This window comes from Corvus cornix, chromosome 6 (genome assembly GCF_000738735.6).
Source record: "Corvus cornix cornix isolate S_Up_H32 chromosome 6, ASM73873v5, whole genome shotgun sequence".
Lineage (NCBI taxonomy): Eukaryota > Metazoa > Chordata > Aves > Passeriformes > Corvidae > Corvus > Corvus cornix.
This window is the reverse complement of record NC_046336.1, coordinates 10,218,898-10,290,652: the sequence shown is the minus strand read 5'-3', so window position 1 is coordinate 10,290,652 and position 71,755 is coordinate 10,218,898. Positions and strand designations below refer to the sequence as shown.

Here is a 71,755-nt window from a genome sequence, read left to right as displayed (position 1 = left end):
AATTTTTTTTTCATCTCTTTCAAAGTACTTACTGTTGGGACAGAACAGTTTCCTCTAGTTCCCAGCAAGTCAAAAACCACTTTTACATTCCTGTGAAGGAGGACACAGATGCTAATACCCTCATCATCACCATCATCTGATTGTATCTGTTGTCTCATCATGGTGTAGATCCTGCTCCCTCACCGACACAGATCTTCTAGTTTTTTCTGCATGGCTGACTCTGCTAACTGCAGCCTATCTCCCTATCAGCTTGCCATGGTTCAGTGATCTTGGTATCATCCAGCAGAATGCCTGACACAGACCTAGCCCAATTCACTACAGAAGTGATGATATTCTACCCCTATTGAACTGGAGAGGACCCTGGTCACCAGAACAGGCTGGCTACTGCTCACAGGAATAAGGCAACAAGGACAGGAAGAAAAATGTTACAGTTGGTACTCTGCAAAATAAAAGTGCTTGTAAGAAACAAGCCCTCAAACTGATGGAGAGCTAAACACATCAACTGAAATTCACAAATGAGTTATTAGATTTTTTTAGGAACTTCTTCTGTTGCTTCTGCTTTACAAATCCTGCAGTGAACTGCTCCAGATAGTCAGGGTGCCATGATCACCTCTGCTCAACCTCACTCCTGTGGCCCAGGGATCCAAACAGCACTGATGTCACACAGACCAGGTGCTGTGCACAACCTCTGTTTGTCAGATTATAACATCATTTCTTCCTTTCCAGATGAAGACAGAAAGATGAAATAATGGGATTGTAGCAGGAAATAGTGAGTGTACAAGGCAGATTTCAAATCCTTTGCCTTGACAGCCAGGCTCTATCACCAAGGTTTTGTGGACATATTCCTGCTGTTATATCATCGTACAAAAAACTTAAATGCACTTTTTACCTTCTTTTGCCCCATAGGGTTTTATTTTCTCCTTCAGTGCTATCACATTTTAGTTAGAAGTGATCACTCTACATTATCCCACTGTTTGACCCCTCAGGTGCTTCAGCTATTAGATTAGACTGCCCCATCCGTGAAGGCAAGGATATCGATATCAACTGTACATCCATCCTGATGAACCACTAACCACTACAAGATCACCTTGAGGGAGGAGGCATTTAAAATGCCCAAGAAATGAAATTTAGAGGGGAAAAAGACAAAGAAAAGAAAAAAAAGGACACTTGCCTGCATGGGGTACAAGTCCATGGAATAACAGCTTTCAGCAAAGAGTATCTCCTTCTGATGAGGAGAAGCTGCTGAGTTGCTGCTGCTGTTGTTTTTTATGGGAGTATGAACAAACGTCTGAGCTGTTCAGGTAGGAGAAATAATTGAGCTTGTAATCAGTTATAACTCTCCAGATGGAGCCTCATTAGCTTTTCAGGCAACATACATTAAAATTATGACCGGTTCATACCAAAGTCCCAACAAGTCAAAGATCTCCCAAGCATGTCTGCAACCTGTAAGGATCCCTTATAACTCCCACTGCTGCAGTATTTTAGTTAGAGAGGCAATGAGGAGAATGCTCCAGCTCCGAATGCAATCCATTCACAGCAGCAACATGAAGGCATCAGGATGTAAACAGACGGACATTTGGTATATTTAGGGTTTAATCTATATGCAAATTTCTTGAACACACTTCAATAAAAAAATAATTCACAAAAATTTATGTTTACAGCTTTGGGTGTGATTCTTTATGTCTTTAACTAATGGTCTCAGATCTGTACTGTTGTATTTTATAACACGGAGCTGATAGATTGTTTGAACAGCAGCAGAACTGAACATTTCCTTTTGTAAATACAGAAGAGACCTGAGAGTTTTTTTAGATGAGTAACAAACAGTGGTAAGGCACACAAGACCTCTAGTCTAAAATTGCACTTCCCTCTCCCTGTCCCCAGCCCACTTGTCTTTTGAACAGGCACGCAGAGCAGCATGGATGCTCCAGCTGGATCCCCAGGCTGGAGAATCAGTGATGAGGACTCTGGACACATCTGTGTAGGTCATGTGCCCCACAGTCTAAACACAGAATGCAGTTACTTGAAGATTTGCAGAAAGGGAGAAACCAAAATATCACGGAGTAGACCCATAGCATTGTCCTAAGTGAGCTCTAACCAAACCAGTGTCAGGTCAAGAGTATTCCTAAAGACACATACGGCACTGCCAGCAGGAGCTGAGACCTCCAGGGGATCTGGCTAGACTGAGTATAAAAAAAGAAATTTGCATCAGAAACGTCGTATCAGGGCCAGAAAAGGGCCTTAAAGAAAGACATAGGTCACTACCTCCTCTAGTTCATCTTACAATGAGAACAATAACTCTTCAAGACAGCCAGCCTTGATTGAAAGTCTTCAAGCAATGGAGATTCATCATTCCATTAATTCTCACAGTTTCTCATTTCCATGGCAGTGAAACAGTAGTTTTCATGCAAAATGAGAAGCAGGCATTTTGAAAGGAAATGCTCATACATACAGAAGGAATGAATCACAAATGCTCATACTTAATATCTGCTTAAATCTGTCACAGCAACATGGAGGTTATAAACAAGAGACCCAACAATTTTCAGATCTTTATCTAGATGCAATGTTCTTTTTAATTTTAAATCCTGTATAATGCAGGAAATGCTAAAACATATACTTTTGCATATCACCAAGCAATTCATATGGAGATGGTTTAATTGCCTAGTTCATTGGGAGCCACATTAGTTATCTGCATGTAATTTCCAGAATATTTTATTCATATCATGTTTGTAGAAAGACTAAAAAAAAAGGGCTATGTGCACTTTGATGGCTTTCTCTTAAAAAAGTAAGAATATTTACATAGCATATCTGATTTAAAATGTACCAGTTAGTAATATTGAATTGGGAAAATTTAAATATAGTTTCAAGGCAAAAAAAATGAGGAATACATAGAGGTAAGTTAAGAGCAAACCTGTTGCATGCAAAATCAATAAAAATACTCATTAAAAACCTCGGCTGCCCAGAGTTAATGGTTCTCTTAGAAGGCTCTCAAACACCTTAAGGGGAAGACAATGCACAATGAAGACATTTAATTAACCTTAACTCTGACCCCCACAGCAATAGTATTCACATATCTTGCAATCATTATTTCTTCCCTACCTGATATGTACCTCTGACAGCACACTTTCTCATCACCTCCTCATCACATGGATCTTTCTGTGCTCTTCTAAATTTCTCCAAGATAAGCATAAGGAACACTTAATGAAATCACAAAAGGGATCATAGGCAATGAAATGAGATTAAAGATAAGCATAGATGGAGATCATCTGCTGGGAAGATAAAATCTTCAAGATATGAGAAGATGATCTGTAGTAATGCAAATGCATCTGTTCCTCTCCCCTGGCTGCCCCACAACAGGAGATCGATGAAGAGAGAGGAGGAGTTACAGGGAGAGACAATCTTCTTTTTGACACACAAAAGAAACTACATGATTCTGGGAATGAGGAACCCTGCCAAACCACCCTGTTTTCTTGATTCCCTGTTTGTAAGAAATAATAATAATCATGGCTTTCTCATGGGCACCAAAGTAGCAAGCCCTATGGAGGTAAGATGAAGGATGGGAGGAAGAGATTGGTCCAGGTTGCTTCTCAGGAAACTTCCCAGGTTTCTGCTAACACACTTTAGAATCCCCCCTCCCTCAACACTGTAACCAAGATTAGAACCTCAGACTGGGAATTGTTAGAGATTTACTCTCCAAAAGCTTTTTAACTCAGCTTCCAAATGCACAGCTAATTCACACAAGATCGTACAGGACTCCTGAAAAACATGCCATCTGGAAAAAGGAAAAGGCTGAGGATTTTAAAGATGTGAAAAGGAAACACCTGATTTACACACAGACCCCTCAGTGTTCACAGGGGTCTGTGAGGACACACAGGTTTAATGGGAAGGGAAGGAAACCCCATCCATTACAGAAATTCCTGCTATGGAAGGTGATAAAAGAAAAGTGTCATTTCCTTGCCCCACAAAGAATAGCCACAAAGAAATCCAAGCAGGTCTTAAAAAGGCAGATCTACTGAAGGTCGATATGCATTAAGCCTTCAGCTGAACTGGATGAGCAAAAAATGCAACTGAAAGATGTATTTGAAAGTTATTTGGAGAATAAAAGAACTATCTGTTGTGCACAATTACAAAGTAGACATCCCAAGATAGCAGTTATGTGAAATAGTGACAAAAAAAAAAACCAGAATGCAGACTATTTAGGAAAGTAAAATTTAGTCTAATACGGGTTATTTTTCCTTGACTTGTAAAGGCAGTGTGCTTTTACTGTACCAAGTCGTAACTGTGAACCCAAAAATCCTCTTAAGTCAACAAAGAGACTGCCATTTACTTTATCAGACTATAAATCCAGTCCCAAAGAAGATGAGTGCAATGTGTGTCATTGATAAATAATGGAACTGAGGAGAGCTATTTTCTAGCCATAACCAGTTCTTTTGAACTCAGCCAAGTGCAACTCATGGCTGAAAACATCATCCTCTGAAGCACAGCGTCTGCCAGGGCAGCACATGGGCCTTTTAAACAGAGCAGGACTGTAGCATAACCTGCTGTGGAGAGGAAAGCAGCTCAAACACACACAGGTGGGCCTAGAGTAGGCACGAGGCTCTGGGAGCCCTGGTGGATCCCCTAGCTAGCCCATGGTTACCCAAAGGTCTATGTGTCTGTTTTAACAGCTGGAAATTTCAGAAGTAATGTTCTTGTGTAGCCCCTCTCAGGCTGTTCAGGACCAGGAATTCAGTCTCAGGAGAGATTATAGGGTTCCTTCAATCACCAGATCCATTCTCTTGGAAGATGCTGAGATGAAGTCAGCCTAGAGGGATCTAACCAGGCTGGATTGATGAGACGAGGCCAACTGTATGAGGTTCAACAAAGGGAGGTGAAGGGTCCTGCCCCTGGGTCACACAACCCCACACAGCACTACAGGCTAGGGGCAGAGTGGCTGGAAATCTGCCCAGGGGAAAAGGACCTGGAGGGCTGGTCAGCAGCAGCTGAACATGAGCCAGTGTGTGCCCAGGTGGCCAAGAAGACCAAGGGCACCTGCTGTGTCTCAGAGATGGTGTGTCCAGCAGGAGCAGGGTGGCGATTGGCCTCCTGTGCTCAGCACTGGTGAGGCCTCACCTTGAATACTGGGTTCAGTTTTGGGCCCCTCATGACAAGAAAGACTTTGAGGTGCTGGAGCGTGTCCTGAGAAGGGCAACAGAGCTGGGGAAGGGTCTGGAGTACAAGTCCCGTGAGGAGCAGCTGAGGGAGCCGGGATTGTTTAGCCTGGAGAAAAGAAGACTCAGAGGAGACCTTATAACTCCCAGAAACTTCCTGAAAGAAGGGTGTAGTGAGGTCTAGGTCAGTGTCCCCTGCCACCTAACAAGCAATAGGACAAGGTCTTAGGATTATCAAGGTAGGTTTAGATTGGATATTAGGAAAAACTTCTTCACTAAAAGGGTTGTAAGGCACTGGAACAGGCTGCCAAGGGAAGTGGTGGAGTCAGCACCCCTGGAGGTATTTCCAAGACATGTAGATGTGGCACTTAGTGACTAGTTAGTCGTGGACCTGACAGTACTGGGTTAATGGTTGGACATGATGCTCTTAGAGGTCTTCTCCAATCTAAACAATTGCTGATTCTATTATTCAATCCTGTTTCATTTATGAGATTCGATGTGATGATAGGCCAACTTATCCAACCTGAGGGCAATGGCCTTTTGCACCCGGATGCAAAGAAAAATATATGAAGTCATTACTTACTGGAGCAGACAGCCTCTGCTATATCGTGTCATCATGCAGACTGTCAAAATAAATGGCTTTGAAAGATCTGGTAAAAGATACCAGGGGAGAGGCAGACAGATGGCTCAGATGGGAAAAGACAAACTCTTCATCAGAGCTCTGATTTGAGCTCACAGTGTCTTGGTTGTTTCCTTAGACCTGACTTTTCAAGGGCTTGCAGAGCTGCCTGCATAGACAGACTGACCTGCCTGTGGGTGAGCTGCGATAGCATGAAGAGAGAGTCCAGAGCCTGTCTGATAAAGCTGCTACATCACTGCTGTTGTTTCCCTCGTAGAAATTCATACACATAGCTTCAACACCCAGGCTTTGATTGTGCTTCCTTGAAGTGAGTCTGGTGGCACCTTGCAGCAGCAAGTTTGGTCTCCTTCTTTGAACTAGACATGGAAGGGCCAGGCAACACCCCTGGCCTGTATTATCCCCACTTGAGCACCATCTTTGTGTCCTAGGTGTTAGATCAAAACCCAGGGACTTTTTGATTAACTGCAGAAGAATCTCTCTAGCAGCAGATATGAATGACTTCGTGATAAATAACTCCTCCGCTGCCCTTTGAAATCCTAATGCTGCTGATAACTCAGCTATTGAGTCATATTGGAAAAGAGTGGAGACCTTTTGCTCTGCCAGCTCTTGTTTTAAGTCTAACTGCTAGTTCAATACAGCCATGAATTTTTGCCTCCTTGCATACAATATTTTGCTATCTAAAGCAGGAAAAGCAGGAGGAAAAAACACCCTCATCCTAGAAGGAAATTAGCATCCAGCAGCCTAATAACCCATTCTCTGCATCACATGCAGGGTGGTGTAATTAAAGCCATAAAATATTCAGAATTGATCTCCCCATTTGGAAGATACACTTGCAACAAAACTAATGATGGCTGCGGCTGTGTGCCTAGGAGAGGAGATCTCCCCCAAAAGGCTGTTCTCTGATTATTTACCAATGCACCCCATGGCACAGTGATATTTGCAGGTCTCCTCTCACCCTGACAATACCAGGACTGCATTAAACTTCCTGCCTGCGACTTCTGCTAAACAGACTGCCCCAAACAAGGATTTTGTTTTGATGGTCTTGGTTTCATTCTATAATTGAGGAAGTCTCTCCAAGTGTGTTATGTTCCCTTTGGAAGCAGGACCGATTCCCTAATTTATAAAGTTTTAAAAGAAGGATGAGAAGTCAAGATGAGAAACCTTTTAAGCAGAGTTCATTGACAATAGTGTTTTAAACTGTACAGTAAACAGAAAGTATCTGATCTGCTTTAGGAAGATATCTTTAAACTCTGTGTTACATTTTTGTTCTCTGGTTTCTACCCTTATTTCAGCCACTGCAGTGACAGTTTTGCCATGTCTCTTCATGCTCCAGGGCAGGGTTATGAAGCCACTGCTCTCCTTTAAAACCAAATGTCTTGGAACCATTTGGTAGGAGATCTCCAGATTGATGCCTCCTGCCGAGTCTCCATCCACTTCATCCCAAGGAAGATGAGGAGCCCTGTAGCCAGGCCCATGTCTGCTTCAGCAGACCTACTGCAAAACAGCACTTATCCCAACCTATTACATGGAACAAAACCCATTACTAAAACCCTAGACATCAGAGCCAGTAACTGCAAGAATTTATGGTATAACCCAGTAGCTTCTCCCACTATATTTCATTCTGAGAACTAGATATTCTTCTGACATGTGTAGCTAAGAGAGCAAATGCAGCCTGAGATCCACCCTGCAGCCAGCTCTGAGCTAGAAGAAAACTATTCCCACAATTCAGCTTAATTTTGCTTCCTGTCTCACTCAAAAAAAAAGCTCTCTTGTAGAGAACATCTGATGACTCCCCTTGATTTACAGCTGGAGACTTTAGGAGATGTAAGAAGTAATTATGACCTCCTTCTTAAATATCTTGCTTCTGAAAGCCAAAAACAATCTGAATAAAAAATTAATTGATCAATATTCTCCCACAATTTTTCGCCAATTAAGCCTGTAAGTTAGTGTACCTTAAATAATGTGCCAGAGCAAAGGCTTCATGCGCTCAGCCTTGGCTCTTCACCTGTGAAAAATTAAATATGCTTAATTTTTATGTGGTAACAATTATGTAACTTATTTTTGTAAGTAAATAATTCAGCACAGATGAGATGCTCAACACAGAAGAATGGACTGTGCCTGTGTTTTGCCTACTGATATGGGACAATTTTGCTGTCCCTTTGAATGCCTGCAGCACAAGCATTAACCTCTGCAAGCATCTTGAGAGAGAAATATAAAATAGCCCTCCCAGCAAAGCTAAATTCCGCTGCCAGCTGACATTTGTTTCTTTTTATCTATACATTTGTCTAATTAAGAAGATATAGTGCTGTTTTAATTTTCATATAAACTCTTAACTTCAATGGGGATGCATTCTGCAAACCAAACAAGGATTTATTAAGATAATAAAGCAAGCACTTCATAAAAATTTAAATGCCTGCTCTGAGCATCTTTTTTTTGTGGAACTAAGAGGCCAAACTGGGGGAAGGATCTGCAGCAAACCACTTCAGCAGGCCCATGCCCAGGTGCATGTGTGAAGTCTGTGTGCGCAGGGGCAGCTTCCCAGATCTGAGGCCACTTGCCCCCACAACACCTAGATTCAGCAGGATTTAAGCTGTGTGCCAGCTTTGCACCTTTTCAAGCGCAGGGGTGCCCTGGTTCAAATTAATGGATTCATTTACAAGGACCTTGTCTGGGGGGAAGGCATATTAGTTTCCTTTGCTTGTGCTGCATCTTCTGTTTATAACAACATAGTTAATCAAAGGAAGGGGAGATGAAGATCTTTTTTTGCCAGTGTGGCAGGAAAGACCGTGAAGCTTTAATTGACCCCTCGAGAGACAAAGTGAAAAGCCTGTGGAATGAGTTGAATTTTTAACACAAGGGCATGTTTTCCTTTCAGTCCTGCTCTAGAGACTAAAAGAAAGGGTTGTGCTCCCAGCTCCCTGCTGCCCTGGGTGCAGCTGATGCACCACCTCCTTACCTGAGTCGTTTCAGAAGCAATGCTGCTATTAATACCTCAGGGTAATGACTCGCAGTAATCCCTTAAACCCCATAATTGAAAAAAAATGGCCACCGCTGACTAATGATTTTGAGGCTCGGGCATAATGAATTGACTTCTGGATAAGGTGCCTGAGGATTTTAAAGTGATTGGTAGCTCTGCCTCACTTGTCTGGGCTGTGAAAGCTGCTCCCAAAGGCAACATGCCGTGGATCAACCAGGCAAAATGGTATCCAGGTCCTTTGAGATCAAGGTTGGGAGGGACAAAGGGAGTCCCATGTGCTATGTCTTCCATCCCTCCCAACACATGGAGGCACCAGGGTGGACTTAGCAGTCACATCACTGCAGACTCCCAGCAGGGTGGGTGAGGAGGGGCAATGATCCTTGCGACTGAAGCAAAATTTTGCAAAATTAGAGAGGCTGAGAGAAGAGACCATATAGCACACATGATTGTTCAAATTTTTTTAAAGGGGGACTGAGAAATTCCAACTTCAGCATTTAGAAAAATGGGGAAAGAGGAAAAGGTTCCCAGAAATACTCAAAATGTGATGAGAAGTTCCTGCAGAGAACTGGTGAAGTGTGCCTTCTGTCCCACAGGCTTCTACCTGGCAAACTCTTCAAGTAACCTCTATCAAATCAGATTTTCCCCCTCCCCTTTATTTCTGCGTGGGGAGAGAGACCAAGAGGCTGAAAATACTTGTTACAGCACAGGGCAGAAAAGGACAAGCTTCCTGCGCTCTCCTCCTTCCCTGGCCATGACCTACAGCAAGATTGCACAAAACTAAGGACAGGCAGGGATTAGCTGGCTGGCCTGATGAGGAAAGATGTGCTCAGGGTTAGTTTGCCATAGCAAGACCTGACCATGTTTGCCCTCCACAAAATGGACAGCAGATTCCAGTGGCAAAGGTTAGTGAGGACTGTGACAATTTGTTCCCAGTGCTGCATGTGAGCCCTGCATGTCCTTTCTTTCCACTCTCCTGGTAAATCTGAAGTGCAGAAGCAGCATTTTCCCTAGTGGACCTGGTAGTCAATAGGCTGCCACAAGTTCCAGCTGATAATTGATGTTTTAATACATAGAAATTCATGGAGGAGATAAACCTATAGCTTTCAAATGCTATAGTGAGGAATTCTTCTAGCCAAAAAAAGCAGATGATCTGCTTGCAATTTTCCACTATCACTCTGCAGATGTGGACACCTATGTGAAAACAATGAAAAAAAAGTGGGTTTATATAGAGGCAATGGCTTCTGTTACAACTAAAACCTTTTACTTCTTCTAAAAATCATTCTGCTCTTCTCTTCATACCACTGCAGCTCCCACAGTACTATCATAAATAATGAACATCATAAGCCATGTGGCAAGAAAATCTAAACAACACCATAGCAGCTCATCACTTGACTTAAAATATTCTAGTTGGATTTTCTCTCTGCTGTAACAACCATCATGTTTCTCCTCTTCTTCTCGAGTAACTGTGACACAACCACATTGCAAGAAAGTTCCTTCAAGCCCCTAGCATTATGCAGCCTCATTAGTAGCTCTGATTAATTATTCGGCACATCTCCAGCTTGCCCGAGTGGCTGTGACTGTCAGTCCTGCGCACTGATTCATATCGCCAGTGGTTAGTACAGTTCAAGTGCCAAAGGCAAGCCAAAGGGCAAAGTCAAAATAGGTAATAGCATCAGCTGGGAATAGTAACCAGTGCACGTAATGTCAGTGACCTCGTGGTGACCCCACTGAGCTGTTTTTTAATGGCAGGCGCTGAAAATTAAGATTTCATGCCTAGGGACATATTGATAATTTCATGGAAATGACCACAGACCCGCACTCTTCTTCTATCAATTGCCCTTTAAATGATTGCTAATCTTGTTTTAAGACAAGAAAAACTGCAGTTTAGTTGAATGCTCTGAGTCTACAGGGAGGTTTCATTTCATTCTTCCCTTCCTTTCTCTGAAGCACCAGATGCTAGACAGGATTAGACAGCAGTTTGAACTAGAATGCAAAAAAATAGCCTTAAGAAACATTTGCATTGCCTTAAAAGTCCTCTTGGAGCCAGGCATCCAGATTTTGGTCCTCATTTGAACCAGCTATTTTTTCCTTCACTGCGGCAGTGTTAAGGAGGTTGATTGAAAGTCAGCAAAGTTGTCTTACATATAATGCCCCTGGGACAACTGACCAATGACCCATTAACCATCTCCAAATTTTAGTGAGCAGGACAGGAACATACTTTTAGCCTTGTCTGGAAATGCCTAGTTTTAATCTCCTTATCTTACACGAGAGGGGGAAAAACAGCCCACTCCTTGTTTTGTGGGAATCAGGTTTTTTAGAAGCCTTTCCTCAAATCAAATCCTCACCTAGAAATTCTTCCCCACTATGCCAAAATATAAGTGATGAATTTTATTGCCAAAGGAAGCAACAGATGAATAAATAATAGCTTTATTTTTAACTCATCCCTTAAAAGGCATAAGGATCCCAAAGCTGTCCCACAGGAGTTATACTTTACCACCACTGGGTAAATAGAGATTTGTCTGGTTTGTGAAGCCCAAGTCATCCATATTCATGTCAAACACATAGAGTTCCTGTCAAAAAGGCTTTAATCAGACACAAAGCAGAATGTAGGTTACTCTAGCACCAAGAGCTGCTGATATGGTGATCTACAAAATATCATAGCAACCAGTCCTGCACTGGGCTGGATTTTCCCTGAGTTCTATCAGCAACTCAAATCACGTCTTGGGATGCAGGTCAGAGCAAGGAACAAGCTCCAGGGACTGCCGGCACCGTGCTCTTCAAGCTGATGAGTTCCTGAGTTGTCTTGTAAGAGGAGAAAAAAGACATGAAGTGAAAAAACAAGAGGAATTCAGACTGAAAATGTTCTTTCCTCTGGTGTTAAGCAGTACATGAAATCTGAAGCATTATGTTCAGGATCCAGCCTTTGAGAAGGCAAATTCTCCACTCCATGGTGGTTGATGCGATGGGATTTGGCTCCAGGTACAACATCCTTCCTAGCTGCCAGTCTTCCTAGCGCCCTTAAAGACTAGCTGGCTGCACTGTGACCTTCCCAACATATCAGCTTGTAACAGGAGAGACACATCCAGACCCACCTACACTCCTCCAAAGTTCTTGACGGACCAGCACTAGAGAATTCTCCATCTGCAGTGTCATAACCCTGACATTCTAGCAGTACTAGAAACGTTTGTGCTGCGTACAACTCATGCAGCGCAGCATGGCCGTGATGTGGTCTCAGACACAGAAGCCCAGTTGTTCTCGAGCCACAGAGCATCCTACAGCAAGGCACAGTGTTATGGCTCCCATCACATATTCAAAAAGCTCTCTGGGACTCCACTGCTGTGCAGCTGACAGCTCCAGCAGCCAGGCAAAGCAGCCTTTCCCACATTGTGTTTCCCTGTGTTTCCTCCCAAGTCTGTCCTTCACACTGCAATCAGCCTTCAGACACCCCTCATCTCCTTGAAACTCAGATTCCCATCTCTTCACACGCACGCCATGTACTCCTTGTACTCTACTGGGGACAAGGAGAAAAGGGGAAGGGGTCTTATCCCCCTTCAGGAAATGCTAATTAGATTATTTCAACCTGCTCCCTTCAAAATGTACTGTTATGGACCAATAAATTGTACACCCAGAGGTGACATTCCCCAAATAAACGATTACTTAAGGATTAGTCACGCAGCTGTACCGAAGGCACATGGCTGGCTTTGCAGGAAGGATTATTGTAGCACAGATGAATACAGATGACTCAAGCAGCCAGGGCAGGGACCTGTCCTTCTACTTCAGCTGGGTGTAAAGCTTCAGGCTTCAGGTCTGTCTACCTGTATTCAGCATTTCTGAGTCACACCTACAACACTGCAGCCTGTAATTATGAAAGAAAGGAAATCCTTCACAAAAAGAAAGAATGACAAACTGAAAAAAGTGTTTGCATCTTGATCAATGCACTTAAAATTCTTCCCCCTCCAATTGCCAGTTTCTGAAGGACAGTGGAAAGGCAAAAACTTTCTGAGGCATTTTCAGATGCAGAATTCATAGGGGTACCCAGGGAGCTCTTGGAGAAGCCTGAGCACGTGGCCCTAGGCTGCACTGCAAACTCCTCTCCAAAGGGCCATTCTCAGAGCGAGCTGGAGCTGGGGAGTTTGTGCTCTCCTTCAAAACCAGGAGCTGCACTCCCTCTAAGGAAAACTGTTCTCTGCAAGTCCATAACTCATACTTTAGTCTTGATGGGGTGAAAAGAAATGCTACGGCTGACTTCACTAAGGGTTTCAAATCAACCCCATTATCTGTTACATTAATAATTGCAGCTTTTAGCATAGTGAAGCCCAGCAGTTTCTTAGGACGCAGCAGATGCCCTTTGATTGCTCTGCTTTTTTTCCTATTGCTAATTTAGGATAATGGTTGGACTTGATGATCTTAGAAAGCTTTTCCAGCCTTAATGATTCTATGACTCTATTATTACTATTACTCCCAGGACATCGATGGGACATTTCTTCCTTTTTTTTTTTGGAGGGAGAGAATGGAGACAGGGATGACACTCGCTGAGGCACCAGCATAGCAGAGGCAAATGTTCTCCAAGCAAAGAGACCTGCACCTTGCATCCACCTAAACCCATAATCTCTTCCTATTTTTGTCTTAGAGCCCACAAAATCATGAATAAGACTATTACAGAACAAGTTTGGCAGAAACAGGCCTTAGTTTTACCAAGACACTTCTACCTTCATAATTTCAAATACTTTGTCAACAAAAACTGCTGAACAAACAGCAGGTGACTGGGAAAACTTGGTTATTCGCTGTTTCCGTTCCCCCTCACCCGTTTTTCGCTGGCCCGCAGGTCTTTCCCGCGGTGGCTCGGTGCTGCCGGGCGCGGGTGATGCGTGCCAGGCCGGCGGCTCCCGGCGAGCCGCGCTGCGGGCTCATGGCCGGTCCGAGGGGTCCCTCTGCCGATGGCAAGCGGCGGCGGCCGGAGCGGAGAGGAGCGGAGCTGGGGATGCCCCTGCTCTTTCCCAGCCGAGAGCTGCCCCGCCAGCCCGGGATGCGCTGGCTCCCGACAGCCCTGGGTACCCCGCACCCTGCCCGGGCTGCCCTTGCACCGCCGGCCCCGCGCAGCGACACTGGATTCAGTGTTGTACCTTCGGGTCTGTGCTTGTTTTCAGTGCTAGGAGAACACTGAGGCGCTGGAGTGTGTCCAGAGGACAGTGAAGCTGGTGAGGGGTCTAGAAAACACATCATAAGGAGCAGCTGAGGGAGATGGGGGTGCTTAGCCTGGAGAAAAGGAGGCTCAGGGGAGAGCTTGTTGGTCTCTACAACTCCCTGAAAGGAGGGTGTAGCCAGAGGTGAGGATCAGCCTCTTCTCCCAAGTAACAGGTGACAGAATGAGAGGAAACAGCTTCAGGTTGCACCAGGCAAGTTTTAGATTCGATATTAGGAAAAATTTCTCCACTGAAAAGGTGGTCAGGCATTGGAAGAGGAGCCCAGGGAAGTGGTGCAGTCACCATCCCTGGAGGTGTTTGAAAGAAGTGTAGATGTGGTGATTAGGGACATGGTTTAGCGGTGGTCTTGGCAGTGATGGGTTAATGGTTGGACTCAACAATCTTGGAGGTCTTCTCCAACCTAGACAATTTGATGATTCTATGAGTTTAGGATGGGGTTTTTCTCTGTGGCTGCATGGGATCTGATCCCATGGTGGTGCACAGCCCATGGGGGCAGGCAGCAAAGCGCCAGGACAGTGCTGATAAACCCCCCTGTCCAGGGCCATAGGATTGCTTGCTCCTACAGTAGTGCAGGTGACAGGGTGGCCCCACAGCATCCTGTCCTCCACCTCAGAGGAGGGAGGAGACCAGCAGGTCACAACCCAAACACAAAACAAGGCACTGCCTGCACTCAGGTTTTCAGGCTGACAAATAATCTGAACTTTAATGAATGGGAAATACTATTCCTCCCCAGCCTTAAGGAAATGAATCTGTAAGTCCTCACCTCAACAGGGACACAGACACAAATCCCAAATTCCCACACAGGAAGAAAAGGCAGAACAGGGAAGGGATGGATTATCTTAGTGCAGTGGGCAGAGAATGGACGAACAGCGATTTTCATGAGTTCTGCAGCTCGTACCCAACAAATTGTCTTCAAATAATTTTTTCACAAATCATCTACAGCACATTCCCACTAATGTAGACCAAAATAATGAAATCTTATTTAGAACACTATTTACATTCAAAGTGCCCCAAATCACTGTATTGAAGATATGGATGATTCACCATCTCTAATGACCTGTCAAACCTGGGGAAAGGAGGTCAGAACCAAAGAGGTTTTTCTAAACTTCTCTGGGCTTAGCAGAGACCACAGCAATTCTGCTAAGTGGAAAATAATTTGATGCTGGTCCCAATCCTTCTTTCACACTCATTTAGCCAGCTGCAAAGCTGTCAACAGCAGTGGCAATGCACTACTTTAACACAGGTATAATTTAGCAGAGGGTCATGTCTGCTTTTTTTCCCTGAAGAGACTTTAGAAAAAGCCATCTGTCAGACCTTCCTATTCAGGTCATTCCCAAGTCGTGTACTGCAATTCAGTTCATAGAGAATAATGTAGAGTGTTTTCACTTTAAAGTGTGATGATAAAAGAATACCTGGTAGCCAGCAGGAAATTTCGAGGGGTGAGAGGAGTCCTTCCAACTCCTCTGGGGGTCTGACATTACATACTCCTCAGACAAGTAAGTTATTAAGTTGCTTCATTCACACCCTTTAGTGGGAAGCAGAACTAAGTGCAAATCCAAGTCCCAAGTATTTCAGATTTCATTCCTGGTTTGGCATATTATCTTTTTCCAACTCTTGTAAGAAGGTGTTCATCATCTGAGGAGATCAGCTTTAACGAATGGAAGGATAAAAGTCCCCGTGGTTGCTGAATACAGATGTTTGCAGCTGCACCTTTTCTAGGGGCAGTGTGTCAGCTTTCTGCCAGTGCTATAAGGCAGCAGCAAGGTGTTCTACAAACCAGGGAGGATGGCAGCTCAGAAAACTCTGAAGCATCTCCTCTACAGACCACACAAGCAGAGCTGCTGTGTTCCAGCAGTGACACGCTCCAGAAAGGTCCCATCTTAATACCCCTGATGGTGGCAATGACTCCCCATTCTCGCTGGCACCTGGGCTGCCTAAGAGCTCGGTCTTAGCCCCTCATGTGGGACCGGATACTTTGCACCATGATAACTCTTTTCAGCATGTTCACAGCTAATGGGCAGAACCGGCCTCGTGACCAAGTCTGCTGCAGAACGCAGACATCTGTGCACACAAGCAGTTCTCTTTGCAAAGGCACTTACACATCCCTAAGCCATTTTTAGCCTAACACTGAGGAGTTACAGGTGCCATCCTGAGAATGCTTTGCTCTTCCTATCACTTATCAGCAGAAGGTATTACTGCAGTCTAGCAGTGCACTCATGCTTAGTGCTTCCTCTACCTGGAAAAAGAGCACTAAGAGGAAACTTTATACTGCAATTCATTCCTATTTTACTTTCTTCCCATCGAAACTGCTCCCAGTCCATCTTATAATGACAATCTTATTCCCCAGCCAGGCAAGCCTCACACCCTCAGAGATGCGCTTCCCTCCACAATTCTCACAGGTGATGTTGTGGTGGCTGAGTCCACTTTACACCCCTCAAGTTGCCTTAAAAGTGGTCTCTCCTTACAACACTGTGCTAGAAAGTTCTCCCTTTGTCTAGATTCTGCTGGTCACGGGCCCTCTCCCCCTCCCATCCCTTTTCCCATTGGCCCCTGTTATGCCATTCAACCTTGCCTCTGCCCCCTAGCCCTCAGACTATTGGTTTTGGATGCTCTGCCTGCCTTTGTGAGTTTTTGGGATAAAAGGGGTGCGAGCTTTCGAGTTGTTCTTTCTTGCCTCTGTTCCCTTTGGGTGTGTTGCCGTTAAACGCCTCGGAATTGCATGCAGAGAACCCCTCTCTCCTCTCTGGTTCATGCACAGACTCTGTGTGTGTGAGCAGCTGTTTGTGACCACCTGTGAAGGTGAGGTTGTGTGCACGCGTGGGTGCTGGCAGAGAGCCGCCTAAGTGTGTCCATGAGGGACCCAGCAGGGACAAACATCGATCCACCAAAGCCCTCACTTCTTTAAGGTACTAATGAAACTCCACTTTCCTGGCATCCTTAACCACCAAGCACTTTGGAGGAGTGCCTGGGCCTAAAGGGAACTGACAAACACACTGCCACTGATTCTGATGGGCTCAAATTAGGCCACAGGTTCAGCCCCAAGTAGCTCCATCCACAATGGACTCAAGCTCTTTGCCTGATTTGCAGATGGCAAAAGCATTCAACAAGCTCCTTGCAAGATTTGAAGATCTAAACGTGAAATCAGTGTTATGGATTGACACCAGTTTTTACCCAACAATGTTTTAATTGCCTGTTGTCTCTTTTCACAACCCAGGCTGGGAAAGAAAAACAGGTTTGTTTCACAAGCAGTACCCCTCCAAAGAAGCAGTGAGGACCTGGCATTTCTGAAGCTCTCTGGCAGCTTTGGTGCTACCAAGAAACTTTGAGGGACTTCAACACATTCTGCAAGTTCAGCACATTGCAGAGTATTGCATAAAGAAGCCATAAGCTCTTTTCTGGATCCAACCCTGGGACAAGAATCCATTTGATCCATATCTCTTTGAGATCCACCAAAACTTTCCCATTAGCTTGGCTGAGGTTTGAGTTGCGCCCAGAGACAATTTCCTAAAGAGTCATCTAGCTTTTGCCAAGATCCAGCATATAAGGACATGAGGATTTAAGATGTGTCTGCTGTATAAATAACAGGGACATCCACGCCTGTAATTTTTAACTGCCAGGAGTGGGAGGACAGGGCTGAAAGGGAGGAGAGCAGTGGCTGGATGTGTCTCTCCACCCAAATGGCAGACATCACCTCCCCCTGGCCCTGCCAGCCAGCTAATGAAGCCCCATTTTAGCACCTAAGTAAAGGTCAAACTTTCCAAAATCATGCCCTACTGTGGCTCTTGAAGGATGATTTTCCCACACACATGAAGGAAGAAAATATGCTCAAAGTAAATTAGGATATAGACATGTGAAATGTGAAGCTGAAGGTTTATGGTACCTTTATGATGTCTCAAACTCTATTAACATGTTGATTTGTTTTCCAGAAGAGTTCAATCCTGTTTCATATTTAGGGAAAGGGACAGGGGGTGGCAGTTCACAGCACTTTACTTCAGGCTTCATTGAGAAACCTCTCTCTTTTTCCCCCAAAAGGAAGTGAAGGCAGGCAAGCACCCCAGCTTCTCTTGCACAGGTGGATAAAGTAGTGCTCAGGTGCCTAGAGGTGCAATTAACACAGATTTTGTGAGCTTCGGGACTTAAAAGTGTTAAATTTGACCCTGCCTGATTTTGGTAGATTCTGTATGTGCAGGGATATACTCATCCTGTCCTGAAAAAACAAAGCCAAGAGCACATCAGGACAACCCAGACTAAGCACAGCCGTGCCAGGCAAAATTAGTGGGTGGTGCACAATATTAATTCAGCTCCTTACCCATGTGTGCCAGGATGCTGCCTTTAATTAAATTAGCATGAGCTATCTCTTTGACATTCTGATTTAATATTATAGACTCAAGGTATTATCCCAGCAAATGCATAAAATGTGAATGCATCCCAGGGTCATTTTTTCATGTTTGTCTATACATTTGCTGTTTTTATTTTCCTAATGATCTGGTTTGTCTTTGCCAGCTGGAACATGTGTGTTACAGACCAAGCCAAGGCTTGGTCCTCAGAAGTGGAGGGTGAATCACTACAGTGGTTTCTTTATTGCAGCCAGGGTGGGGGGGCTCCCCAGTAGGATGGAGGAGACTTATGGCTGTCATCTTCCCAAAAGTCATCCTGAGCCTGAGGAACAAGAGGTAACTGAGAACAATTTGTGCTGGGCTTGAATCTGCTGCTGCCCCATTCACCAGGGCAGAGCTCACATAGGTCCCTGGATCATTCTCCAGCAAATTATGAGGGCTCCTCTCCCTGGGCTGTTTCCTGTCTTTTAAGAGCACTTTGGTACTGTCAAGTCCTGTGAAAATGTCACAGGTAGCTGAGAGCCATGTTCAATATGTGATATACACAGCAGGGTCACACTGCTTTCCTCCTACAAGGAGACCCCTCACGCTCTCTTTGGGTAGGATTTGTTTCAGGCCTCTTGTGCACGAAGTCTCTGGACCACAGTGGCCAGGCTTATGTCCAGCTCGCTGCCCAGCACCCTCCTTGATGGGTTTCTGCCACCCAGGTAGCTGAGTGCCAACCCAAACCCCATCCTGGATCCCCCCCTTGGTATCAGCACTTTTCCTTCGGACTTTGTTCTCTCTCCCTGTGTGCAGGAGGTTTGCCCTGGGGTGGTGAACCCAGAGGAACCAAGGAACCGAACTCTGGTTCTGCAGCACATGATTTGTTGCTTCCACACAGCCTTCACATTTGCATGTTACTGAATTAATCACTTTAAATTAATGCTTGTTGGTTTTCTCATCTCAATAAACACACTGAATGCAAAACAGTGTCATCCTTACAGGGACTATTCCTAGCTCTACAGTAGATTAAAACTAAATTAGCTGATGTTTCAAAACTGGCAAAACCATGTATATGCCATGCAATTTGTAATGCTGGCAGATTGTTATTAATGGTGGGATGGCTTGTATTAAAAATTCTATGTTTATGAAATGCACTTTTAAGTGCTTGGCTGTAGCAGGAGAACATTCCCTTGCTTTGTTTTGTAAAGGTAATGGGAACCTGCTCTACTCAGGGTCATTACCAGGTAGGTTGTGGCTGTGCTGCTTATCTGGTCTTGTCTCCTCTTGATTCAGCAGCTGGAACTTTTCTGAATTTTTACAGTTTTTCCACCCCACATTGGGAACTCTTTTCTCCTGCTGCAAGTCTAATTGTGTCCCTGATATTTCACCCTACAAGGACTATCTGAGCTGTGATTGAGTGATGTCCCTCTGCACACAGAGAACTGGATAAAAGGATCTGGAACACCTTCTAGACAGCCTCCTCTGTCCTAGTATTTGTGCTTTTCTCTTGCAGAAAAGCCTCCTACTTTTTCAGGAGCTTTCCCATTTATCTAGATCTTGCACATGTTGCAAGATAAATTTCACATTTTCAGGCTCAAGGAAAAGATGGGTGTCCCAGCTGTTCTTAAGATGGCTTGCACAGCTCAGGAGGAAGAACTCAGGCAGGGGAGGATGGGTGAGCCCTGCCCTGGAGCTTGTCTTCCATCCCGGAATAGGAGTGGCAGGACATAGCAGGCCACGTTGATACAACTGGGAATGCTCAGAACAAGGCTGTTCCCTGGGGACAGCCCACAATTGGACAGTGCCAACACCCCTTCCTAGAGTGTTGAATTCACATTATCTCCACTTTTTGTTAAATAAGACAGACAGGCACTGTGCCATCCTCCCCAAGACAGCAGCAGAGAGCACAGGGTGCTCAGCTGGTGATTAAAGCAAGATCCATGCAATTTTACAGCTATGCCTGGTAGGATTCAATGTTTATTTTTACTGAGAGCTGATACTTAACAGCAACATTAATTTATCGTTGTCAGCTTTTACTCCCAGTTATTCCTGCTCTCCATCCCGTTGTCAGGGCCCACACTGTCCCCTCTTTAATGCTGGCACCTCCCTGGTGCTCAGCTGGGGCTGCTTGCAGAATCCAGAGCTGATAAGAAATTATAGCCACTGCTGCAGGAGCAAGAGAGAGCATGCAAAAAAACCTGTCTCTACTGATATTTCACAAAGGAAAATTGAGTCCCACTGAGCCTCCTTGTAGCTATGCAGAACCTTTAATATAAAATGGGTTTGAAAGCTTTTGGTGGAAAGACCCTGTGAGGAAAGGCAAGGAAGCTGGGTATCTCTCCATCAGGCTGCTCACATTATCACAATGCTTTCAGAGGAGCTTTATGCAGGAGATGTTATATCTCAGTCCAGCTACATAAGGGGCTGGTTGCCCCAAAATAGCCACAGTCTTACCTGTTGGTTCCTGCCCAGGAAGAGGCTTGCATTCCTGACTTGCTGCTTATTGTGGGACAAAAACAAGTTCACCCCTCATGGTGTTATGGAAACACTCAACTTTGCTCCTGTGGTAACAATAAAACCAGTGCACTTTTCTTTAAACTGTGCACTTGTGAAGAGGGGCTATCTTGTAAGCAATGGTCCAGACACCTGCTTCCTGTCACCTCCACTCTGCAGCAGAAGAAAGGCAAACTGCATGAGACATCTCCATCCCATCCCCTGCACCACGAGCTGTGCAGGGACCCATGGCCTTCAGCAAGGGAAATGCAGAAGCATCAATGCCCAGCGTTATTTGCATTGCCAAGCAGAAACATTTGGCCTTATTCCCATGTGAGAAACCCAGAGACAATAACAGCACCTGCTGCCTCTGGCCCAGGTGGGGAGCCCTTTTAAACTGACTTGCCATAATCTGGGCAAGAGGTTAGACAAAGTGTGTGCTGCCATAGCTCAGCTGTGGGCAGTGCAGGTGGGATGCAGTTTGCTCACGGGTCTGTGCTGGCTGCCCACAGACTCCACAGCAGGTCTCAGCATCAGCAGGGATGCCCAAACAGCTGCTGGCCACAAGCATGATGCAGCCAGCTGCTCACCTGGTAAGCTGTACCTCATGCAAACACAAGGGCTGAGCCCCGTTTGATAGGATGAAACTGTCGGCGTTTTCGGGACGGGGAGCCCAGACAGGCGTTCCAGGAGCCTTTTTATTATTTTATTCTCTTTTTTTTATTATTTTACTCTCTCTTATTCTTTTATATCAGTCTCACATACCAAGTTGAGACAGAGATGGTCCTGCTTTTTTTCTCACACCTAAGAGCTTTTCCACCTTTTTGTGTTTCCCACATTGATGCCTTTTCCTGATCTTAAAATCAAGAATCAAACATGGTTAGAAGGGAAAAAGGGATTTTACCTTGGTATTTATTTTAAGGACCCTTAGGTGCACTACGTCCAGGTTGAATGCACCAAAATGCACTCTGCAATGCCCACCCCCAAAAGGTCTGGTATAACATTATAGGCCTTACTAATTAGCATAGCTATCAAAAATTCCCCAATGAGAGGCTTGAATGAGCCCCCCTCCCCAAAGAGCCTTCCCCTGGATGGTTCTATCTCAGTTTACAGAATGTGTTCTGGAGAGGACCTTGGGGTCTGGGGCACGCTATCCTCTACCTCTGAAGCTTCTAAAATGTTTAGTCTCCTAGCTGAACAAACAAGTTCAAGAATGTAGGCAAAAAGCACTAAAAATGCAGAAGCTGTAAAAAAGTATAACAGGGGTATAAAAGAAAAGGCAAAAAATCTTCATGGCATCAACATGAAACCACATTTGGATGTCTCTCAGCTCCTACTCCTCTTTCTCAGCAGCAGTGCAATCACAGCAGCAGTTTTTCAGCAGAATGTTTTACGTCAGGGGCTTTTTTTAATGCTTTTGTGTTTCTTACCTGAAAAGTTCAAGTTCTTCAAAATTCAGCCTGCACAGGAGTTCAGGGCCAGGTTTCATCAGGTTTATGTCAAAAAATATTTTAACACTGTTTTAAAAAATGTCAGAGTACCTTGTTCCAACAAGTTCTAAATGGAAAATCTCTAGCTAATGTTTTTTCTTTTGCTTTAAAAACTAATCCAGTCTTTTCAGTTTAGTTAGAACAGCCAATATTTATAAAACTTCTTTATAATAATAAAAATTAAAATGTTTAATGGATGTGACTCTTTCAGCTCAATAATTTTTCCATGGTTTTTTGTAAGCAAAATTTTTCATGGTCTTATCATCTCATCCCAGAACAGAATAACCCTAAAAAATGTTTTCAAAAGGCAGAGAAAAAGAAAGATTTTCTGTTTGTCCCTTGTTTTGACCAACTCTGAAATTGCTGCAGTGTTTAATTCCCATAGGCACTCAGCCTCCTGAAGGGAGAAAGGGAATGCTAATTTCATGGTTGGCTTTACTTAATGAAGTAAAACTATTCTTGCCCAAATACTGTGCAAATAAGGCAGAATTCTTCCCAGACACTTCCATGATCAAGCTGCACTCAGAAACATATGATCTGAGCATCCTCACTTGAGCAAACTGACTGTCAGGTCTTTGTGCCCCAGCAGGAAGATGGGCTGTTAACAAGTCAGGTATTTACAGCACAGATGTCAACAATTTGGAGTATTTAATTACAGCACACTTCAATTTGTCCTCAGCTCAGACAAACGAGCTGCCTGTGCCAAGGGTCATGTGTGTGTATGGAACTGCTCCAGTGTATCTAATATCATTACATATATCCTTGTTCTGGTGTAAAAAAAAGAAATAATCTCTAACCAAGAAGTGCTGGATTAGCCCATCCCCAGCCAAGGCCAGCTCCTGTGTATCTACTGAAGCTGAGCTCTGTGTGGGCTTAAAGAAGCCCTGAGTGAGGATGGAGAAGATTTGCTTTTTCTGACTAACGGCATGGCATACATTTTGCTTGCAAAAGGCCTCTCACATACGAAATTTCACAAATATTATGAAGAGGTCTTTTCTGAGTGCCCAGAGACAGTGCACAAGCTAATTCTGTAGCACTGAGATGATAAAAGCACACCCTGAAGGAATGAATAATTGAAGCCCAGCCCTAAATATTAATAGAACACAAGGAGAACAGGACACATTCCTCAACTTTGCACTTACAGAGCTGCCTGTTTGGATTTGAAGCAGAGATATTCTCACAACCACTCTAAGCTCCTTAAATCCCCTCCTGGAAGACCATGGTGCTCCAAACTAATGCTACCTTTGTCTGAAATTCCCCAGCTCATTTTGTATTCAGACCTCAAGAGGAATGTGGTAGTGTTTATTTGGAAGATGTGTTCCAAAAGCAGATGGAAGCAAAGGACACTGTCTGTTCCCACAGAGGAGAGAGCAGCATGTGTGCAGGAGAGAGGATGCACAGAGGGACAGGCTGCAGCGAGTGGGGGCTTCCTCCAGCTCCAGAGATGCCCAGCCAGAGGAGCCTGACACGACGCTGGGTGACAGGGGGATACCAAAGGCACACAGTAGACACCCTTCAGATGGGTAATGCTATGCTGTGGGAGATGTTTACAACATGCTGGCCCCAGCCTGGTTTCTAAACAGGATCAGCCCAATGCAGCTTTGTGCATGGCAGTCACAGGCTCTGAGTGCTGCAAGAAAGGGCTCACAGCCAAGCACGCACACGGGAGGCCACCCACCTTCAGGCTCTGTGGGCAAACCCCGCCCTGCCAGCAGGCACCAGAGCGAGCCATCCATCGGCAGGGACATGAAAAATGGATGGAAATGGATTTTTTTTAATTCAAATGCCATCTGAGCATGGAGGTTGCTGTGCACTTGGTGTCTCATGGGGGCAGGGCAACACTGCTCTCCGACAGCCGGTGGCAGTGGGCAGCCTTGATGAACCAATTCCCTCGCAACCTTCACAAGTCCTCAGGCCAGTAAAATAGAAGCAATTTAAATTAAATTTTTAAAAAAGGTATTTCTCACTGTCTGTTGATATGTCTTAGGCTGATGTCTGCTGGGACTAAAATAACCTTAAATACCTTCTGGCTGTAAATCAGAGGGATCTTAGACATCAGAGCAGCCACACTCTCTGACCACCTCACACAAGGCACATCTGGAGGGGGAGCTCCCATCCCTGTGGCTTAAATCAGGGGGAAACTCCTGAAAGGCAGTGTGACAGGGTGATGGGACAGCCAGGGAATAAGCAGGGTAACTTGGCACACCCAGATGTCCAGGTTGGATGTGCCAAACCAGCACACTCCACTGTCAGCATGGAGCTGCCCTGAGGCCACCAGCCCCTTCCTCCTCCTGCAGCAACACAGAGGAACCCCAAGAAACAGGAGGGGGTTTATGGGGTCAGACAGCATTACAGCCCTGCTTCCTTACCCTGTGAATCCCCATCAGACAGACATCACTCCACTGCCTTGTGGAAGCAAACACATCCATGGGCATCCACCACTTCCCAAATTTAGAACGATTTTTAACAAGCTGGAAGCAACAAAATAAACAACACTTGATCTGCAAGCTCCCCGCTCTTGACAGTGTCCCCAGAGGTGGTAGAAAGCTGAGGAGATAGCTCCTTGCTTTAATTGGTACATTAAAATTCTTCCAGGCCACTACACAACTGTTAATAGGCAACTTAATTAAGCACTAACACAGTTCATATTTCTACCCTCCAGAGGCTCTTGTTTAATTTTTTTTTCTTATTACATCCAAAGCCATGGGGAGTTTTGTCCTAATCATGTAAAACAAGCTGAGGGCACTGACACCATGCAAGTTATTTAACTCCTGATCTTCAGACACCATTGCCAGATGTCCAGGCCTGCAGTTTCTTCTCCAAAAACAAGCCAGAGGACTCCAGGAACAAGGTGTGAATTGCTACAAGTCAACAAAAATAAATGTCAACAATCCTTAGCAGCAGCAGCCAACTCACCCCGCTGAGTGCCAAAAGGAGATGGGGTTGAGCAAAGACAGGTCCCCTGCAGGCATCAGGTGACAGACAACAAGCAGGTGGGGGTTTTATCCATTGCCTGAATGACCAAGGAGCCTTATTCAGCATACCACAAGGATCTTCCAAAATGCTCCACGCTGTCCTCTGCCTCACCCCACCCCAAGGAGACCCCTGAGGAAGAGAAGTGGCAAAGGAAAAAAGATGGCATCTCCGGCTCCCCAGGAGAGCTTTGATATTTGGCTGCTCCCACCACCTGGCTCTCACCTTCTGCTGAAGGAAACACAGGAACAAGCACCAACGCCCCACAACACACCCCAGCCCTTCAGTGTTTCTGGGCAACTATTTCCCCTGTGTGCAGCCTGCATGTCAGGCTGGTTTGATGGGTTTTCTGAGGAGGCCCTCAGCGACCATAGTCTCAGAAATTTTCTTCTTTCTAATGCTGGAAATCAAAACTTGTTCCAACAGCTCTTATGGGAAGCAACCAGTTTAATAGTCATGCAAACAATAGTGGGGTTTCCATTATAGATGAGTTATGAGCCATTTAAGTTAAAAAACAACTGAACTTTACTGCTACCAGGCACACTTAAGGTAATACACACAGACTGAGGAAGGAGGGGTGATTGGAGAAGCCAAGCAGTCACCTGGCTTATGGAGGGAAGGAGCACATGTTGCTGGTGATGAATGAGTATGAATCCTTCTGCTCAAGGAGAAATGGTTTATTTGCCTCAAAAGCCTTGTACACCAACAGGCACATTGCCAATGTGTGCATCATGATTCATGATGGAACCGTGAAGCTGATACGGCTTTTCCTTCACTGGCAAATAAGGTCTGTCTCCTGCTGGAACATTTTTAGTCCAAGGCAACAAAGAATTCCAGAGCCCCAAAACGCAGCAATAGTGCAGTTGGAGATTTCTAGCACAAACTTTAACAGCTGGGAAGGGGACAGACAGGGAAGTGTTCTGGTGACATAAAGCAGGGTGGCCACATGGGCCTTGAGTATGGTTCACATTTGCTGAAGTTGTGTCCCATGGGTAGAAACAGGATCACATGGTGGTGAGATGCAGCCACCAAGCTCCTGGGGTGGTGCAGGGACGGGACTGGATGGGCTTAACCCACAAGCATTCCTGTAAGAGATGTTGTCTCACAGCACAGAAATGTGCTTTGCAGCATGATCTAAAGCTCCAAGGTGCCCACTAGGTTAAAAGTGCTGCAAAACAAAATGTTTTGAAAATAGATCATTAAGTACATTGTTATTGAAAATGCCCCTTCCTTCCTTCCTTCCTGCCCCCCCACAACTGCAATAAAAGCCTCTATGGAATTTGTTTTTTTTCAAAATCAAATAAAATTACATTTTTCACTTGAAGAGTATAATTTTGTGGCTATTTCTGTGCATGGTTCATACAAAAATAAAATCTAAACCTAGCAGGAATTTGGTTTCCATTCAATTTTTTCCTTGCTCCATTCTTTCTTAAATTTTTCCTTCCACCAGGAGAGGGGAAGGGAGAGACCACTCAGAGAAAGCAGGCACTTATGGAATAAATCAAAGCCTGAAAAAAGGAAAAAAAAAAAAATCTAAGTTTAATTTCCATTGGAAACTTAAAGCTCAGACAGGACAGGATACAAAACGTAGCTGAGTTTTCAAGGAGTGAATAGGGAGAGAGACAAACGCCTTAGTTAGGAATGTGTCAGCAGCCCTGCCCTGCAAACACCGTGGCCCTCTGCTGAGGTGCCAAATCTGAGAAAGGGGTAAAGATCTCCAGATGTGACCAAGAGCTGGTGTCAGATTCCCTGCAACAAAAGCCCACAGGGTTGTGTGGCATGGAAGGATGAGCTGGGGAGTGAATGCTGGGAGGGATCTGCTGAGACTCCCAGGGCCTAGAGGAAAATACAAGTATGGATTGCCCCACTTGTGGTCCTGTGCATTGGAGGAGACTTTGGGATGAGAATCAGCCATGAATTTCTGTGACTGGTGTGGGACTGGTCCCAAGGTGGCATCTGGCTGTAAAGAGGGAACTGAGGTGGGGAAAAAGTCTAATAAGACTATTCAAACCTGAAAAATTGCTTTTGGTGTTGTGCTCCCCCTTCACACTAAAGTGTCCAAGCCAGCCACACTGTCTTTAGGCTACAGGGACAAAAGCATCCCTGGCTTCTGTGTTCCTCCGTTTGGTAGAAATCCTCCTCTTCTGCCTTCCTGTGGGATGCACCTCCTTACGTTTGAAGAGACCTATCCAGGCTCAGTCTTTGCCAGGAGATCCGGGATGCCATTCTTGGGAACACCTGGGTGAGCAGTGCCCTGCCCCCACCGGCCTGCAGCAAGCAGCAGGGTCTGCTGGAGCTGCCAGCACTGCCCTGCAGAGCAGCTGCCTTCCTTCAGCTCCACAGGGCCGGGGGAGGCTGGGCTGCCAGCTCCTGAGCTCAGCCTTACTGAACACACACGGATTTTCCTGGGAAAGGCCTGCCTTGACACAGCACAGCTGTGATCGATTGTCCTTCCATCCTGTACCCACAGAAGCAACAGGCTCCTTCAGCAGAAAGCTTTTGCCTGACCTGTTTTAAGGGACAGCACAGACTCATGAGACACTTAGGCATGGTTACGGTGTGAGCTGGGTTTCCACAATCACAGCTGAGCTGAAAGTTGATGCTTCCAGCAGGTGGTGGGAAAGCACTTGGATACTTAAATACATGTACTTGTCTACAGAGGCTGAGGGGTGAAAATGACCTTTTAAAGCACTTACTGCACTTCTGTTTTATCACCTCCTTGGAAAAAACAGCTAGGAGGAACTTTGTTCCTCTTCCCAGCCCTTTTTCATTTGACTGCATGATACTGCTTCTGAGTTCCAGGACTTAAGAGAAATACTAATTTCATGCCATTTAACAGAGGTTCGTTTTTCCCTCAGAAATTCTTGTGAGGAGAGGGAAAGAAAACTACATAAACAAACATTTCCACTTGCTCTGAAAATTTCTTTGAAGTATCAGGAATTTAAGTTGCTGTTACCCGATTGTTCTCTTAATATCCGATATTGAAGCTGAGTTTCGATCAAACACTTGCAGTGAAAGCTTCAATGCCCGAGGAAAGCGCTCAGCCCGCAGTACGTGGCTCGGCCACCGGGTGTCCCTGCGCCCTGCCCGGCCCGGCCGCGCCGACTGACCCCACTGCAGAGTTCGGCCTTTGTCCATTGTGGGCATATTTATTTATTTTAACTTACTAATTGCTTTGTGTCCAGGAAGAGCTGCAATTCCGTGATACTGCCCACGCATCCTGCACTGCCATGGGCTGAACAAGCACGCAGTAAGACATAACAATAGACAGAAGTACTGGCCCGGGCGCTCTGCACACACAAACCTCGGCCGAGTGCCTCCATATCCTTCCAGGACCTGTCACAACGCAGAACCGACTGCTCCTGCCAGCTCTCTCCATAACCTCTGCCCAGTGCCTGGCACCAGGCAGTCCTATACATATTTCTTCCCTGTCTGAGCTGCATGCACACGTAAAGGTGGAAAGATGAGGTTCCTGTCCTTCTTCAAGCTGCCAAACCCAACACATCACTGACTGCAAGAGAAGACAGATGGAGCAAACAGCAGATTGGAATCTTTTATTCAGTAATCAGTCCTGCTGTGTGGGTAACATCTTAGCAACTGGAACCCAAGTATGCAAAAATACTGAGTTTTCACAGTGAAAAACCAGACAGTATAAAATATTCCAGTATTGCCTCTTAAAATCATTATTGAAATAAGACCCCTGTTTCAAAGGCAACGTGCTGATTTATTTTGTTTGTTTTCTATGCTCAATCCCTCCCCCAAAACACTTGTTCAGACAGTAACCCTCCTCAGCCCCACCTTACCCACACGTGTTGTGGGGCAAGAAACACTACATGAAATCCCTTCTTGATTTCCAAATGCTTATTGAAGAATGTCCTCCCCGTAGTGCCAAGGTCCAGAAGACGCAGGTGATGGGAACACGGAGCCGCGCTGATGTTCCACACACCGCAGACAATGGTGGTGCTACTGAACTCTGCCCAGAGGCTCCGTCTCCCGGAGCAGCCACTGAAGAGCTTCGTGCCGGCCTTGCCTCTCCAGCTCTGCTCCAACTACTTCCCTGCACTTCTGATGGTACTCGTTCACCCAGTTACACTGGAGAAAGGGAGGGGTAGGACAGTCAGCACACACACAGAAGAGAGTTCGTGACCTTACAAGTTACGTACAGCCAAAAACATTGGTAGGCCCTTGTGCTCTTTGGGTCTGAGCTGCTAGGCTGCGCTGGAATCCTGTCCTGAAGAGGATTCAGATCTCCATTATATGGATGTGACTTGTAAATTTGATAAGGGTAGGAACTGAAGCAATTTGTCCTGGGTTTTCAGAGGAGACAAGAGTCAATTCAGCTGACAAGTAAAGTCTCTGCAAATCACTGCCTCCAGCAAGTCTGAAGAGCTGCCTTGGCACAGTTTAATGAACAGCTTTGCAAAATTGTAACTGGACAATGCACTCCTGAGGCAGAAGCTGCCCTATTGATCTGAACAGGTAACCAACCCTAGGGCAGATCCTGGTACCCTCCACAACCCTCCTCAGCAAACAGAAATGCAAAACAGGGTTATCATTCCAAAGAGGAGGATGTGCTGAGGTAAAATAAGGAGTATGGTAGAAAAACAGGATGAAATATGCCATGGAGAAGGTAGTGGGAGACTTAAAAAGAAAGCTTAGAGTATGAAGCTGTTCAGGAAATAAATGCTGCTGAGCAGGTGTCAGAGAAGTCTGCTCAGAGTTGCTATGTACTGAACAATGGGGTGTGCCTGAATGGGACTGGTCACAAGCAGATAGAGACAAGATGGAACAGTCATCACAATAGTCCTTGGGGAAACAGCATCATAAGACAGACACTTGCCAGAAGCAAATTAAGGCAGGAGTAGGAAAAGAGATGATAGCAGCACGTATCATATTAAGGGAACTACCAAAACAACGTAATTGGTGGGACCCTCGCTGCCCTCATCATATAACTTAGATAGGAAGAACCTCTGAAAGGCTCGTTTAGTTCACCCCCTCACTTCAAAGTAGATCAAGCTTAAAAATAAGTCAGAGTGCTCAGGATTGCTCTCTGGATCTATGAAATGGAACAAAGGCCAGTGGTTCTTGCAAACAGAACAGAACAAGCTGGTTCTAGTGTAAAGAAGGCGATGCAAACCTGTTTTACTTACCTCCTTTTCTGTCAGCAAATTAACATCAATCATTTTCATCTGGATTGGAACCAGGGTCAAGGGTTCAAAAGTCAGGCTCCCTCTGTTTTTGAAATTGTACTGCAGCAGAAAGACAAACGGATTGTATGGTTTTAGAAACAGCTCCACCTGGATCATACTTACTCCTTGGTTATGTCATCACTACAGAACAACCCAGGTAACATTCAAATGAGAGGGTAGCAACTTACAGTAACATTTTTCTTACAGCTCAAGCAAAGAATCTCAATATAAACCTTAGTTACTTCTTTCAGTGGTCCCTTTCTAAAGGTCAAAAATCATACAGGACTTCAGCTTGATGACTATATGATCATTTTCAGTCTGGCACTTCTAAAAGCATAACCAGCCAGACTGGCAACTGTAGTGTCAAGATCTGTAGTTTCGTTTCTACTGCTGCTGAGGACTCTCTACCAGAAAGAAAAATCACAATTTGAGGTCAACCAGTTCTACAGCAATGACTCCAAGGGGCTGAAAAGATGCTTCAATACACAGATAGAAAACAATTTAAAACAACTCTCACACACACATTTCAACCCATGGAAACTCTGCAGCTGTTTCCTGTGCCCCCATTAACAAGGGCAACTTAGAACCACTGTTCACCAGTGTGGGGGTTTGGAGACCAGAAATCTTGAGTAGGCTTTAACTGTCTGCAGCATGGTCCCACCTCAAGTTCCAGTACTTTAAGTTTTATAACCAGCAAGTCATGGAGAAAGGTGCATCCTGAACAGGTTATTCACCTTGGTTTCGGCAGGGATCACGAGGACAACATTTTCTATTCGGATCCCAAAGGACCCATCTTCGTAATAGCCAGGCTCTGCAGAAACAGACAGTAATTAAATAAGCCACATTGCTGCACTCTGCAAGTTCTTATTCCCTATGGCCAAACTTCCCCTCTATGTCTTTAGTCCACTGAAGTCACTAAGCAATCTTGACATCAGGCAACCACAGAGGCAAACAAATTTCTGATGCTACTAAATAAACCCGCACAGAAGCCCCGAGCAAGGTGACAGCAGAAGTTCTCAAAGAGAGCAGAAACAAGACAGACAGCCCTCAAGCTTCAGAAGCTCCTTGGAATTCAAGAGAGAGCACAGAATTCTTGTGTTATATACAAATACCAGAAACTCTGAAAATATTAATGTCTTCATGAAAGGCAGGTGGGTAACCCCTTCCTCAAAACACTCTTTTAGAGACTGTTCCCCTGACTTCCTGAGAGGACTTTGCAGCCCTGAAGGAATGTAAGTCTCTCAGCAAACCCCAGCAGGCTGTTAATTTACTACTGGAAGAATGAGGCATGCAAAGATTTAACAGCTGCCTCAAATAGCCCATAGCAAAGACAGGATCAGCTCCTGAAAGCTTGGTGTCCACCTTGTACTGCAGCCAGTTCTTCCACAGTATGCCAGGGCCAGCTGGTCAGCACAGCTCTTCTGCGGCCTGTGCTGTAGAGAGCAGGAAGCAGTCCTGCAGCACCCCACTGCAAAGGTGCTTCATGGAAGGTGAAAAGCTAAAGTGAGGGTCTTTACCTAGACAGCTTAAATGACAACTAAAACAACAAGCTGAGGAAGCAGGCCCAGAGCTTTTGACCCAACCCTTCCTGTCATCTGCAGGTCCCTTAAGAGCTTGGTCCCTCCCCAGTGACCAGAGAGAATCACCAGTGCTAAATACCATCAGAGACAATCATTCCAGCCTCCAAGGGCTCGTCTGCAAAGGTTTTGTAGCTAATGCCACAAGGACCCTCATGTACATTTAGGAAAGAGCCAACTCCATGTCCTGTCCCATGCAGGTAGTCCAAGCCACAGTCCCACAGGGCAGAGCGGGCAAAGGAGTCTAGAAGGTGACCTGTAGACAGACAAGGAGAGAATTCAATCAAGTCAGGGTCCCTCAGAGACACTGATAATCACACTGAAGGTTCAAACCTGAAAAACATGCAAAAAAAAAACCAAACAAAAAAAACCTACCAGCACCCCCATCAAAAGTTTCCACCACCACCAACCAAAGAAAGCACATCATTGGATGGTTAGAAGTTATGGGGCAGATTTGACAATTGTGACATTCAGGCTCTTTGTCAGCTAAAGAGCCCCTCTCTCTTCCATTACATAGGTCTTGAGAAGACGGTCTGTAACAAACATTGCACTGCTGCTTGTTCCACTGGCATTTTCAGAAAATAATCTAATGGTTAAAGGTCCCACAGAGAATTCAGTACCTTTCGTAAAAGGAGCTGCACTAACTGAACTGAAAATAGGAGAGCTGACAATTGTATTTGGTGGACTAATCAGCCAGGCTTCTTGCCTGGATGACCACCCATTTCACATTGTTTCAATCAGAGGGCACAGAATTTCTGTTGCCTGCATGTGAACACCCATGTATCCAAGTTCAGACACCTTTCAGTTTCAGTTTGGGTTTCTCATAGCACCATGCAGCTGCTTTTAACTTGCCTACCCAAGAATGCAAACTAAAGAAATCTCTAAAAAGAGGTGATTTTGTATAAGGTATGATCAGGGAGAAAATAACTGTAACAAATTCACCAGAGGTGGATGTATGTCACAGCTTCTCCTGCACAAAATCAAAACAGCTCCTTTGTGTGTCATTTTCCCCAAGTATTTTCCCACTGATATAAGAGATTCCACAGTAACTGGAAGAGAATTAGCCAGTCCTTATGAAGCTGGAAAGGGACCTCTCACTTTGATAGGGCCATTAGTAAAGAATAAAGACAACCTCCAAGCACAGAAAGGTCACAGATGCGTTAAGAGTGCCACTGAGTGATGAAAGTCACTATCACCCTAGAGCCAGAGCACTTCCAATATCCTTTGGACTCCCCCCTCAGAATTTTCAGCACTGGTTGATGCTGAGAGAAAAGGCATCAGCAATCCAGAATCCAAACTGCTGTGACAGAAACAGACAGTTACATCAACATCTGCCTAATCTGCCTAGACCTGTCAATCATAACATTGTTCTCAGACCACTTAATGGCTCTTCAGAGGTCAAAACACTCCAACTCACCAACCTACCTTTGGTTCCATTTGGGAAGATGGCTGCACTCACAGCTATATGTCCCTTCAGGACATATGTGAAGCATTCCTGTCAAAGAAATGTGTGCCATAAGTAAAGAGGGAAAGAAAAAGCTTTGTATTTCCCAAGAAGAGAAAGAAAGGCTGCATCTTGTAGCAAATTGTGAAAGATATGGAAAAACTTGCTTGTGGTCTCCTGTGGCTGGAAATGCCAAAGCAAACCATGAGTAAAATACATTTAAATCACTCTGAAGATCCCTCTCCAGTAACTACAGAGAGAGCATCACAAACTCAGACTGCAGGTTTAGCAGCAGCATTCACCTGATCTACATGATTGATGTCCTTTGTGGCTGTACTTTTACTTCCTGGGCTAAGTGAACTATAATAATGAAATTAGTTTTAGTTAAGACTAATAAAAAGTTAAAGAAGCAATTTAAAATAAACAAAATTACATTGGTGAATTTTCAACAAAGACCTTTTCAGGTAAGTCTGAGACTGATTTTTCATATGGTACACTAGGCACAATCTGACTGGAGCCTTGCATCAAACACTGAGCCTTGCACTAAATTACACCCTCCTGGCTCCTGTATTGGACAAACCAGTAATGTTTATCCTCAGTTTGCTGATTTTCTTATTTCTTAGAAGAAACATGTCACTTTGCAGATGAGAACTGTGCATTTTAAGATAGGAAGGTGTCAATTCTCTATAACAGTTTATATTTTGGAAGTCTGAAGTATGACAGTCTCCTTTGCAGTCTTTATCCAAATGCTGCCACATACTGGTAAATAAATGGTAACTCGATAGAGAACTTTGACTACATAGCAATAGGGCATATTACTAATTTAAGTATCTCTAATAATAAGGGTCAGATCACAAACCACAGTGTGATGCCAGCTTACCTTTTCATAGGCTGATGGTGTGCCAAAATGCATTGTCCTGGTCACATCTGTTGTACCATCTCTTCAGAGGCAAACAAAGATGCAGGAACCAAAGGGATGGGAGAAAAATAAAGATCAAAGTGAGAATGCACAGAAAACCCAGTCACACTGCAACAAACCAACCAAGCTCATAAATGGATAAAGTCATCTGCTCTGTGCTACACAAGACTGATGATGTAACTGCTCCTAATCTCAAAAATTCCTGAACACAGTGCCCTAGATGTAGCAATAATGATTTACAATTCTAACTGTTATCTTTCAAACATAAGCATCCCAAAGCTCTTCACAAATTGGAATCTAAACTTCTCATAAAAACGATGCTAATTTGAGGTTTAGCAACTGGTACCTGTCCATTGAGAACAGGCCAAATTTAGGCTATTTGTATGGAAGGTGATTCATTAACAGCTTTTAAACATATACTTATGCACAAATGACAGCTACCAGCTCAGGAAAGGGAAGTGTAAGGGGAGATAGTATCCCTTTCATCCTCAGGATGTTTTCTGCTAAGATTTCTAGAAATCATCCTGCATTTGGATAGGGGTTAATCCAATAGATCAAAACTGGCTCTAAGTTCCTTCTGCAAATAGCATTTTGAGCCTGCTGTCAAAACCACAATGGCTCTTGAAATAACGAGTTCCCTTTGAAACGCTCACTCCTGTCCCTGTGCTCTTCCCCAGCACACACAGGCCATGGTCACAAAGAACTCACGGTTTAACTTCTCAGCAGGGACAAGCAAAGCATCCCTGTCACAATGCTCTGGTAAGTGCCATTGATGTCCAGCTTACATTGTATCCAAAGGGCTGCTTTTCATAGTGGCACTAAGGAAATCGTTAATTAGGCCATCGGGGGGAGGAAAAAAGATCTCCTTGTAAAAATCTTATCAAAGGATGTCTGTATGGCTCTTTTTCAAAGCTCTTCCTGACTGACATAACAAAAAGGCATAGCTCTAAAGACAAAGCTCATCTCAAAGGAGCAGCCAGGCTTGTCCTGCGTCTTCCTGAACAAGCCACTTCTCATCTATTTACACTGGTTAAAAACATCACTTCTTTCATTTTCCAGGGAGTCAAGAGTTCCACAATAAAGGAACTGAGGCCACTGAATGGCACTGTCAAAACAGCATTGAGTGAGCTTTCAGATATAATGCCTTCCAAAAAACATATCCAAGACCCAAGTGGCCACTGGGATGAGGAACCCTGACTCTGAGTCTCACTGAAAAGGAAGAGAGCACCACAGGGCAGTGCTGTCCTGCTTCTTCACCCCACCTTGTTCTGACCTCAATATCAGTCAAATCTGCCCACAGGGCAGATCCTGGCAGGGTAGGTGCCTCACCCAGCTGTGCAGGCTGCTGAGTAGGCAGCCCAAGGCTAAGCCAGGGCAGTCAGGCCTGCTCCCTGTTCCTGCAACTTTATACCAAAACCATCAGCTAAAGCACAGCTCCCATCACACTGAGGGATGGATGGGACTCAGATGGGAAATGTACTTTGACATCTTGTCCCCGACCCCAACAAGGCCTGTCAGCAGCCCTGATCTGCTGTCTGCTCAAAACCACATTGCCTCGCTTGCCAAGGCAACTGTGAGCTGACCCTGCAGGGGTCATGGGGAAAAGAAAACATGGCAGCCCAGCACTGTTCATCCACTCACTTGTACTGTGCTCCTGAGTCCAGGAGGTAGATCTCGTTCACAGACAGCGTTCTGTTGGTCTCAGGAACTGGCCTGTTCAGTTAAACACAAAGGTTTTTGTCCCACAGTTTTTAAGTCTCCAGCCCACATCTGCAGTCCAGAAACCATATTAAGTGCAAGTTTGGATGTGTTGGCTCTGATTTCTTGTGGCAGTGATGGAAATCCCACACATGCTGAGCCAGGGATCATACTGAGGAGAGGATTTGCATACAGCAAATAGCACTACAGTACAGACCTTTGCTGCTTCCAGCAAAACCCTCAACATCTGTTTCTGGATGTATTTCAGAACAGTTGTGGCACTTCATACTCGTCCTTCCCAGACTTCTAGCCCCAAAAAAGCCCTTTTCTATGGCCCTGAGCAGATCAGCATCATAATACATGCATGCTGCCAGCAGGGAAAGATCTTTATTTAGTAAGTGTGGAGTAAAGAAAGATAGCAAGCAACATCTCCCTGGAGTACTTTGTTGTGACTCCATGAAGAAGAGAGACAGCTCATTCCAACTATGTTTGCTGAGGGATGCAAGGAGAAGCTGTGTTTCTCTTACTTGTAGTGAATGATGGCTCCATTTGGACCTGTGCTTGATATGGTAGCAAAACTCAATTCAACAAAGTCTTTCTGCTGACTGAAAGAAAAGATTGTGATCACTACAGCACAAGTGAGAGGAGCACAACAGGCACCTAGGGCACCTGGAGTGCCCCATCCTCAATTTCACATCACCTTAGCCTTCCCCTTGGTCTTGAAAGCACCTGGGCAAGCAAATTAGGGTAGAAGAAATGTACAATTTGAAGCCCTCTTCTCCCAGCCATGTGAAGACCTGTTTTCCAGAGCTACTCTTCCTTATAAGCAGAAAATTCACCACCCAAACCACCCAGGAAGAGATGTGATGAACAATTTCTGCGTTGTTACTTATTTACTCAAAGGCATTTTAGAGGTCCTGCTGATGCACACATGGGAGTAACTCTCAAAACAAATGGTGTTCCTTCTCTATCAGAAGAGATTTTTTACATAAATTTCTCTGTGGAAAGGAAGCAACTGTCTTGTATTAAAGTGTCCTAACTTGCAGCACTCGTCATTGCTATCTCAAAAGGAAAGTGGATAGGATCCAGTGGGCTGGGACTTGTATTTCCCAAGAGACCCAATTCTTCCCAACTCTTTCAAGTTTTCAAGGAAATCCATTAGTATAGGTTTGTCCTCAGGTAAAATATATCTGCAAGTGAGATGCATTTTTAAAGAATAAAATAAAAGCAACGGATAAAAAATGCCACCCAGAAAACTTCCCCAGAGTAGATTCATTTTTTTACCTGCGGAACTCCTCTGCTTTGTCTGCAGCAATTATTTCTGTCACTGTTCCCTTTGGAACCTGGTGGACAAAGACGTGGGCTGGATTAGTGCAGCGACAAGCAAAGAAAATGCTATATGCTTAAGCACTGGGCCTTGTCTGGGCAGTATGAAACCCAGTCTGGAAGTGGCTTCTTTCCAGGTTTTCTGTCCTCATTCCTCAGTAATGACAAACAAACCCAGCAATACTGTGGAGGGCACTTGAGAAGGAAGTGGAGACTGTCACAGAAGGGTTGCTGAACCCTGACTAGGGAGCAGTTAGTGCAATACTAACTTCACTGGGATGTGCAGAGGTAACATCTCACAAGGCAATTCTCTTCACAGTCAGGTTACACTAAGCTTAAATAGCTCTCTTCAACAGCCCATGCTATTAGAAATTTTATGCTTTTAAATGGGAATGGAAGCAGTTGCAGAAAAAACAAAGTGTGTTAAACTTTACTTTAGGCATTTGATAAATTCAAACCTGTGACACAACTTCCCCTGGACTGGAAAACAGGCGAAGCAGGGCAAGAGCAAGGTTTCATAATCCCTGAGGTTGACTTCTTGAGATACTCAGACATGTAAAAAGGCACCTTCTGGAAGTCATCAAGCCCTCTCCAAAAATAAAGTCAATAGACTCAGACATGCAGTAGCATAGCTCAGTAAGGTGCTGTGTAACACTTGGCACTCTGCACATCCACTGTGTACTCTAACCCAGTGAATACACAAGTAATTCGTTTTTATCCCATTTTCACTGCACCTCCCATTCATAAGTACCAAATTTGTTCATAATGGCAGACAATGCTGATTATCATGAGAATAATTCCAAAGTATTGTATGAAACTGAATGTTATTTTATTATTTACACTAGCAAACCAGCACAAGACAGCATTAACACTACACTAAGCCTGCTCAGGTCATTTCTCACTTGTTTGAGCTTTGGTCTGTGTAAAATAAATGGGAATATGTTTTCAAAAAAATTAATTCAGCCTTGGATGAAAGCATGATTGAAATCCTTCCAAAAAACCACAAACCACCAGATAAACCCCCAATTGTTTCCCCACTTTCAGCAAAGGCACTATAAAGACTTGCAAAATGCTTATGCCAATGAAGAATTTTACACAGCAATAGAGCCTCCAAATTAAAAAAAAAATTATACAATACCTCCTTTTCCAGCCAGTTAAAGAGCTCACACAGGGCAACAGCATCTTTAATCTACGTTAAAATAGGCACAAGAAAAGGGAATTGAGAAGAAGAAAGGTTTATCAAGCCTCAGTATAAACAGGTTTTGATGCAAAAGAATTCAACCTGTAAGTTTCAGAAACGCAAACAAAGAGATGATCCAAGAGGTATTTTCAGGTTTTGCACCCTGTAATTTATATAAACACTGAAAAAGTATCTGGAGAGTTAAATGAATGTTAATAATTACTGCTGGGACATATCTTACTGTCTGAAGTACTGGCTTTACCCCACACATGACTTTCAAGACAATTTTGCTTTAACAGCCAAGATCTTGGATCTCAGATCACAGAAGGCAACCACAGGACACATCTGCTGATGTAACAGGGGAACATGTCCTTTGGGCACACGGCCACCACACAGCCTCTGTCACACAGCTTCTGGCTCTCTTGCCTTATTTTTTTTCATTTATTTTCATTTTTTTTCTACATGTTTGCAGCATGCAGGGGCAAGAAGCAGGAGATGTGTACAAGAGCAAGGCACAATTTTGTCCTCAGGTGGCAGGTGACAAAGTGCCTCAGTACAACTATTTTTACTTCCCCTTAACTAACAGGGAGAGAAAAGCACTGAAATAGAAAGTACTGGTTCCCAGGAAGCTGCAGAAAATATGGGACAAGCCCTGCTTCAACTGGCACTTTTCTCTTATTGTGAAAACTGCTGCTTGAAAACTAACTGGAAATAAACAAGAGACAAGTTCAGCCCCACCACGAACCTGTTTCACAGACAGCTTCTTTGCTTGAAACTATGAAGCTTCCTGGGAAATCATTTCATGGAAGCCTCATTTCCAGTGTCATGATGACAAGACTAAAAGAGTGCTTTGAGGACACTGGCTGCTTCTGAACATCTTGGCCTGTGTTTTGCACCATGTGTCGAAGAATTTCTGTGTTCTTTAGGCTGTGTTTATTCAAGTGATAACAATTTGAAGACTCCACTGACAAAGACAACAGAACTAGCAAAAGGGAAAGAACATCCCTTTAAGGGCCCACACTCCAAAAAACACTTCTCAAGTCTGCACAGTCTTCCCACAGAGCAAGGCTGTTTCCTCACACTATTGCAAATGTTGTTCTTCAAGGGAATGCAAAACAAGCAAAAAATCTGCTTCAACAGCAGATGTCTGAAAAAAAAGCCTTTTTTATCCTGCCATCCAAATTCTTATTTGCTTTTTATCCAAAGCATTAAAAACTGAAAGGAAAACATTATTTCTTTCCCTAAAGGTAAAGCAAACCTGTTGCCATGTGCAAGGAGACACTCAAGGCTTCACTTACGTGTGCTCTCCTCATGCCTTCCGTTTCCGCTGCGTTCTTCACAGCTTTTGCAATGCAGATGGGGGTATATGGGGTGAGGTATCTGTAAGCCTGCAGCAGAAGGACAGGGATTACTTGTGGATTAGTCAGACTACATAATCCTACAGATTTAATAACTCAGCCTGGCCACAATTTGTACTTTGGCAGCCCCTCTCAACCTTCAGCACTGTGAGATGCTGGTTGCCAATAGTCAGCTAAGTGCACTGGGGAATAGAGAGGAAAAACAGTCCCTGACTGAAGGAAGAACAGCCATAGGGAAATCCAAAGAACTAAATAACAGCTTGTCATGAAGCAGGGTGAAGACCTGGATCTCCCAAATACCAGAGATCTATATCAGTGTCTGAGCCATAGGTTTCCTGTTGTTGATGGACACTGAAGGCCCAGAGGCCAACGAGAAGCACTACTTCCAGATGCTATGGTGGAACTTAGGCTGTGGAAACAGACCTAAAAGCCACCTTGACTTGTTACCTGACAGTCACCCTCAAGTAGCAAGGAGCAAAGGGTACCCAGCCCAGGTACCAAGTACTGAGCGTCACCACTGTTAATGATCAGCAGCTCTGACAAACACATTGAGGCCCCAAAAAACGTGAAAGGCCTTTGCAGAGCTCAGCTTTACATGCTGCCAGTTCTGAAAGGAGCTTACATCAGTGGTTTGAGACAAAGCTTTCCTGTGCTTGGATGGGGTGACCCTGCATTAAGAACTAGTAACTGATCCCTTACCACTGCATACTTCCTCAAACACCACCTGCCCTTAGATTAGCAGGAATGCTTGGCTGGTTTCAGCACATCTTCAGAAATTCACCAGCTGAGGTGACTTGCTCAAATCTTGTCACACTTGGCATCAGAAGAAGGAAGAAGAACTAAGTCCTTTGCCCCACAGTTCTTTGCTCTACCCATTATAGATCAGGAGATGGGATGAGCACCTACAGAAGCACAGCCCAAGCAACATGTTGTTTCCTACTTCAAATGTATCAGCATACAAAGAATCACTCAAATTCAAGGAAAGGCCCCGTAGACACTCTGCAAAGACTAATTTCACATAAATCCTACAGGCTTACAATTTCCAAATTCTTAAAAACAGCAAAACAATGACACCACATAACGCAGAAACTAAATTACAGAAAAAGCCACAAGAAAGTCAGAAAAGTCCTTTTATCAGTCAGGATAAATAGTCAGATTCTTAGGTTGGCTTGCCTTTCATAGATACTGGTAAGTACTATTAATCTTCTGTGAAAAGTATATTTACATGCAGCTGTAAACAAATCTATAAAGCGTTTGCAGATCTGTGTTTAATAATGGAATGGATTTTTGCCAGTGTCAATATTTGGCTCTGATGGAGACAGACACTAGATGGACTTCCAGCACTGGTGTTCTTCACACCAGCTGAGCAACTGGCCTGGAGTGCTTTGAAGTGGTGGAGAGCCAGGGAGGAACTAGGAAAACTGGCTCTTTCAGTGACTCACTAAATGGCTTTTAATCAAGACATTTCAGTCTTCCTTGCCTGCTTTCTATTGCACAGAGCTCCTCAAAACAGGGACTCTCCCCATTGCATACAGAGGGCATGCAGCACTGCAGTGACTCAATATCAGCCAAAACTTCCAGTGCTTGCAGGGTAAATAATGTCACTCTAACTCATTTTATTCCTTTATCTAGGTCACACCTTCTGTACTTCTCCATATGGATACTCTACATAAATCAACTACAGCAACTTAACCAAACTGGGGATAAACCATTGATTACGACTACAGCAAGGGACTCCCTACTCTGAAGTCAAAAGAGCAACAATTCATCCTGAATGCTTCACAGCCACTATGCTGTCAGTATTCTGTATTAGGCCTAGAAATGGATTGATGGTGTCTGAAGATTTAACCCTGGACAGGGACAAAAAAACTGTATATTTACTCACAGTATCTGTTAGTTACTAGACATCACTGTAACTGGATGGTATTCCAGAGAATGTGAGCTCTAGCAAACAAGAGATGTACCCAAGATGTATGGAAACCAGCTTATTTGTCCAAAGCTGCTGTGTCCTTCCCCAAGTATCTTCTTTCATGGCTATTAGAATATTAGGTGGACAGGGGGAGTCCTATTCAGCCAAGTTCAAAAGGGTAGCAAGATATAGCGAGTATGGGTGTACACAAATTATTCTGATGCTACAACTGTCCCTCGGCAGATGTACTTAGTGCATGGACAACCAGTGCCTGCACCTTATCTGCGTCCTCACAAGGTTCCCTGCTACAAAAACTCTGTCATCTTGTCCCTCCAGCCTTCAGCAAAAGACATCACATATTGCCTGATATCCTCAAGTCACTGAACTAAGTAAGGGCAACCACCTTCGGACACTCAGATCAAGCCAAATGTACCCTCCCAGAAGTCCTGCTCAACTTTCCTGCTTCAATTTCTGCAAGTTTCCAGTTCTTGCTGCTTGTCCACATGAAGCTAATGCTCCACCCGTGGGCAGAATGACCTGAGTTCACCCTGCTGCCTCTTCCCTCCCCTCTTCTCACTGTACTTGTTTTATCTTAAGCTGACAATTCTTTGGATAAATCGGCTTAGCGAGTTGGAAGGGCAGCTCCAGCAGGAGCAACCCCAGGATTAACAACCCCTCAATACCTCAGCATGGCTGGATCCCTTCTGCACAAGCTCCAGCCTGCATTGGGCTGTGCAGAGGGGAAACTGAGGCCAGCTGCCCTCATTAACACCCTTCCTAACCATGACAAGCAGAGAAAAGTATTTTCCCTTGCTAGGGCCACTGACCTTGGGAATGGCCTCAGTCAGAGCATAGCTGGCTTTGTCACTGAGCCACACTTTCTCCTTGGGTGAGAGGCCTGCACCAACAGCCTGCAGCTCCGACAGGATAGATCCGTAGGGCATCACCTGGATTTTGAACTCAGGCTCCAGGGTGGAGTCAAGCTGTAAGTGCTCCCTCACAGGTGGGTCCATCATCCGGTCACCATCAATGAAGAGCCTGAGAAAAAATTGGAGAGAACAAATAGGTGAGACCACATCTGAAACTGGCTGGAGCAAAGGAGGGAAGGAAAAAACATTCTGGCAACATTTCAGGGAGAAAGGAAATCGTGAATTATACACTCTACTTTGTCCTATGTCATTTTAACCACTGGCTTGCACACGGCTTAAATGAAATTAAGATGTGCTACCCCAGTAAGAGGAAAGAGCTGACAGCATTTCTATTTGTATGACACATGCAAAATGGCTACATCCCATCACTGTGCTTGAAACAGGAAAGTAACAGAGGAAAACAACAGCCACACTCTTAATTTTTAAGGGCAACATCTGAAAACAGAAAAGCTACTGTAGTTCTAAGTATCACATTGCTCTCACTTTCACTGAGTTGAAAAGTTCAGCTCAACCCTCACACACAACCTGTACTCACTCACCCAGCCAGGATTTACCTTAGATGGATCTAGGCAGCAGCTTACAGATGCATCTAAAAGAACTGTGCTTGCTGAGGCTCAATATATGGGGCAGGAAAGAAGCCTTCTGTCATAAGCCAGCCCTGAAACTTTCCTGCACAGTCCTGCAGTTTTGAAGTGACTCAGCAATTAGACTTTTGCCTAAAGTTTGTAATGTCCAGGCCAGGCTCAGCTCTTACCCACATTTCACCCAGAGCTCCACAGGCCCTACACATTACCTCAGGGTGACAGACAGAGGGCTCAGCCATAATGCCCAGGGTCACCCAGCAAGTCAGCCAAGATGCTGAGGACTGCAGCAGAGCTCTGATCAGGGAAGGAGAGCAACTAATGTTGAAGACAAAAGGGCTCAGAAAGGACACTGAAGTACCCAAGTGTAGGCATTTTGAAAAGACAAATACTTTGCTAGAACAGCTCTCCCCCAGAAAAATGTGTCTTGGGGAACAGAAGAAGGGAATACAAGCACCTGATTGTGTTCATTCCTATGACAGCGTATGCGAAAAACACTGGATTGTACTCAACATCAGAGCCTCGAAGGTTGAAAAGCCCTGGAAAATAAGAACACCAAGAATCACAGTCCTGGTTCATCTTCTGCAACATTAGAGAAAGCCAAAAATAATCTCACAAAAACACAGGCAAGCAATGAGATGTCACGGGTGCAGGCCGTGGGTCCAGCTCCCACCCAGCTGTCCCACAGCCTGCTGCATTCCCGGCAATCCTAAATTTTTGCCAGGAGATGGCACCACAACCACAGTATGAACACTCCCTGGTGTTTAACTTCTAAAGGAGGGCTGGCTTGGAAAAAAGCAGGTACAGGCAAGGAAAGACAAGGACACGTGTACAAAAAGTAGTGTCTGCCCTTTCTGGTCTGTGCAACGCAATAAAAGCTCACTCCTTAACAGCCAGAAACCTTCAAGGTTACAAACTATCATTTCATTCCAATCCTTTTGACATTTGAGGTAAGAGGAAGACACAATAGGCGAGACTAAAATACCCCAAAAAGGCCTCTCATTTGGGCACCTCCAATATCTCAGATTCAGACTGTACAGCTATTTTTCACAAAGATTTTATCCAACACAACTCCAGACAAAGTCAAGAGGGGAAGTAGATGTTCAGCACCTCTAAAATTCTGATTTTAGGGTCAAATAAAAACTCCAGGGTATCCAATTAGCTGAAATGAGTTACTCAAGCCAATAAGGCCAGCCAGCAGGACAGCTGGGAAAAGAACCAACATGTCCTAAATTACAACCCAGCACTGTATTCATCGAACTGCAAATTCTGCCATGAAAGTAAAAATAGAGCTTAATTCTCCCCAGGGAATGAGTAGGTCACTTGAATGCAGGAAAGAGCCACAAAGAACTTTTTACTGCATGGGTACAAACTTCCTCGCTCAGTCAATTCCCAATGCAGTAAGAAGGCAACAATCTCCTTTGTGGCTCTTTTTCTGTCCCCAGGAACTTGTCTGGAGTTTATTACAGTGAATTGAATTAGATAAAATTAAAACACAACTTCTCCCCTTCCCCCTTTAGGATAAGAAATCAACCAGGCACTCGAAAATCAGCTTGTCTCATGACCTTCTCTGGTTCATCTTAACACTCTTGATTCATAACCAGGCTTCACTTTGCTGGAGACATTTAATCTGAAACCACCTCAGGGCACCAATTTATCATTAATTTAATTGGAGATGCTCCTGAAAACGTGAGACATACAATCTCTGCTCATGCAGGCCTCCCCAGGGAGGAGTCATATTCACCACTCTCAGAAGTACTTCTTTCACAAAACAAGCTCTTTGCTCAGTGTCCCAGATCCAGGAGAGCCCACAGACCTCATCGAGCTGGCTTCAGCCAGTGCCAGGGACATTGTGCTGGCAGTGCTGGAGTGAGGAAAACACCACCTCCATTTCTACCTTTCCAGATCAGACATGGGGCACAGGCATGAGCAGCACTCACACCCTGCCAGTGTTACACTCCCCCTACAGCAGTCCATGCACCGGTGATTTCTGCAAAAAGGACACACAGTACTAGGAACAGCAGTGCTGGGGAAACCACTGCTGTTTCTGGCCATTCTCCTTTCCTACACACTGGGCTGGGAGCCAGCATGTGGAGACCCAGCCATCCTGGGGCCCCAAACACAGAGGGGACTCTAGTGAGACCCTGGGTTGAAATGATCTGGAAAAACAAGTTGAGCCCTGACATACTTGTTTTAACCAAAGCATTGGCTGAACACAGGAGAGGTAGAGACTGACTTAAGAAGTTGTGACAATTAGGAAGATTACTGTGAATGCGGTGAACCCCACCCTTGCCTTATGTATACAAAGCCACATGTTGCACTGCTTTGTTTATAGCCCAGACTGCACAGCAGAAAACAGTCTCCATCTTTCCAATGGGTGAGGCAGCATCGGGATATTTTACAGCCAGAATATCTCACAGGTCTTTTTTTTTCCATCACGCTGCCTCAGGCTTTATACATGACCTTCCTCTCCCTTTGCCTGGGCTGTTTTACAAAGGTGGTGGTTTGCTACATTTCCTGGGCCAAAAATATACTCAGGAGCTGCACTGGTGTAATGAGGCACAGTGCAGAAATACAGGCTTGCTGTTTGTGACCTGTTACCACCACTGTACTTGATAAGAAGTTAACTGATGTCTAACGAACATGCTGTCATAAGTGCCTCTCACCCTGGCATGGTTCTTCCTTTCCAAGGCAGGAAGAACATTTATTTTGTAGAAAGAACTGAGAAAGGAGATGCAAAGACTTACATGCTACTTCATCCAAGGCCGTTACCACAAACCACATGACTTTCCTCTCAGCCATTTTTGAACGGAGGGCTACAATTTTGTCTCTCCAGCTGACCCCTGCAAAATACAACAGGAAAAGCTACAGTGCCTAACTTTGCAGGGGATAATGAAGTAAATACAGACCAACATACTGTGCTTGTGCTCCTCACTCCTTTCTAGTAACTGATATGAACTATCTCAAAGGAGCTGCCCTCTAGATGCCCATGGATTTGTTTTGAAGTTACCTAACTTCTAGCAAATAGTTATTTGAAGTTTTGAGGATAGAGGGCTCATTAGCTAAGGTTTGATCACCTTCTTGACCTATTCACAGAGACCACATTGTGCTGCAGTACTGTTTTTCTCTCTCCTTTGTAAGAGAAAAGCAAAAGGGGATAGGGCAATAGGAACAACCCATGTCTGTTGGGAGTTAAGCCTCTCACCTGTGTAACTCAGGTCAAGCGTGATGAGAGGCTTGCAGGGGCGTTGAGGACAATCTGTCCAGATTGTATCAATCAGGTTTTCTTTGACAGGCACAAGGTCGTGGCCAGCACTTCTCAAGACTTTGGACATTCTCTTCCACTGGTCTGCCAAAGGGAAGAAAGTCAGGAGTGGTGGCTTTAAGGAACACACATATGTTCAACAACATATGTTCACAGAGGTCAAACTCAAGAATCAGAGTCTTCTCCTTTCCTTCCAGCCCCGCTTTATTCCCATTCCCTCAAAAAAGAAAGCAAAATTACTTTGCTTTTACTGCAGTTACAGTTCCACAAACACGCCACAACAGCCAGCGGCAGGTACAGAACTTCACAGTCCTGTAGCCTCATCCTTGAGCTGAAGAAGAACTGCTCCAGCTGGGAGACAGAAGTCTCTGGAAGAAGCCATGGCAGAAGCTGCCCTAAGGGTGTCCTCTCCCCCAGTGCAGAACCATGCTAGATCGAAGCTAGACAAGATGAGAGTTGCTTCCACACAGCCATGAGACAGGCTCTTAGTCCATCTGAACAAACAAATATCTCCCCTAGCCTCCAGTGACCTTTGCACTGGGCCTCATGATTTGAAGCATGAATAGATGGATACTATGATATAAATGATACCTCTCCCTGTGCTTCCTATAGGGAACGCTGCAGAGATCCTAAGACCACCAAGCAGGAGTAGCAGCATGAATTTTGCCTGGGTGTTCTTGCTCACATGCTGGCCAAGGCATTCAGCACCTTTGTACTGAAGTGCCCGTGACAAGCCAAAGCACAGACAAAAATTGGTGATCAGGATTCTGCTTTTCAGGTAAAGTCACTGCAAGCCTAGAAAGCAAGTTTCATCCCTTGTGTTTTGGAGTCAATGTACTGCTGTGGAACTCTTGTGATACATAGCTAAACCAAAATCTAACCTGTTTTGCGTAACAGTATAACCACCACTACATCTGAAACATGGTTAGCTGCACGTCACCACACAACAGCTCAGCCAGAGAAGCAAGGAAGCAAAATCTAGTTGCCCAACCCAGAGTTAAAAACATAGAGTAAAACCAACCCGCTGGAATAATGAAAGGGTCCACTCCCACCTTCGAGCCTTCTGGGAGGACACTCACTAGCCAATCCTCCTGAGTTGGTGTATCTTTCAGACCTTCAAGGATTTAAAAGAAAAAGTTCAAATAAGTAGTCACATTGAAACATTCCAACACTATACAAAACGTCCAAGCTAATGCATCAGATATATCTACTAATGAATGTTTAGACCCACAGACAAGAGTCTTCACAGGACACTAAAGCAGAAGCAGTGTATCCAAGATGTCCCTAAGTCCCTGCATGATGGGATATATCCCTAGGGCTGAAGCTGTACATGTGCAAAGGGACTGAGAAGTATCCCAGGCTCCTGCATACCCATTTTCATGAGTGTCCAGTTGTTATCCATTTGATGTGCAGCTTGCAGGAAGTAGCGTCCATCAGTCCACATGGCTGCGTGCTGCTCAGTGACTATGGCGGTACCTAGGCAGGGAGGCAGAAAGGAGGGGTGATTCAGGCTGGGCTGCCACCATGCAGAGACACAGACAGCAGGGACAGTGTTTGAAATTCACCCCAATTCCCTAAAAGGCACCTCTGATCACTGTTCAAAAGCTATTCCTGTTTCAGTGGAGACATTCACTGTTGCCCCTGCACTGTGACCTTCTAAATCCTGTTGGAGACAGTATGCACACAGATGCACCTTAATGAACTGCCTCAGATGAACTCAACTTAAGCAAATCTCAGCCAGACAGTGGAACTGGGTAAATGGGGCTTTCCAAACATACTGTAACAGAGACTGTGGTCTCCACTTGGCTCTTGTCACAGTAAGACACATACTGTACATCCCTGAACTCCATCCCAAACTCTTTTTGGGAGGAAGCCTGGGCTCTGGCCACCCACAAGAATCAGCTGATACCAGCCTGCAGACATGGGTGTCACTCCCAGCTGTCAGCTGCACCCCTTTCCCAAATGTTACAGCTCCAGCAGAGATGGCTGAACAGGAAACATGACTACAAACTTCTGCTGGTTTCATTGTCTGTCCCATTCCACTGACTCCAGATGGAGGGATGCAAGCAGACAGCTGAGGAGCAGTGACACCCCAGCAAGGCACTCAAGCTGCCTTGCCCTTGACAATATAAAACAGAACAAACCATGGTACAAACTGAAAGTGAATCCAAGTCTTTGGAGACTGCATCTTGACCATACTCTCTGTCACCAAAAACTGATGCCCAGATTAGCAGAGCAGAGTTTCCAATTATTAACTCATTGTCTTCTACCAAATTCTCCCAACACCAACCCCATTTTAAGTTGCTTCAGCCTGAAAAGATGAAGCAAGAAACACAAGGTGAGTCCCTGTGTGAAACCTCACTGATTTGCTGAGCATTAGGCTGGGAACAGACCTTCCAAGTACATAACAAAGGCACAAATTAGAGAGGAAGGTTATGAAGAAGTCACACAGAAAGGGCAAAATTAGTACAGGATTCATGTGAGCCATTAACAGCAGCCCACAGCCCTGGATTTATCACCTTCCAAATGAGGTCCCAGAGCTCATAGGAACTGATGAATAGACCCTCCAAACAGAGGTACCAGTATTTATTAAACTGATATGCAATTAGAGGGGAAAAAAACTTCAGTAGACTAAAGTGACTTTCCAACAACCACAGAGCAGAGTAATTTGCACAGCTTAGGGTACAGCTAGGGTAAAAACTAGGTCTCTTGAAACACAGACCCATCCTACAGCCAAGAAAACATCCTGTCTCGGCAAGATAAGCAAACTTTTCCACAGTGCATTTTCCAAATGCAGAGTTTCTGGCCCTGGCTCTGTTTAAACAGAAAGGCCAGCTAAAGTCCATCCACTACTCACCCAGCCCGAACGGGCACCGTAAAAATCTGTTCATACTGGCTGCACATCAAAAGAAATGACCACAGGTTACAAGCACCACATTAAAGAGTTAACAGGATTTTACTTTACGAGAGGTTCATTTAGGGGTTGAACATTTTCTGAAAACTTGTTATTCTGCTGATATTACATAATTCCAGCGGGTAGCCAAGACACAATTCTGCAGATGCTGAAATGGGAATAAAACAGTCCAAACAAGCTGGATAGATTTTCTTTTCCATCCTGCCTCTATGCCATGAATGGAACTGTTTCTTTAGAGGAGAATTATGCAAGAACCCAAGTTCTGGAAAGGTACCTGCAGAGCCATCAAATCCAGAGATGAATGCCCTTCTGCAATCACAGGGTGCAATGTACTCGCTCTAGAAAACAAAAGAGGCAGCAATTATTTATAGCAGCAGGAGAAAAAAACAATCAGCTGATGACAAATACTTTGATAAGCTTTTTCTCCTAAAGGACACCACAGAGAGAACAAAATGAGTTAAAAATTCCTGGGCTCTACTCCACTGTGATTATACTGTATTTATGTTCAACTGGTGGGGTTTTTTTAAGCTGCAGCACTTTTCTCCCACAAATATCTGTAAACACTGAAGTGCTTCAGGGTTTGCAGACGTTTATTTCACACTCAGCCTCCCCTTTGGGCAACAAATAAATCAGGTCTGCAATGTGAAGGGAAGGGAAACCAGAAGCACCCCCCGATCTCGGAGACCAGAGTAATCAGCACCTAAAATCTGTAAAATTCACTATCTCCAGTGAAGTCCCCTCACTGGCATTTATAAGAATTCCTTTAAGACTTTTTTTTCTGCAATTGTGACATTGAAAGAAAATCATCAAGGTGGTAAGACTGTAAAAAATTTAACCCTTGGGACCTCTCATAAATAGATACTGATCCTCTCACTTCTTCCTTGCCTACTCAAAATCGACTACAGCCAAAACCACCAGACCATGGTTTGATGGATGAGAGGGAATCAAAGGCTATTAGTCCATCTTCATCCCAAACCTGTGCTTCTGGACACATCTTTTCAGAATGTTGTAGAAGAGCCTGAGAATGCACAGACACCTGATATTAACAGGAACTGCCAAAACTAAAAGAACAACTGTACCTTCACATGGCCCACATGCCTTTTTTATGGGATTCCATTCTCGCAAGTTTGTAGGTCAGAACTGCTGAGTAGGCCTGTTAATGAACTAGTGCAAATCAGCAAATCAGCTTAATCCAGGCTGACAGCACTGATGTGTGAGCTGCAAAACCCCTGGATTTGTACCTTACAAATGGTCTGAAAAACAAGTCTGTTTCTCTGCCCATAAAGTGTCTCTGCACCCAGCTGTGCTGGGGCAAAAGAAGCATCTTGGGAACTGAGCTAAGAAATCACAGCCCGATTCTCAGGTGGTTTTAGTCTCTACTGTGATAGAATCACCTGATTGTTAAAAAAATACTCCTTTCAAATCTGTTACTCTTCACTGGTCTAAAGAAGACAGAGGGTTCAAAGCACAGGAGTGAGGGAGTGAGCAGCACAAATTACAGCACCTGGGACCAACCCTTTATTTCTGCTCCAAATCACGCCATGATCAAATCCCTTCTGCAACAGCCATGTCTCTTCCTTCCTGGGAGAAGCCAACCAACCATCCCCCACTAACATTTTGAAGCTGAACCTTGGGACAGTAAATCTCACAGCCCAAAAGAGGATCTCGTTGAGTGGGTTTTGCTCCCAGTTGCCAAGGAAGATTTCTGGTATACGGTCCAAAGAAATCCTCTATTTTATCCAAACACTAGTGAAAGCTGGCAGAAAGGAGGGGGATATGGAGACCATGCGTGCCCTCCTCTATGACCCAGTTAGTTTCCTGTGCCTTTTCTTGTCCAGCCCCACAGGGCTGTGACACGCTCAGCAGCTGTAGGGACGAGGGAGGCTGGGATACCCACCTTGGGAAGGGAGGACTGCCCTCAGCACAGCTCTAGCTGATGGAGTGGATCCCTCAGCCCCACACAGCACATTGTCACCAATAATGACAAAGGCATCAGCAGACAGAGGACAAAGTTGTTGAGGGAACAGAATCAAGCATCTGTTTCCCCATGATGCCTTAGGTTTTAACTTTTATATTTTTCAAATTCTACAATGCTTAGTGTGTAACCCTGAAAGTTTCTTGTAGCCTGTTAATTTCTACTCTCTCATGCTACGTAGACATAACAAAGCCTCTCTGGATCTGCTTTCCAAGGACACCAAGACCTTCCTAGGCCAAAAGTATAAACCAAAGAGCCTCTAAAGCGGGGGTAAGCTGAGGGGAAAACTGAAGCTCTAACTGGAGAATTAACCCTGATATGCAAATGAACCAAACCTATAAAAGGGTGAAGAACTCGTGACCTGTTGCCCATCTTGGGGCCCATTTTGAGAATAGCTTCAGGCTCCCCAGGGTGTACCTTTGAAGGCCTTTCAAATAAATACCTACTTTTATTCCCTTACTCCTGTCTAGTCTCTGTTTCTAGGAGTCCTGTTAAGGCATCACCCACTGCCTGTCTCAGAGCAGCAGGAGAGAACACAAAGGCAAGAGCGATGCTGGACCTGAGGATTCCTCATTCCAACATTTCCTAGACTGCTATGACTCCCCATCCCTACACTTCCCAGCTTGAAGGTGGGACACCATCTCCCAGGGTCCAGTGCCTGAAGGAGATACTGGAAATTTCCCATCATGGATCACATCATTTAAGTGCATCTCAGACCAGACCAGCGATTTCTTTTCCATTTCTCTTGACCAACATAGCAGAGACTACAGACTAGTTTCCTTGTGCAGACAAGCAACCTCACATTCATAGCATGGGTTAATACCACAGAAGAGTGAAATGGATGAAAACAATTTTTAAAAAATACAAAAGGAAAAGAAGTGTATCAGTTTTAGATCTGGTAAAAGCTGACCCAAATTAGCAAAGACCTTGACTGCATGGACATACCTCATGCTGTCCCATTCACAGACAAATCCAGGGAGTGTTTTAAGAGCTTACAATGAGGCAGAAGGGCTTTAAAAGGGAGTATCAGGGATCTGGAGGGAAAGACAGTTCATTCATCTGTCAGTCTGAATTCTTGCACACGCACCTGTTCTATTCCATGCAGGAACCCCCACTGTGCAAAGATGACCCCATGTTTTGCACAAGCTAAAATTACATGGGGAACACCTGTGTATGCCACACAAAGCACAGACCACAGCACAGTGAGAACAAGGTATTTCCCCGGGGCTTGTCTTGCAGCTCTGACGGCCTTCAACCTGGCCTTCCTCAGTCCTTTCACCACACCTGTCAGTCACACAGACAAAACTGGGGGCTACATCACAAAAACCCCTCAGCTAAGCCAGGAAGAACCCCCAAAAAATCAGTGCTGCTTATCCCCAGAGCCTGCATGGTTGTGCTGTAAACATGTTGAAGCTCATTCTAGCCTAATGTCAACCAAGATCAGCAATGCAAACTGCATCTGGCTACCCTTAGAGGCACAACACTGGTGTCATTAAAGAACAAACATTGCTGTGTACCTGGAGAGAGGGAGGTATTCACTGCCAGAAACCTAACTGCATTGGTAAGATCTGGAACAGGTCAGAGCAACCTGTGCACAAACCATCTCTTGCTTTATAATTCGGCTGATTCCTCAGCTCAGCACAAGTGTGTGTTAGAGAAGCCAGCCCTGAGCAGAAGACAGCACCTCTGCCAAGCCAAACACGGGGCCCTAAGCTGGACAGGTGCTTTCTTCATGTGGCAAACCAGCCAAACCTGACCAAATTTGTTTTGAGTCTGGAGGCCTCAAAGGCCTGGAGGGTGAAGCCAGCCACAGTTAAGCTGTGCCTGGCTCCAAACCCAAGCTCTAATCCAAACATCATTCACTCCCATTAAGAAGCAGCTCTTCCAATCTCTGAATAGTCCCATATGGACAAACTCCAGATTCAATGTAAACACACACTGACTCAACATAAAAATGGATCCTGCTTTTTACCACTGCAGCATCCCTCTGACAGACATTTTTAACCAAACCACAAAGGGCTTAGGTGCCTCATTCCCAAAAACATGGCTTTTCATCCCTTCATGATCCTTGGGCACCTGTAGACACCCAGCATGCATGAAAAGAAGTGAGACTCTTTGGGCTTCATTCCACTTTTGGCTGGGACTGTCCTCCTTTCTCATCAGCCTCTGGACCACGCATGTCCCCAAGGAAAGAGTCTGTTTCTCTGACTTCTTATCACCAGCATCAAAAATTTCAAAGATTAAAGCAGCCAGCCAACATCCAAGGCTGAGTGCAAGAGCCACAAATCCAAGGCAGCCTTGGTTAAGCCTGAGTCAGAGCCAGCTGTGTTTGAGAAGCTCTGCAAGTCTTTCAGTTTCTTATACAACTAAACATGGAAAGCAAAGGATACAACTGGTAGCAAGACTCCTGGCAGTATGATAATCTAGGAAATTGCAGGAAAACCAATATTAAAAGCATCACAGAAATCACAGCTCGTCAACATTCCCAATGTTACAAAGAGAAATTAGTCAGCAAGTTGCAGCATCAGGATATATCAGCATCAGTCCAATCCAGGGGTTCCTTTGCAACCCAGAAACGAATAAAGCTTCCCCCAATCTAAACCCTGTGGCAACACCACAGGATGGAAAGCCCTATTTGTTGACAAGTTCTGTGATGTGGATGCCAGGACAGCCTCAGGAATAGCCGAGAGAAGCAAGGACAGCAATACATAGCTTGTTTGGGCTGTGGGGAAGAAATGGCTTAGGCCACCAAACGCTTGGCTATAATTATTCTGAGTCATGGAGGGAGCTGCCTAAGAGCAAAATCTGACTGCAGGGCTGTAAAGTTCTTGTTTGCACACAGGAAACAAACCCTTGCGTGGACCATGGAGAAGTTTTCAAATCACAGGTCATCACAATTTACCTGGAATCAGTAAGGCTGTTCTGGGATCAACAGGTTTCTGTCATTGGCAGAAACTGCCTCAATTCCCAGCCCTCACAGAAAAAAATCCTGCACCAGCTATTCAGGAGGCACCAGAATCGGCAGTTTTTAGTAATCGTTTCCATTCAGATAGATTCCCTCTGCAGAGAAACCTGACCAACTCGCCTGGCAGGAAATAGCAACATGGGGTTCTCTGCTTAACTGCACTCTGTCAAGGAAAAGAAAGCAACAGAAAAACTCAGAAGTCCTGAGGGTCACATTCTTCAACTCACATGACAGCATTTAATGTCTAGTGAAATGAAACCAGAGTTATATACGGACAGAGGCAGCTTGAGGCAGGAATGCAGCAGACAATAGCAGCTGCAGAAAACGCCTTCCCCCTACCTGCCCAAGTTTGGACCTCCCTATGAGGAAACACGATGCTGCACATATGGTCCCAGGGCACAGGCAAGTCCGGACCTGGCTCACCCCAGTGCCAAGTCAAGGGCAAAGGTTCTGATTCAGTTGCATTTTGCTCTTGTGCACCCTGGGGTAAAAGGGAGCTTTGGGTGTGAGCCAGTAAAGCTTCAGGTCTTTTGTTTCCTGAAAATGGCTGAGGAAGGAAAAACCCTCAGCAGTTCTTGGGTCTCCTAACAGAGTGAATAGAAGAGTGAAACATGCACATGAGCAAGCAGGGGAGGTAAAAGGCAGTTGAGCAATTTAAAATTTATGTCACGGACTACAAAATTCTAACAGTGGAAGCAGCACAATTACTGTCATGGGTTACCACCCTGGGGCCAGACTTCCCTCCTGTCTTTGGTGCATAGAACATGATGCAGAGCAGCATGGAAAGGGAAGTGTCACTGTGGCCTGTTCCTTCCCTGCCCCTCCAAAGACTCCTCCTTGTGGGATCTGAAAGGGTCTAGCATAAGGCAACAAATTCCACCAAGAAATGAATGAAGCAAAGAGAAAGCTCTGCAACTAAACCTTTGCTACCTTGCTTGAGAGTATGTATTGATCAGGAGGTGCTACTGGGGAAAGTCAAGCCCAGATAAGGCCTGTTCCACCTCGAGTAAACCCCATCTTCCCAATAGCCAGCATGGGCACAGCAAGTGCCCTGGCAAGATCCCTTTTCTGCAGTGTAAGCTCCCTGAACACAATCTGATGAAAAGCAGTTGGTGGAACATGCACTTTGATTTGTTACAAGAAGATAAAAACCTCAGTCTCCCGAACAGACCCCAGAAATGCTTTCCAATCTGATATTTCTCAGGTTACCCAGAATTTTATGCTAGCACCATTAAAGCGAGTGAACAAAGGATGATTTTAGTTACACCTGGCTTTTATTTTTTGCAGGGAAGGAAAGTGTGACCATTCCCATAATGCATCCATCCATACCTGGTGGGCATCTCCAGAGGGCACTATGTAGGCTTGGACAGGCTCCTGGACATACTTGGGATTCTTCATCACCTGCCGCAGTTGCTTCAGCAGCTCTGTTGTAATTTTTGGACTCATCTTCCTACCTGCAACTAAAACAAAGCATGAAACTTCAGTGTTTCTCTAGCCATCCCAGGTCACTCACATGCACAGGCTGGAGGAGGCTATCCCCACTGGAAACTCCCCTTGGACAACTGTGCCAACATCATCCCTGTCAGACCTATCTTGTCCCTTCATTCATATTCCTTGAGAAAAAGAAATCAGGTTAAGGCCAGAGAATCAAAGCTGGCCTGTCCTGGAAAGGATTTTTCCCACCCGATGATGGATGGCATGCCCTGTAGTGATACATGAAAGCTTAACATACTGGTCAACCCCTTTTTGCATGTGGACAGCAGCAGGAACCAAAGCACCTCAGGCATACCCTATGACAGCCAGGAGAGGTCTTGGAATGGGATATGAATGGTCCCAAGTACCCACACATCAGAACCAGCCCCACCTGTGAAGTGCACTGAGAGAAACTTTCAGTCTTTTCTCTCTAGGGCCACAGATGGTGTGGCTTATACACCACAGGAGCACAGGCTGCTGGGAGAGGAAGACATGCACGTCAGGAACTCAGAAATGGACCAATTATAAATGCAATTTTTAGAAGTTTTACTGTAGCCGAGAGTTTCATGGTGACCTGGTGACTGAATGAACTCAGACAAAAGAAATCTGCTCCCAAGGACATTCAGAGGGATGCATTCACTGGCCACATTTACCTCAGGGCTGCATGCTAGTTCACCTAGGAAGAACACAACTGTAACAGGAGGAACAGCCCATTGAGCTCTCACAAGTGACTGCCAGAGGACAACTGAGGATGCTTTGGGAATGTTTTCTAAAGACCTTTGGCAAATGCTCTGCAGATCTCAGCTGGTGTCAAGCAGGGTTGGGGCACCGCCTGGATAGCACACAGCAGATCAGAGGGCAAAACAAGGGCACAGGCGAGTCAACCTCCCTGGCTGTGTTTCTGCAATGTGAACACCAGCCTCTCAATGTGCTCCCCCAAAACCCTCACCAGCCAGCGCCCGCTGTGAGCACCCGGCACAGCGATGCACCAGGCCCTGCTTCTGTGCTGGCACAAGAGACAGCTGCAGTGGGAGGCACGTGCTGGCTGCAGAGGATGCCTGGCAAGAATAACTATGAAAATCAAGAAGCCTGAACCTTTTCAGAAGTTGTCCATCTTCTTCTTCACTCCCATCTCCAAAGGGTACCCAATGTGGGATAATCCCCTTCCCGGTTTTCTCCCCACTCCTTTCACAGTTTTAAGAACTCTTATAACTTTAATCCTGTCACTTTCCAGGGCAAGGTGGGTAGGTGATGTGCTGCTTGAAGGCCATGCTATGAAGTATTTCATTCTGACCAGTTAATTTCACAGCTCATTTCACAGCCATGTCTACAAACAGGTCATAGATGGGAGAAGCAAACAGCATGCAAGTCTCAAACATTTTTTGCTTATCCAGGCACTTATTCTATTTACACCTCAGTAGCTACCAGGAGTCCCACATGACATTACGGTCTTATGGCAAAAGACAATAAGGCACAGTCCCTGCCCTGTGATGTTTGCCATCTAAACAGGAAGGCAGAAAAGCTGCCTCCATTTCACAAGATATGATTTGACCAAGGTCACGCAGCAGTACTGTGACCAAGTCAGGAACTGAACCAAGATCTGATGCATTCAGGTGTAAAAAACCCAAGACCATCATTCACATGTCTCATCATAGGAAGTTTAAAGCACACCAGACTTGTGTGAGATTGACTCTGCCCACAGGTACACTGTCTTTTAAAACCCAGACCACAATAAACAAATCAAGCTCAAAAGGCACCATACACTATATCCTCAAATTGGTAACTTGTCCCTTTGCTGGGGATTACACCTCAGACTTATTTCCAGGACAAATTTCATTGTTTTATACAGTGTTTGCAGGCTACCCTGAGCTTTATAATACTGTGATTGTTTCTGTTTGTCCTCCACAGAGAGCTGCTGTAACACTCTATAACATTGCTGCTGATTTATGTTCAGATAGAGTGAAACACAAAAGAGAGAGAGCAACGACATAGTGACTAGCCAGCAGAAAAGAATCTCTTTCTACAAACTCATAAGGACACAGTTTCCTTTCTTGGCCTGTGCTTTGTCTCCAGGAGTCTAAAAGTCTCATATAAATAGGCAAGGCATGACAAGGCTTTGCCTTTTAATAAAGCTCCTTGCTGACAAGCCATGGTTTTCTTAGCAAGAGGAGATTCTCTCAAGGACAAAAAAAAAAAAAAATTAAGAAGTACTCTCACTGTTGAAAGATTTGCTTGCAATATTAAAAACACAACTAAGGTAGATTAGCAACAACACCCATATTAAGGGCTTCTATTTTGGATAACCCCCACATTATAAGAAATGGCTTTCAAAATATCCTCCACGAGTTTTACAATAAAAATTGTCTTCAGTTTCCAGAGAAATAGAAGCTGTTTTCTCAGAGATATTTGGTAGTCATTTACTCTGGTCACCCCTATAAATCTTAATTACAAGCCTCTACAAAGTTAAAACAGTTTATCTGTCATTATTTCTATCACTATTTAATCAGTCCAGTGATTAAAACCAAACACAGCTGAAATTAAGGCAGTGGCTGTAGCACTACAAGAACCAGTCCCATTTCCTGCCCTATCTTTTTCAAAGGTATCATGCTCCCTTGTTACCTGTCTGCAGTTCCCCACGTCTGGATGCCACTTGTCTCTGCTCACACAAAATACCATCCAGCTCTTTGCTCGGCCTTCATAAGCTCCACTGTGCCTGAGAAAGCAAAGGGCAAAACTGAAGTGGCCAACAAACTTTGCCCTCCCATAAAACATTCTCATCCCCCAGCAATAAGATGAAAATGCATTAACACTGCATTCTTGGTGGTAAGATTAGAGACCCATGGAGGGTGAACCATGAGGGAACAGGGAACGTCAAGGGCCAGGCATTTGCTGGTCAAGATTTATGATTAAATCTTGCAAGTGTGTGCTGGTTTATGCCAATTTGTTTTCTCAGTCATTCTGTCAGAGGCCACTCATTTCACAGATGGGGAAATTAAGGCAGAGCAGGAGTAACATGCAAAGTATCACTGTAGCATGACGAGAGTCAGAGCTGGATCCCAAAATCTGTCACTGTCTAGACATATATTATCTACACCTCACTCAGACTGCAGGAGGCAGTTCTCCAAGAGCCCAGACCAGATCCTGCCTGGACAGCATCTCCATCAGACACATGGGACAAAGAGCAACCACGAAAATGCTGCCAGAGGAACCAGACACGTCCTCCTGCCTCCCACACGCACACATAGTGATGGGCTGCTGCAGCACAGGCGCCAGCGACGGCCAGGGCCACCAGGCCCACTGTATCAGGGTATGTGTCAGTGCCACAGTGGGGAAGGGAGGCAAGGCCAGGAGGTCTGGCTACAGCTGAGTGTGCCTTTGGCTGCTGTATCAGACCACCCTGAGTGTTTATGTCATGCTTTCTTCAGATATGCTCATCCTTGTGATAATTTCCTCTCTGCTTTCTCTTTAATGAATACTCTTGCTCAAAATAAGCACAGTAGCTTGCATAGTCAGGAGCCAGCAGCACCACCTCAAAGCCAGACCTCTCTGGCCTGGACTGGCTGCACACAGGGCAGCCCAAGCACTCACTGACCAAGCAACCACACATTAAGGCACAAGACCCATTGCTTGTCCCCTCTCCACATTATCTGCAGCACCCCAAATTCACCAAACAGAATGGCAGAATTGTTAGGGTTGGAAAGGACCTCTGGTCCAGTCCAACCCCCTGCCAAAGCAGGGTCACCTGGAGCAGGTGACACAGGAACACATCCAGGTGGGTTTTGAATATCTCCAGGGAAGGAGACACCGAGGCATCCCTGGGCAGCCTGTTCAGCACTCTGCTACCCTCAACGTAAAGAAGTTCTTCCTCACGTCGAGGTGGAACTTCTTGTGTTTTAGTTTATGACCATTGTTCCTCGTCCTGTCACTGAGCACCACCAAAAAGGGCCTGGTACCATCCTCTTGCACCCGCCTTTAAAATACTTATATGCATTGATGAGATCCCCTCTCAGTCTTCTCCAGACTGAACAGGCCCAGCTCTCACCGTATCTCCTCGTAAGTGAGATGCTCCTGCCCACCTGGGCCAAAAACCTCCCCCAGCCCTCCACAGGACCGACGGAGCCTCCTGGGCCTGGCCACCCCGGCTGGGCCCGGCTGTCAGTGCTGGATCCCCTGCAGGGCCTGGGTGCCCAGGCTGGGCCTGCAGACCCGTCGGGGACCGGCCGGAAGGGGAAAGCCGAGCCCAGGCCGGGCCGGGCCGAGACTCCTCGGCCGAGCCCCGGGCACAGGATCCGCTCTCAGCCATGAGCTCGGGACACCCACCCGGGGCTGCCCCGCTCGCCGCGCCTCACCTGCCGCCGGCCCGCCCGCCGCCGCCGCGTCAGCGCCCACGCGGGCCGCCAGCACCGCCCCCCGGCGTCACGGCTGACGTCACGGGGCGCGCGGGCGGGGCCGGGAGCGGATCGGTGCCGCGCGCCGGCACCGCACCGGCTGAGCCCTGCGGGCACCGCTCCGCCTCCCGCCCGGCGTCCGGCGCTGTCCCCGCCGGCGGTGTCCGGGCTGGGCGCGGGGCTCCGTGTCGCGGATGAGGAGAAGGCGGTGTGGCGCCGGCGGGGAGGGACCGGAGCGGAGCGCCTGTCCCACACCTCGGTCTGCGCTCGCTTCCGCGATCCGCTTCGCTCTTGAACTTCAAAAATCCAGCGTGGAGAAGCCATTGAGGCCTCTCAGCGAGCGTGCCCGGCTCCGCGCCCTGCGCGCCCCGCTCTCCTCGGCCGCGGTGCCTGGGAGCCGGCGGAGAAGGAGCCGGGGCAGGGCCGGAGGGGCTGGGGGCTCGCAGCTGCTTCCCCAGCACCCCGCTGGGGGACAGGCTGAAGTTGGGTATTGGGGAGAAATTCAGTGCTGTGCGGGTGGTGAGGCACTGAAACAGGTTGCCCAGAGAAGTTGAGCGTGCCCCAACCCGGGAAATAATCGAGGCCAGGCTGGATGGGACTTTGAGCAGCCTGGTCCAGTGCGCATGGTTGACACTAGATGATCTTTAAGGGCCTTTCCAACCCAAACTATCCTATGATTCTGTGAAAATGCGGTCATTTGCCATGCATGCTCCGTAATGAAAATACCTTCCACCACCCTGCTATGCCCCAGCAGTTTTTTACAAGTGGGCCATAAGCAAACCCTATTGCCAGAAACAGGAGGCTGTTACAGAAATGCAGACCATGAGAAGATCACCACCAAGAAACGCTACAAAAAAAAAGAAAAATTTCTGCTTTGTAACTGTCCAAGCAAGAGAGGTTTGCTTGCAGCAGTGAGTTTTTGGAGGTCTCCAGTCCAACCCTCTGCTAAAAGCAAGGCCAGCTTCAAAGCTAGAGCATGTTGTGTAGGGACTGTCCTGCTGGGTTTTGAGTATCTCCAAGAAAGGAGAAGTACAGCCATCCTGAGCAGCTGGTGCTACTGCTGACCACCTTGGAGCAAAAAAGGTTTCTTTCTGATATCCAAGCAGATTTCCCTCATTGCAACCTGCCCTGTGACCTTTTGCTGTGCACATCTGGAAAGCGTCTGGCTGCTTTTTGTCTCGGACCATTCTCTGGGCTCAGCAATTCCAGCTCCCCTGCAGTCAGTCCTGGCGAGCAACTGTGGAGTTCTCCACATTGCAGATCTCTGGAATACAATCTAGGGTATAACACACCAAAACTTGTAATCCGACAGAAGAGAATAAAAGGTCTGTCCTGCAACCAGCATCCCAGCATTGGGAAGGGTCATTGGATGGGGCTGCGATTGCAGACTGTCCCTGAGGAGGGACAGGCGAGAGGGGAGGGAGAGTCTGGTGACCAGGACTGTTATAACAGGAAAATTTCTTTCCTCATTAACCTCCTTGGGTGAAGCTAGTTGCTGTTTCCAGATTATTCTCACTTTATTTTCCAGCCTTGCTCACAAGGGACTCCTACAATCCGGACAGTCTGGGCCTTAAAGGCCTGTTTAGATCATCACACATCAGTGTCCCCCTCAGGGTAAACTACAGCCGTGTTTTGCATTTGTGTTACAGACCACATTATGCTCACCCTGCAGAATATTTGCTGAGAAGATTCATTTCTTGGAAACCAGCCAGAATCCAGTGATGCTCACACTAAAGCACGTGTCAGGACATTTTAAAAGCACCGCAACATTGGCAGGATGATCATGGAGATCATTTGCCAATGGTGAACTGCAGCTGAATCCAATCAGGATTGTGAAATGGTCCTTTCAGCCTCCTCTGACTCACAATAATAATAGTAATAATAATAATTTGGGGTTAGATTTTGAATTTGGCTGTGGCTCTTAATGGAGGGTTGTGGAAAGCTGCACCTGCTGGAGCTGTGCACCAGCCCAGGGAAGGGGGAAGGATCAGTCTGAAACATTTCAAATGTTTGTCATGTGCCTTTCCAGCTCTCCAAGTGGGGACGCCTTTTCCTCCCCTGTTCTGCAGTAATTTCAGTTTGTTTGAATTTAGGATAGTGGCTAAACAAAAGGTAATCAGCCTGTGCCAGTGAAATTTTTTGTTTGATTATTTTTTGCCAGCAAATCATTATTATATCACTTTGGGCTAGCTGATGGACTGTGGGAGCAGTCAAATACAGGGAGGAAAGAAAATACTTCTCCTATGTGGGAGTGTGACTTGGGGAGCATGCACAGCATGAAATAATCAAGCTGCTGGTAGATCCCAGTGTACCAGGGGGAGGACAGAGCAGGGGAAAGCTCAGCATTTTCATAGAACTTGCCCTAATTCTTCCAGGTCTAGAGATGCCATTCTGTCTGTCCACAGCCAGTCCAAGGAAAACAACTACAGTGTGAAAGCAGGTCTGTCCTCCCTCCTTGAGCTATCCTACAACCCCAGAATGAGAGGAGAACAAACCAGGAGGATTGAATTTGATTAACTTTCTCTACTTTGGACCCAGCTCAGGGCAGAAATAACAAGCATCACTGTGGACAGACTATCAATGTGATATTGATGTCTTTATGTAATTTAAAATGAATTAAGCCACCACTCAAAAACACCTTACTGCATTGTTGGGTGGCCAAAATGTGCCCCCATTCTGTCTTCATCATCAACTTCTTTATTTAATAAATGTAAAAAAAGTCTGCATTCCCATCTCCTAAAAATGTGATAAAGGAAGCAGAAAACAGAAGGGAAAATATTGATGTCTGGAAGAGTTTCTATGTTGTTACTGAGTGCCTGGTATTGCAGAGCCATATTGTTAAGGTTTCTGTACCCAGAGGTGACTTCTAACTGGTTCTGACTCATTGAGCACTAAAATTTAGGCTAATTTGCTTTCCTTCCTGGTAGAATTAATAATGGCAAACTGATGGGTATTCTGCATAAGAACCTCATTCCAGAAGAGTAATGATCTTGTAAGAAAAGATATTTTCAGACCACAAAGCATTTTGCAGACATCTCCTGCCTGTGCTGGTGACAAGTCCTCTGCAGTAAACAGCCACGTCACAGGTGGAGGTGTGACTGTGCCAGGTGAACTGCTGTCCTGTCTGTCTGCAGGGACCTGGGTCTAAACACTGCAAGCATCCCAGTACCACCTGAGCCAGCAGGAACAGTGTTAAGCCCATGGATGAGCCCTGAGGAGGTCTGGATTGCATGGGGGGCTGGTGCTGAGACATGGCCCATGGCTGGTGCATTCCCAGGCTGAATGAGCCAGTGGATTGCTGCTAAAGGCTTTGCTTGGATGAGCAGAGGAGGCAGCACTATTTATTTCATTGAATAATATATGGCTTGTAGGTTAAATAAGAGAAAGCAAAGTGAGCTTTCTGGTCAATCCAAAATGTTTGATGCTTGTTTCCTGGGCATTTTGAGTCTCTGAGAAGCTTTGAAGTGGTCCTAATAAACTTGCCAATGTAGATAATGTAAAATCTTTAATAATTAATTTATCAGGAAGAGCTGTCTATGATATATGTTCTGAAATGTTTAAAGAGATGAAACTGTCCTTTCTAAGTGGTTGTTTGACCTCAAATAAAAAGGTGAAAATTCTGATGCAAAGATCTTTCATGGAAGCACTTCAATCTACTTTGCTTTGGATTAAATTGTCCTAATTGGACTATATTTTATGTCCTTATAATGCCACTTTTGCATCACATAACTAAAGAGAGGGGTGAAGGAGAAAGACCTGAAGAGTAGCAACCAAAATTCCCAGAGACCAACCTCACCAAATGACAGAGCCATTTACTGTTGTAATTTTGATCTGTATCAAGTGATTAAGGCCAGGAAATAAGCCCTAAAAGAACTTGCTTTATCTTATCAACCCTCCTATACCCATTATACCTTTATTGTGCTTGTAACTTTCATTTCCTGCACCTTCTTCTTTTGGGCACCTGTGAAATTTAGGTTCCTGCTTTGCAATCTAATCTCCAAAAACGACCCCTGCCCACCTCGAGCGTCCCACAGGCTTTTCATGGCAGATGCTGTTTGGCACCTTGGTGAGACTGTGGTGTCAGAAGGCAACCCAGCAACCAGTCTATGCCCAAAACTTTTTTTTTTTCCTCTCAAAGTAATGCAGATCGTTGTGGCAGAGAGCAATAGAAACTGGGGATTTGTAGCAGGGGGCTGAGCATCTACACAGCTCTCACTAAGGACAGGGGATGCCAGTGGTGTCTGCCGGTGGCTTGGGACATCTCCTGGCCACCGGACAGCTGAGAGGGTGCCCTCAGCCCCACGTCCTCAACACAGAGGCCGGTGCCACCAGCACCACTGAGCTCTTCCATTGCCATGGCCCCACAGTGCCACAGTCTCAGCACTGTTTCCAAGCGGTGAAACACAGCAGGAGACACACAGGAGGTTGGAGGTGAAGTGTGGGGTCACTTCCTCCCTGCCAACACGGGTCCAAAACACATTTTTACAAGGTTGGACACATGACTGAACAGTCCCTCCCATCCGTGTGGGAGCGCTGCGATTGCCTGGACAAACCCTCTTGAGTTTGTGTTTCCAGGGGCTGTCCTGCAAACTGTCACGTGAGAATTGTTTTACTCAGAAAAGCCCTCAGTGAGTTTGGCCATGCTCACATCTCTGTGCTGGCTGGGCAGGGTCACATCCTCCCTGCCCAGGGGCACACCTGTGTCCATGTAGGGGACGGCAAGTGTTGTAAGTCCAGTTTTTTTCCTATTTCCACCCTAGAAAATTACCTAACAACAATTAATGCCGGCGTTTTGGTACTATATAACAGCAGCACTGTAATGTGCCAAGACAAGGAAGGGCCTGAGAACAGCAAAAAACTGTTTATATTTTCAGCTCTCAGCTCTGAGTTAAATGAAGGTTTCAAACATGTGGCATGACTCCTCTTGGATCGTGTTTAAAATAAATTTTGTATGTTTGGAAACAGTGAAACTAGAAACTGCAACAACAAATGTTGTGTTTGGGGGAAAAGATACCAGGGAGAGAAGAAACAAGCCTATCTAGAGATCTTATCTTCGTTTTTTTTGGGAGGACAATTTATCTGGCCAGCACTGGAAGTTGATCATGGTTGGGTGGTTCCCAGCAGCTGCATTTGGAAAGGAAAGGGAGGCAGCAGTAGGCCAGGTAGATATCTGAGTAATTCCACGTCTGCTCTTTTAAGTTAAATACCAGATGTTAGGACTTTGCTTGTAAACCTTTAACAACACGGACGAAAACGAAATGTTTGCTGCATTCTTTGCCTGGCTCCATTTCAACATCAAGCAGTGCACACACATCCCCCCTCACCTGCACTCGCCTCTTTGCAAATGGCCCAGATTTGAGCCTTGTGGCTGTTTCCAGGACTCCTTAGTTTTCCCTTGTCCATTCTAGCAGGAAGAGAGATGGGAAAAGGTAGATCTAATGTATGCAAAAGAGGCCACAGTGGTCACTGGTGCAGCACTGGTGCTGAGGGCTTTTAGGAGATCATTTGTTCAGCCTGCATAAAACTCCATTCTTCTAAGGAAGTATATCCTGATGGATTGCATATATTTATGGATATATTCCATATTTAAATTTTAAAATCATGCTTATTGCACAACAGAGACTTTATCCAGTTCCTGTGATGCCATTCTTCCTCAAAGTCTTCGCTAGCACAAACATTAACAGGGTGCAATGACCTGCCTGTGTTTCAGCCTGACACCTGGGAAATATTTTATTGCACAAGGTTTCCTTATCCGCTCCGGCAATAAAACTAATGGAGCCAGGTGTCTGCTAGGTCCTGTCTGCTTGGGAGGCAAGTGAGAGCCCTCCTGTGAGTTCCTGCCATGGCTTGGGATAGTGGCACTTCTCCCAATGTTAACCCCAGTTCAGCATCTGGGATCGTCAGCGGATTTTGTTTCTAATTAACATTTGCAGGGTAATAGACATTTATTCATACAAATATATAAAGAGGCCACATTTTACAAGCCCCAGCTCCCAGCCGAAGTCACTGTCTTTGTGAGCGAGGCCCACTCACCTGCTGAGAAATCCCTTGAGCCTGAATGTGTTGAAATAATTTGGTGTCCCAAGCTGTATAATATATTAAATGAATCACAGTACAAGAAACAGATGTTTATTCCAGTGAGTGCAGGAGTCCAGACACAAAGTATTGGGTTACTGTCTGTCTCAGACAACCATACAAAGCAGAGAAAAGTTGGGATTAAACATTTGACATGTGTTCAGTGTAGAAACTTTAAACCTTAAAAATGTAGCCCAGGTCCTGTACCTGGCCTTATGGGAACAAACCTGCTGTTGCCATGAGGCATTCCCAGGCTGTGATCAGCGCCTGGGCACAAACCTGGGCACTGGCACATGCCCTGCCCATTACACCAAACTCTGAGGTTTGGCTGCTTTGATGTCTGGCCACATTCCTTAACTGCCATGTCCAAGGGACAGTGATCCACAGCCAATATCTGTGAGACATTTGGGACCATCTGAGACCCCATCTATGACATTTCAGGCCTTTAGACACTGCTGTCCTGAGGTCTAACTGCAGAACTGAGTCCTGGGCTTTTCAAATGAGCTGTTTTCCTTAAAATAAAGGCTCATTATAGTTGATTAGTTGTTTTTGTCTTTTAAACCAAAACTCTAGATTAGGAGTGAGAAAACCTGGGCTGAATTTTTTTTTTCCCCCAAATGAAACATGAAATATGAGGAGCTCCAGAGAAGTTTGGGGGCTGGGCCGTCTCTGTCAGGCTGGCTGCTTGACTCTTAGCAACTCATTACAGGGAATGTTTACTCAAAACTCTGTACAGGAGAAAGCAGGAGCCCGAGAAAGCAAATGAAGTAATGAAAAGCATCTCTGTAGAAAGATCATGCATATCCAGGGATGCTCCTTGCCTGCAACTTGAGTTCCCTGCACTGATTCTTTTATCATCAGCATTACCCACATGGGTCCTGCTTGGGGTCATTTCTGAAAGATCTGTGGGTCCAGGCCATGCTCTCTGCTTGGGGACCCTGAGGGATCTCAGCCTTTGGCCCCACAGGAAGGCAGTGGAAAGCAGTGTGACCAGACCTCCAGCAGCTCCTGTCACCTGCAACCACTGTCCTTCAGCTAGCAGCAACTGCAGAAAATGAAAAGCGCCATTTTTACATTATAAAATCTGTTTAAACAAGCAGACCTTTGCTCAGACAGAGTTCTGCCTCCTCCCACATCCCACCAATCGCAGCATCACAGGCAGTGCTTCCTGGCTGCAGAATCTGAGCTTCACTCATAAAGGAGAAAAGATCTGCTGCTTCTTTTCTGTTCCTGTTTGCATCCCTCACCACGCTTGAAATGAGTTGTATCCTGGCTTATTCTTATACAAGTCTTCCCACTGTTCACGTCACGGGTTATGAATTCTGTCCCTTTGAAGAAACATGACCCATGTTATGGAAAAGTGAGAATGATGTTGAGTCTGCACGAGATCCTCATGGATGTGACATACAGGAAAAGGATGAGTGCTTTGCTCTGTCCTCATGAATGAAGCCACAGGAAGGAGGTGTGACAGGGCACCGGGTGAACTGCTGAGAAATTTCCATGGTTCCTGATTCTGCACTGGCTCAATTTGCATCCTCACCCTGCATTTTAATTGACTGAAAATGTTCCTCATAAAGGGCTCCTCTGGCACTAAAAGTCTTGTCTCTGCTAAAAGGTTTTTTAAATACTTAGCACCAGTGATTCAGACTTAATTTGTAACATTTGTGTCATGACAACCCGTGCTAAGCAGAGCACATGTACCTGAGTACAAACATCTCTACCTGGGATTGAGCAGACCTGGTTATATGTACATGCTTGGGAAGGGGAGGCTGGGGAGAAGCTCCACAGGAGGAGATCTGTGGGTTAGGGTCGATGGCAAATTAAACGAGTCAACAGTGCCTGGCAGCCAAAAGGGCCAACCATGTCCTGAGATGCTTCAGGCACAGCATCACCAGCTTGTCAAAGGAGGGGACTGTCCCACTCTGCTCTGCACTGCTGCAGGGTGCTGTGTGTCGTTTTGGGCTCCTCAATATACAAAGGACATCAAACTATTAGAGTGTGTCCAGAGGAGTTCAACTAAGATGGTGAAAGGCCTCGAGGGCAAGACTGAGAGGAGCAGCTGAGATAACTTGGTTTGTTCAGCTTGGAGGAGACTGAGGTGTGCCCTCATTGCAGGCTACATCTTCTTCACAGCAGGCTGGAGATGGGCAGGTGCTGATCTCTCTCTGGTGACCAGCAATAGGACAGGAGAATATGGAAGTTATATGAAATATAACTGAAATAGCTCAGTCAACTTTCAATTTTCAGAGGAAGTTCAGACTGGACATTCGGAAAAGGTTCTTTGTTGAGAGGGTGTTGATCTCTGGAACAGACTCCCTGGGGAAGTGGTCATTGCACCAACTCTGCCAGAGTTCAAGGAGCATCTAGAGGATGCTCTCAGTCATATGGTTTATTTGTAGGTAGTACTGTGAGGAGCAGGGAGTTGGACACAATGATCCTCATGGGTCCATTCCAGATTGAGATATTATATGATCCTATGACAGTAATTGGTCCCTTGCCCATCTCTCCACACTAGACTGCTCCTTTAGTCTCATCAGCACTGCCAGCTGAGCATTTGCAAGGATGGGAGAAAACGCTGTGTGCTGATAGAGACCAAAAGTGCCTCTCTAGTGGCTGCAGTCTCCTCCCCAGGATGCCATTACCATTCACACAAGGTATATTTTGCTGGAATAGGAGAAAAAACCAAAATGCCTCAGCCAAAGGCCTGGTGCAGGCAGGTTCTGAGCATCACCAGTCTGGAGCATGTGGTGTTTGCTGCTGGGGCTCTGTGCCCTGCACTGTCCCTGGGATCACTTGGCATTTTGTTCTCCCAGCCCCACTCTCAGCACTGGCAGTGCCCATGCTCACCAACGCGGGCTATGCTGCCCATCCCGAGCTCCTTCCCATGCCTCAGCACCTCACTCCTGGAGGCTGCTATCATGTGCAAAAAGGAAGGAGAAGACAAAACAAGCACAGCCAGGAATCACATAATATTGCTGCAGTCCTGCCAGGAAACAGACTGTAGAAGTTCCTGTATTTAAAAGCCAGGAGATGAGTTTTATTGTTAGTAGTTGTTATAGCAACCTGAGGTGCTGGAGAGTAATACATGCTCGGCGCGTTGCAACAGACTCTGACAAGTTCAAGGCTGTTGCCTTGCTGCTAAATCTTGTTGCCAAGGCAATGCAACACAAGGCAAGAGCCTAGAGAAATGAATACTGCTGCCAGCTCGTGCCAGCAGGCCTGGGCTGATTAAAAGGGAACTTTTAAAAGTGATATTAACTTAAAGAGCATAGCAGCAGAAGGGAAAGGGGAGCACAGATATGGAGGAGAGGATCCAGAGGAGGAGCAATGGGTTAATGTCAAGCAACAGGTAAAGGAAAGTGTTAGATTAAAAAGCAATGTGGCTGAATAGGATGTCTCAGCTTGTGATGCAAGAAATGCGCCACATTTTTGGAGGGAGTAAAAAAAAAATCACAAAATCCTCACTTTTTAAATTTGTTTGGCTTAGGCAGTACTGCTGTAATTTAAATGGGAAGTTTGGCTTTTTCCCCATAGTGTTGACAGCAAAAATCATTTTCTCAGTAAATTTGTTTAGTGGCATGGGTATTGTTGCTGCTGTAATAAAAACCATGAAATAGCTCAGTCAACTTTCAATTTCATTTCCACCCTTTTTAAACTGCTTCATGGCAAAAGGTTAGCTGGAAAAGAGATGAAGCTGCAAGCTGATTATTCTCTCCTGTCTATGATTCACTGTTAATGCTGACAGTATACTCTGAATTGGAGGAAGAATATTGCCCCAAGGACCACAGAGTCAAAATAAATGATCAATGCTGAAGAACTCAAGTAATTACTTTAATTTCAACTACAAATACAATATTTTGACATTGCTATGGGATACCAGGGTTCTAAAATTAAAGTACTGCAGAAGTACCTCAGACACACAATGATCTCAGATGAACTTGTTGACTTGTCATTGATTTGTGAATAAAAGCATAACATTTCTTGGAAAATTACCATAGCACTATTCTGATCCACTCCCACTTATGTCCCATGTATTTTACATTTCCATGAATTATCAATAGCTAAAAGTGACCTCATGTTTTCCTGTTCAATGACTATTCCATCATGTGCAACTTGCAGTACAGTAGTACTTTACCTGACCAAATGCCCTATGTGGGAATTTGTTCTTCTGGCACCTGCTGTGGATCATGGAAAAGTCAGGTCTGCAAGTACTTTTTATTATTTAAAAATGGGAAACTAAGACATGGGAAGTGATTTGCCAATTGTGCTGGAATTTTTTTTTGTGTGCATTCCTTGGCAGAGCCATCTCTATTGACCTTCATAGAAGTCAGATTTTTAATTAACTGTGAAATATTTTTGTACTATTTTAACATTCTTAAGCTGTGGGCCAGGAAGCAGGCAGGTGACTGGTCATATGCTTGTAGCCATCATTTGGTTTTCAGCAGCTAAATTATATGCAAAAAAGTTAGCAATGTGTTACTTGCACCCTTACTACTGTTACTGGCATTTTTCCACAACTGCCATAGCTAGCTGTGAGATATTATACAATCAGAAAGGAGGGAAAAACTGGTTCAGGCAATTGTGAAGGGAACATGGCATTGCCCCAGAGGATGTTTTTATTTGGAGACTGTCCATTAGATAAAAACCATGAGAATCTGAAATCTGGGCATTAGCATTTTTTTTAATAAGAAAGCAAAAATAAAGTGTTTTTAGTCTTAATTTCTCTGCTGGTGATTCCACATGTGGTGTTATTTCTTAATATACCCAGGTTTTGAAACCCTCCAGAATATCATTCCTTTTTCTGAAGGGATGCATACACAGAAGTCAGGCTAGTAAAAAGGCAAAACCATATGGGCAGGTCACACAGCAACATCAACAATTAGTTGAACTGCAGGACACCAGAGCACTTCCAAGACCTGGCTCTCCTATCTGCAAGTCCATCTGCCCCTAATGCCTGTGGACAGTAGGAGCCTTCTTGGAAGGTATCTAGACCATGTTTCCCACCCCGAACCTGTTGTGTGATGCTTCCTCCAGGACAGATGGGATGCACAGGGGAAGCTCAGACCCCCCAGAAAGCACCACGGCTGAAAAGCACTGCAGCTAAATGCACCTTGGCACAGCCTGTAAAATATGGATGCACAGCCCAAGGGCATCCCCCTCTGCTTCCTTCTGCCTCCTACCCCTCTTCCCTGCTGTGGACTTGCTCGAGAGCCACCCCCAGAGAGCAGGGAAGCAATGTGGAGCTGGGACAGTGTGTCAACAAGATAGCTACTGATAGCAGAGCAGACAGAGCTATTTCCAGAATGATTAATACTATTAGCACATGCTAAAGCTTAAGGCTAAA

General features: G+C 45.3%; 1 protein-coding gene across 3 annotated transcripts; it reads right to left on the bottom strand.

Annotated features, from left to right (window-relative positions):
• Positions 1-28,774: 28,774 nt before the first annotated feature.
• XPNPEP1 (X-prolyl aminopeptidase 1) lies at positions 28,775-60,350 on the bottom strand. Of its 3 annotated transcripts, none has more exons than XM_019293932.3 (21): positions 60,298-60,345; positions 58,568-58,661; positions 55,805-55,935; positions 49,810-49,873; positions 47,993-48,097; positions 47,643-47,735; positions 46,562-46,705; positions 46,104-46,199; positions 43,814-43,895; positions 42,674-42,884; positions 39,878-39,967; positions 38,538-38,588; positions 37,358-37,416; positions 36,601-36,678; positions 36,017-36,088; positions 34,337-34,397; positions 33,438-33,507; positions 32,095-32,268; positions 31,170-31,246; positions 30,397-30,495; positions 28,775-29,338 (listed from the first exon to the last, which is right to left on the bottom strand). In XM_019293932.3, the coding sequence occupies exons 3-21, from the start codon at positions 55,919-55,921 to the stop codon at positions 29,210-29,212; spliced, it is 1,872 nt and encodes a 623-aa protein (XP_019149477.2). In that variant the 5' UTR covers positions 55,922-55,935; positions 58,568-58,661; positions 60,298-60,345; the 3' UTR covers positions 28,775-29,209. The 3 variants fall into 3 exon arrangements, with proteins under 3 accessions (XP_019149477.2, XP_020439471.1, XP_010407374.3); XM_020583882.2 differs by lacking the exon at positions 60,298-60,345 and adding an exon at positions 59,991-60,232; XM_010409072.4 differs by lacking the exon at positions 58,568-58,661 and having other exon boundaries at positions 60,298-60,350.
• Between the last annotated feature and the right edge of the window lie 11,405 nt (positions 60,351-71,755).

Excerpts from the sequence above, each read along its gene's own strand:
- XPNPEP1 (XM_010409072.4), bottom strand. The coding sequence starts at position 55,921 with ATGAGTCCAAAAATTACAACAGAGCTGCTGAAGCAACTGCGGCAGGTG. Across the intron at positions 46,200-46,561 it reads GCTTGACCTGAGTTACACAG|GGGTCAGCTGGAGAGACAAA; the intron begins GTGAGAGGCTTA and ends TGTATTTTGCAG. Across the intron at positions 31,247-32,094 it reads TGGAATGATTGTCTCTGATG|AGCCTGGCTATTACGAAGAT; the intron begins GTATTTAGCACT and ends CTGTTTCTGCAG.